The sequence below is a fragment of the Apostichopus japonicus genome, chromosome 17 (assembly GCF_037975245.1).
Source record: "Apostichopus japonicus isolate 1M-3 chromosome 17, ASM3797524v1, whole genome shotgun sequence".
NCBI classification, from domain to species: Eukaryota; Metazoa; Echinodermata; class Holothuroidea; order Aspidochirotida; family Stichopodidae; genus Apostichopus; species Apostichopus japonicus.
In genome coordinates, this window is record NC_092577.1 from 21,769,099 (window position 1) to 21,841,187 (window position 72,089).

Consider the following 72,089-nt stretch of genomic DNA (forward strand, 5'->3'; position numbering starts at 1 on the left):
CCGCCTTTCAATACCAATGCCTGGATTGTTATGCATGATGGCATCGATTGCAATATCAACAGTTTCAGAAAGTGGGATGTTGGTAAATAAACTAAGTACATCGTATAATACCATGTAATGATCAGATATGTCAGTATATGTAATTTCCTGGACAAAAGAGAAAGAATCCTGAGTGCAATAATCGAGACAAATGTTGGGTGATATAAGATCACTCGAAAACTTTGCCAAATTACAATTATAAGTACCAATACTTGAAATAATAGGACGAAAAGTAGGAAATGAATTGTTATAAGTACACTTGTGAATTTTAGGCAGTCCAGAAATTCTGGCAGGATGAGATCCTATTGGGTAAATGTTCATGTAAGTGTCCTCCGGGAAAAACCCTGAGCCCTTCAGCTTTCTTACACATCTTTGTAGCTGTCCTTCACTGCGTAGGGTTGGATCAATTGTTCTTTTCTGGAACACTGTTTCATCATCCCCTGGGCCTATAGAGACATGTCGTTAATGGTATGGTTGCATAGCTCCCAACTCTTGAGAAGGCAAATGCTGGTCCATGCCACGAATTGCCGTCCTGGGGGAGGAGTATATGGGGGGTGTCTCCCTCCCTTTTTATTATTTTTTTGGAATCCTGGTGATGCCTACATGTAAACTGGTGGCACCTAGAAAAGCTTTTGTCACCCACAATTTTCTGATAAATATGCATTTTTGTGTGTGTAACATCAATAGATTGAGTAGTAGGTGATAATTCATTCTTGCCCGTGGCATGAAAATGTTCGCTGCTCGCCCCAATGAAATATAGCGTAATTTGAGGTTCAAATTATGATGTAAAGGAAGTTTTATACTCTATTATGCTAAATGCTAAAGAAATGATGGTTGCTAAGTCCAGATTTGATGAAATTTTTTTATGTATACTTGTCAATTACAATGCAGGTTTTTGGGATGCTTGAGCGGGTCAGGGGCTTTGGGTGTTAGAATGCGGGTCCAACCCGAGAATTGTGGGTCAGTTGGGAGCTCTGTGGTTGGGAAGGTTAAAGTGTTCTCCAAAAAAAAACTAAGATTAATGACCTTCGGCACAGGGGTAATCTGGACTCTTCCAGCTGCCTTTACTACATTTTACTGCATTACTACAAACATATGGTGGCTTCCACGCCAACTCTCGACCAGAGTATGCTGTATTGGCCCCAAATAAACCAGATATTCAAATATGGTTACCTTTGGTCAAAGTTTTGAAACTGGTTTTATTACCACCTTCCAGGAAATTTACCTCACTGGGACATTCAGGCATCTTATGCTTCAATTAAAATGCCTTAGAACAATTTGGAAAGTAAATACCTGTAGGAACATATTAAATATTCTAGCAATTATAGCATGCTAAATTGGGGACAATACTACATAGCCCACCTTGAAAATATCCTGTAACCTACTCTGGATAAACACTATGTAATATGGAAGAAATGCTTTGGTTAAAGTATGAATATGGTCACTTGAACATTAAGAAATGCAAGTGAGATAGTGGTAAGTTTTCCCTGCTCATGGTTATTGTATATAGTTGAACTCAATGTAAGAACTGTACAGATGCAATCAATGTGTTAAAAATAAAAACATGTTACAATACTGACTTACCTAACTTTAGAATAAGCAATACAAACAATAGTAGGGCAGTGTTCCAAATACGGAATGCAAGGACATATACCCAAATAAGGCTAGGAGACGCCATGCCTCCATTGTGGAACTTCTCCATGATACAGTAAGTATAGCAGCTTTACATGCAAAAGAACTTTTGCCAAAACTTCAAAAGACCCTATAATGTCCCCTGCATTTGAAACATCTCCATCTGCCACTATCTCCATCTGCCACTGGGCCCGACTGGGGTTATCATGAGAGCACTGAATGAACTGTTTTATCACTACTAGCTGCAAGTTAGAGTACCTCTTCAACACTCTATGACATCACAATATATGTTATGTTAAATTGATCTCACACAATACAAAATAAAGACAAGTTATCCTGTACCAACAATAAAAAACCCAAGATCAATGTCACATTAGAACTACTGGTATGACTGAACAAGCTACAGTAATTAAAAAGATCAGATATTGCTATCATGGAAAGCCAAATAGTGTACAATCAAGTATGTAGTGAAACCAACTTTCAATCATTTACTTATTTAATAGGACACAGTTGTAATTTTGATGACATAAATTATGTAGTTTACTTACACTATGAATGAACATGCAAATCAATGTTAAATACTACAGAAAGGAGAAGGATACATAACGCACTGAATGCAACAATCAATGTTTGACACCATGGAGAAGATAAATTCTTATGATACATTGCACTAGCTTAGTAACTTCATTTTACTGAGACACCATGTTTGTTGTTGTATGTTATGGTACAGTTTGTTCAATTGTCTTGAAGCCGTGCTTTCACATCAGCTATTTCAAAATTGTCCGTATCCATGTTAACAACACTATGCAAATCCATAGCTTTCACTGGAGAACACGAAATATGACAATCATCTTACGTAAAGTAGAGAAGCACACATTTATTAATCAAACAATCCAACACATACTTCCAGTTCCAACCCTTATATCTGCTTGCAAAACATCCATCATGCCATAACGCTATGCTGTGCTGTTCCTCTAAAGGATGTTCTGTACATCTGTAATGTGAAATTAAAATGGAAAAAAGACATTTATGGCATTGTGTGAGGACAGAAGTGTCACAAAGATATACGTGTTCAAATGATTTTCAAAGATATGATTTATTTGATTTGAATTGCAAAAGAGACATTCAGGCTCATAGCCAAGGTAACTGGGTTGCAGCCAGCATAAATGTTATGTTTGTTTATTCACTGATATTGTAACTTGCACTCATTGTAATAACTAAAAATTATTGTTCAAATCTGGGTGAGAGTAGACCCCTTAATGATGCCCCTAACACGTTAAACTAAAAATATAGCTCACACTCAAAATTTGCCAAAAATGTCAATGTCTTTGCTGATATGAAACTATATGCACATGACAACCTGATCAGATGGCAACTACAGTATAGGCAGTTAAGAGTAACTATCTTTAAGCAGTGCAAGTACTGTACTGTATGTACGAATGATGCCACATCATCATGAAACAAAAAGAGAAAACATAAAGAGAAAAGAATAAATGTGCAATTTTTGAACACAAACTGCTTCAGACAGGTAGGTAGCACATTCTACAAGATTGGTAAATGTCTTTATTTTTCAGAGATAAGGAAAAATACTACAGGTACTGTTATCATTAACTTGTGGGGTTTGAACATTTTTGGGTCCCTTACATTTACAGACCTCCAGTGGCTGTATTAGCACCATATTTAGCACTACATGTCTATGTCATTAACATAATACAATAAATGAATAAATGTGTCCAATGTCCTAAATGTGGTTAGTCATATACAGTCCTACAGTAGTAGACCGCAGATCTAGTTAAAATGTAGATTTATTTACAGCATGGAATGGTTACAGTATGTACATCAAAAAATTACCAGTCTCCACTGGGGTATAGCTGCTGGAGTGCATTGCTGCATCAGCCTCTGTTGGGCATGGCCTTTCATTGAGGAACTGGTGTTATCTTTTTTGGTGGATCAGTTTGGATACCAACCTCTCGAGTTTCTTAATTGGGCACACACCTTCAACTGAAAAAGACAAATAATACCGGGATGTGCAAAGTTAATAATATATCAGAATGCATACTGTACGCATAGCAGGGAAGTGCTCATGAATATTTGAGTGCCAGGCAGATTGGGCGGTAGTGTGATCCACACCCTGGGAGAGGGATTTCATGGGTGGGGTACCCCCCCCCCCCAAATGGACAAATTTTGCACATGAAGTATGCTTAAGTGGTGCTATATTCCTATTCTGTGCCATATATTCTCCCAGATTTTGGTTATGGTAAAAGTTATTAAATTATCATAAAAAAGTGCTGGGCGAAAAAGGTTAAATACTGTTTGTGCGGGGTGGCATTCAGAACTGCTGGGCGTACACAGTAGCTGCCCAGTGTGAGCAAATCCCTGACATAGTGAATTATATAACTTTCAACATAAATTACTGAATACCACATTTTGCCCTTCACTAAATAGTCAAAAATTCAAATCAATTTTGCAAACACAGAACAGTAATAACACTACTAGTTAATACAGAACTTTGCTATTGGCAGCATAAATTCATCACATCTGCTTTATGATTTACAGTATGTATAGTGTCAACTCTGCAAGTATTCAAGAATGGTCCATTTACTAATATAGTGCAAACCTAAACTAGTGATGTGCAACAATTTCTATTATATTTCTTATTTCTATGTTAGTAGTATACACCTGCAGTATTATAACTCATCTGCTAATACCTCACATATATACACTTAATGTCATAACGTTTGATGTTACAATGGCAATGTCCCAGTAGGCTTGCTCATACACTAATATGTCACCAAATTTCATCATTTTCAGGGATGCATAATTGCTTTCAAAAATATAGCTAGGCTTTGCTTATTTCCAAGACTAAAATTTACGGAATATTCTACAGGTGTGCCCTACAGGTAAACAATGAAGTGTTTAAAAGATATATACTATAGAAACATGATATGGTATATAATGGGTGACCATTCTAGTTCTCTCACAAATCAGTAGTATCATTTTCATTTTGTATAATTTTTAGAACTGCATGATCAGATTATGTGTAGAGCTATGAAGCCTATGATGTTGTTATATTTTGGCAAATGTCTTTTATTGTAAGACGGACTCAACGACCCCCGGAATGGTGCGTCATGTCCGATGAAGCGCATATTTGGTGCGTTATTACAACTACAATATGTGCTTCAGTGTCCGTCAATGTGCCACGCATGGTGTATCCTTTAAGTTAAATGTGATAAATTTTGTCGAACATGAAATGGTGGCATTCACAATTATTGGTCACATTGATTTGTTATCCTTGATTTTATGATTAAACTACGATGATAGCAAACTATCATGTTATGACTGCATAAACATGTGAACAATATCTACTATCCTTCACTAATTCAACAAAGGAGCCTGTAGAGCTAGTGTAGCTTCTTTCTGAGAAGGCTTTTGAGTTTTGAATTAATTTGGAAAACTTAGTAATATCAGTTATCACTTTACACTACAGTTACAGGAAAAGCCGCTACCGTTTTTTTTAGTTACTATACCAAGTTGGGAGTATTATAGGCAAACTCTAATTTGGGTGAGAGAGTTTAAATTGCAAAGTGGCTATTGTTACAGAAATTTGACTTATAAGCCTAGCAGATTTCTTACTGTTAATTTGTTTCTTTCTGTATTGAGCTCGGGCTGTTTACTATTCTTATTTTGATTTCCCCGTCTCGGGCCCCAGACCTTTAACCCTTTTCTCTTTAGATCTAAGAAAGCTCACCGTGTTTTCCCAGCAGTGTAGACAGTTTTCCAAAACAAAAAGGAAGCCGCTTCCTGCGTGCGCGCGCTTCGGCATACATCAAAAACATAAAAGGGGGTCACCGAGTTCAGCTATTCAAGCTACTCGGTATAAAAAGGAATGGTTTATTGTTCGTAAGAGGCAGTTGCCCAAAAGTTGTGAAAGTAGTCAGTTAGCGCAAAGTTGCAATCGTTTACTGCAATATTACTCATATGTACTCTCTACACGGATCTCTACTGTGATATTTGTGTATCAAGGTACCGTTATTGTGTTTCCTGGCTCTACCTGGTGACCGGTGATTCTAGACATTTACTTGGTAATGATTTTCATTTGTTTTCTTTTATGTGTTAAGGGAACTTGGGAATAAGCCGTTAGTACCCGTCAATGTTATATCGACCGTGTCAGTGAAGTGAACCAATTAACGATAGTATGTTTGTTTGGCTATCTATCTCGACCAAATATAATATTAAAGTTGCCAGAATTACTTGTGATGTAACCCTAAAATTTACAAGGCTGGAGCATTAACGTAGCTCAGAATTCAATGCGGTATATTGAGAAAGATTGACGTACAAGTACTGAAAAGTAACCTAAGGCTGAAGCTCGACCATCTCCCTATTTTGTGAATATGTGTATTTAAGACCCGAGTTATACCTGGGTTTCAGTTTAAGCTCTCAGGATTTGCGAGACACAGTGCAGCTCGCACTATTTGCGAGAAACAGCCCAGCTCGCACGAATTTGCGACATACAGCACAGATCGCAAGCTGCGAGAGACATTCCAACTCGCACGGATTTGCGAGATACAGCACAGATCGCAAACTACGAGAGACAGTCCAACTCGCACAGATTTGCGAGATACAGCACAGATCGCAAGCTGCGAGAAACATCCCAGCTCGCACTAATTTGCGAGATACAGCACAGATCGCAAGTAGCGGGAAACAGATCAGCTCGCAGGAATTACGACTTTTAGGGTTCGCTCGCATATTGCGAGTTATTGTCAGAACTCGCAGAGGCTGCGAGGGTTGGTCTACGCTTGTATTTCTTTTGCTACTGCTTTACTTCCAATAGTGTTGTAAATGAGTTAAGCCATGTATTATGCCCAAAGATGTATTGCTACCATTTAACTCATCTTAAAGCGTTTAAACATTGATTTGAGGATTAATTGATGTACTTCATTAACCATTGTAACAGGCGAAAGTGTTTTCTTTTTAACAAAGTTTTTAGACATTACTTGAACTCTTTGGCTGATTTTTCAAGACTCTGTGTTCCGACTTGACTGTATAGAATTCGGTCGGCGTTACACGTGGTGGCAGCGGTGGGATAAAGACCAGTTCCGGTTCTCAACGACAGTTAAAGATCCAAAACACAGTCATAGGGCATACAGAGTCTCCTACCCAGCCTTAGTAAAGCTACAGTACAGATACAGAACAGATACTGAAAAGAAAATACAGAACAGATGGATTCCAATGGTAAGAATCCCTTTACAGAAGCAACCGCTAGGAGTGACCATGACGGGGTTCCGTGGACAGACGAACAGTCACCGTTTCTGACAGAACCAGTTCAAGGTGACCCCGAAGGATTGCCGTCGGGATATGTGGTTCTGAGTTCGACAGGGTCAGAGACTCCGGGCCGAATGTCTCCTAAAGCAGACGATGGTCTACTCCCGTACAGAACAGACCCGCAGCAGTTTATACCTGCTGGTGCGGAGCATGTGGACGTAACGGGACCCACAGAAAGACATGCAGGTAGGTCAACGTTTAACCCGTTCCGTGTTTCTCCACAGGGACCGAGATATGGAGTAGGTAACCAGGGTCCACAGAACAGATTACAGTCTTGGGAGGAGCTGCACAGACAGAACAGAACAACTGCTAGAGATAACAGTTGGAGAGATGAGAGACCGTGGAGACCACAGTCGAACCCGTTCAGCTATAAGCCTCAAGAAAGACTACACGGGGGTAATTCTCTCCACAGACAAGCCCACTACAGGGTGAATCCAGCAGAACACCCCAGACGGGCCAACGTTATGCCACCACAGTTTGATGGCGCGTCTAATTGGGACGATTATATGGTACAGTTTGAGTTAATTAGCGAGTTCAATAGCTGGACAGAACAAACAAAGGCACTTTACCTGGCAGCAAGCCTGAAAGGTCAAGCGCGGGCAGTTTTAAGTGACTTAGACAGTGATCGAAGAAGAAATTACCAGGCTCTAACAGAAGCCCTGGGCAGGCGATTTAGCCCCGCCAACCAGACACAACTTTTCCGAGCCATGCTAAAGAACAGAAACAGAGAGCCCAAAGAAAGTTTAACAGAATTAGCCCAAGAAATTAAACGTTTAGTGGTAAGAGCTTACCCGGAGGCTCCATTTGACATGATCGATACATTGGCTAAAGAACACTTCATCGACTCATTGGGCGACCCAGATACTAAATGGAGGGTTTACCAGTCACGCCCTCAAAATCTTTCGGGTGCTGTAATTGTTGCAGTAGAGCTAGAGGCCTTTCACCTGGCTGAGATAAAGAAAGGGAACCTGAGAAGACCAACAGCCAGAGCAGTGATGCAGACAGAACGTGAAAATGACGTCGATAAGTTCGAGAAGCAAATTCAACTTCTAAATGAAACCCTGACAAAGACATTGGAAAACTGTATGGAGAGGATAGAAGCAAGGATAACGAAAGAGAAAAACGAGGCTCGAGGAACACAGTCGGTGGAGGGGAAGCCGCCTGTCTCAACACAAGATTCAAAAGGGTACTGAAACCGAGTGTGGCAGAATGGCGATAGACCACCTCCAAGATGCTGGGGCTGTGGAAAGATCGGTCACTTGAAGAGGAGTTGCCCGGATCTGCCGAAAGAAGAAATGAGAGCCAAACAAGACCAGGGAAACGAGAGAGGACCGGACTTGAGGGTCGAAGAGACCGGCAATAATTTCCAGGCCCAGTGAAGTTAGCGTCAGGACAGGTTGGGTGGCGGATGATGAATCTGGAATCTATGTAAAAGGTTATGTGCAAGGCACCCCAGTAACCTTTCTGGTCGATACTGGGTCCAACATAACCATTATCAGGCCCAGCGTGTACAGATCAATACCCGCGTCCTGCCGACCACAGTTGAGGGCAGTGAATGATATGACATTAGCAGACGGAATAAGTAAGTTACAGTGTGAGGGATGCGCTACGTTCGAGGTAACGATTGATGAACACGTCGTTGAGCATACAGTATGGGTTGCTGAAATAGGTGCCGACGCATTTCTGGGACTGAGTTTCATGAGAAAACATAATTATCACTTGAACGTGATGAAAGGGACCTTGTCTTGGGTAGGACTGAATAAGAGCAATGATGATGGTGCTACGTCGGAGATTTCTTGTTGCCGCGTCTTGGTTGATGAGACAGTGGTGATCGCCCCTGAAAGTGAGGCGATGATACTTGGAAGAATATCCGAAGGAGTTCAGCACTGGGAATCTGCTCTGGTGGAACCAGCTGAAAAGTTTATTGGGAAACATAAATTGTTGGTTGCCACAAGTCTGGTGGATCCGAGGAACAGCAAGATTCCGGTAAGGGTGTTTAACCCTACGTCCGAGGTGATAAAAGTCTATGAAGGTACTGTTGCGGCGACATTGGAGGAAGCATCAGTGTTGAATGTTCCATCGAAGAATGCACCAAGCAGAAAACAAATGATGTCAATGGTGACGTCGATCAGTGACAACCGGAAAGAGGTTCCCGAACATGTAGTAGATTTGTTGGAGATAGGGACTGAACACCTGGCCGATGAACAGAGGGCCGACCTAGTGGAATTACTAAAAGACTATGCGGATGTGTTTGCCCGATCATCGGACGACTTAGGATACACCACACTTGTGCAGCACAAAATCGATACAGGTAATGCAAGACCAGTTAAACAGTCAGCAAGACGTGTCCCGGTGCAATTGCGAGATCAAGAAAGAGAGCTTTTGAAACAAATGCTAGACACGGGTGTTATCGAGCCTTCTGCAAGTCCATGGGCATCCCCGATAGTGCTCGTAAAGAAAAAGAACGGAGGCACAAGATTCTGTGTAGATTACCGGAAGGTAAATGCACTTACAGAAAAAGATAGTTACCCGATCCCGAGAATAGCCGATTCACTAGATGCTATGACCGGTGCAAGATGGTTCAGTACATTAGATTTAGCAAGCGGATATTGGCAGGTAGGCATGGCAAAGGAGGATAGGCAGAGAACGGCGTTCATAACTGGAAATGGTCTGTACCAATTCCGGGTTATGCCCTTTGGCCTTTGTAACGCTCCTGCAACATTCGAAAGGCTTATGGATCACGTGTTATCAGGGCTGCACTGGGAATCGTGTCTAGTTTATTTAGATGATGTCATTGTATATGGCTCAACATTCGAAGTGGCGAAAAACAGACTCAAGACAGTATTTGACAGATTCAGGGAGGCTGCTTTGAAGTTGAGTCCGAGCAAGTGTAAACTGTTTCAAAGAAGTGTAACCTACTTGGGTCACGTTGTCTCCAGTGAAGGTGTAGCCACAGATCCAGATAAAATCAAGGCAGTGTCCGAGTGGCCTAGACCACAAAGACTGACGGACGTCCGCAGCTTTGTCGGCCTGTGCGGCTACTACCACCGGTTCATTCGCGGATTTGCTGAAATTGCCTCCCCGCTATTCAAGCTGACAGAAAAGAAGCAGAAATTTGATTGGGATGAATATTGTGAGTTGGCGTTTTCCAACCTCAAGACAGCGCTAACAACGGCCCCGGTGTTGGCGTATCCGAGAAGCAGTGGTAAATGTTTTATCCTTGACACAGATGCAAGTAACTTCGCCACAGGCTCCGTTCTTTCACAGATTCAAGATGGGGTAGAAAGACCGGTTGCGTATTTCAGTAAAGCGATGAGTAAACAAGAACGGCGATATTGCATCACGAGGAAGGAGAGCTTCTTGCCGTTATACAGTCGGTAAAGCATTTCCATCATTACCTTTATGGAACCCATTTCCTGATAAGGACAGACCACGCAGCCCTGAAATGGCTTACGAGTTTCAAACACCCGGAAGGTCAGATTGCCAGATGGCTAGAGATACTCGGGACGTACAACTTCGAGATTGCTCATCGGCCGGGACGTTCCCATGGAAATGCTGACGGACTTTCCAGACGATCATGCCAGGAGGAGTGCCAGCACTGCACAAGAGCAGAAGTTGGAGAAACCGAACGTAGTGGCCCGATGAAGTTACGACCAAAAATATGGAAGAAAGAGGGAGAGACGAAAATATTAACCGAAATCAGTCACGGAGAAGTAGAAGTAAAGGACAGCGCAGCCGGAGCACCGGAAGTAGTCGCTGCCGTTGCTGCATGGACAGATCAAGACAGTCCCTGGCTACAGAAGTGGACGAATGAGACAATCCGAGCAGAGCAGGTGAAAGATGAGGCGATTAGAAAAATCTTAGAATGGAAAGAAAGCAGAGACAAAAGACCAGTCTGGGAAGAGGTATCCCCGGAGAACAAGGAGGTTAAAGCACACTGGGCACAATGGCATCGCCTGGAAGTAAAAAACAGCCTTCTTTGTCGGAGATGGGAAAACAACGAGGGAGACAAGGTTACTTGGCAGTTGGTGGTGCCAAGGAGTTTGCAAGGCGAAGTCATTACTTTGCTGCACGATCACCCCACGTCTGGACACCTTGGAGTGAAAAGGACTATATGTCGAGTACAAGAAAGGTTCTATTGGCATACTTGGCGTCGGTGTGTGGAGAGAAGGTGCAAAGCCTGTGAAGTATGTTGTTCAAGAAAAATGCCGAAAAGGAAACCTCGTGCCAAGTTACAGTCGTATCGAGTCGGAGCCCCTCTTGAACGAATAGCATTAGATATCCTAGGACCCCTACCTATCACCGACAGAGGGAACAAATATGTCATGATTGTTGCGGATTGCTTTACCAAGTGGGTAGAGGCGTACCCTTGAAAGAATCAGACTGCTGAATCCGTTGCTGACGTACTTATTTCGGAGTTTGTCAGTCGCTTTCGCGTCCCGAGACAGATTCACACAGACCAGGGCAGCAACTTCGAATCCCAACTGTTTCGAAATCTGTGTAAGCTGCTCGGGGTAGAGAAAAACCGAACAACAGCGTACCACCCACAGAGTGACGGAATGGTAGAGAGGTTCAACAGAACCGTGGAAGAGATGTTGTCTAAAGTTGTAGATGCAGACCAAAGGAATTGGGATAAGTGTCTCCCGTTGGTCACGATGGCTTACCGTTCGTCGGTACATGACTCGACCGGAATTTCCCCTGCTGAAATGATGTTGGGTCGAGAAATAGACCTGCCAGTTGATTTAATATTCGACAGAGGACCCAAGGAACACATACAAAAAGACGTATACGTCCAAGAACTGGAAGAAAGACTTCATCATGTGCACGAGATTGCAAGAAAGAAATTAAGGGTTGTAGACGATAGACAAAAGAAACATTACGACCTGAAGGCCGACGATGGTGGATTCAAGGAAGAAGACACAGTGATGCTTTATGTACCAAAAAGACGGCGAGGTCTGAGTCCGAAGTTACAGCGATGCTGGGAAGGCCCGTACGTGGTGATAAACAGACTCAGCGATGTGACATACAGGATAAAGAGAAGCGAAAAGGCCAAGTCAATTGTCGTGCACTTTAACAGGCTGAAACCTTACCAGGATGATGCTTCTATTCCGCCGAGCCAACATACAGATAAGGTAGAACTACTACAGAAAGAAACTGGAATCCAAACAGAGGTATCACTCCAAGATGACGAGTCTACAAGAATGACGAAAGACAGACGTGTGGATCATTCTGATGTTACAGAAAAATCGGCAGATAAGTCCACAAAAGCCAAACCTATTGGTGTCCTTTCACCGAAAGTCATAAAGTCCACAGAAGCAAGTAAAAAGAAAAAGGCACAAAGTCAAGTGTGTCATGATAGAGTTTATCGAAAAGTATTTAGAAGTAAACGAGCAGTAGTAAGGCCACGGTCAGGACAACTTAGACGATCTAATCGTATAAGAAGATTGCCTGATTGGCTTAGTGAGTGTGTCCGAACAGACCAAATAGTCCTATAGGTTGGCTAAATACATTGTATTGCTGTGCCACATTGATATATTTTCTTTCATTTGTATACAGGCTTGCACAGTTATGGCAGAGGAAAGGGAATCCCCTGAGTGGAGCGAAAGAGAGATGGAGGCATGCAAGGAATACAGATGTCAGGTCTGTAAGGAAAGAATGACGAACCTTAAGGGGCTTAAACAACATCTGGAGCAGAAACACCCCAAGAAAAGCAAGAGGCACAGCTGCAGTGAGTGTTCCTATCAGACGGACAGGAAGAATGACCTGGAGAAGCACATAAAGAATAAACACAAGGGAGCAGTTGGGGGAAGTGACCACCAGAGCGGAGAGAAGCGAAGACACCACGAGAGCAGAAAGGACGATCGCCGATCGCTGGAAGACAGGCCTTCTCCTCCAAAAGTACAGAGGACGTTCAGTTATGCACCTGTCCTCGAAGACCTCTTGAGCAGCCCTGTATCGCATCTGAATCAACCGCCCACCCCCCCCCCCCGTAGTCCATCTTGCTCTCCTAAAACCAGAATGAAAACATTTCATGGTTCCTTGCTGCTGTTCATTAGTTCCATTCATAGGGAAATTTCTAACAAAGCCCTAATACAACAACAGTAATTTATGCTCACAAACTTTTGTTGCCAAAGTAATGCTAAGCCCTGATATCAATTGCAACACACATAAGTGTGTGGAGACTATCTACCAATATCATCATACCAAGTTTGACAAAATTCCAATAAATAGTAGCCAAGTTATTGCAACTTGGGAGTTTTTCACGTTTGACCTCATTAATATTTTTTAACTTTCACCTCGTATAACTTCGCACACGAAGGTCACACGGGGGTCAACCTATTGACATTTATGATCAGAAGGTACCTTTGACATCTGAAAATAGCATCGAAACTGTAAAAATCCCCAAAACACGAAAAGGTCACCAGAGGTCAAATTGAGGTCAAGGGTCACCTACATGCGGGTCGACAACTGGATTACATTGAAGCAACTCCCAACCTTAACGGACAGTTCGTTCTCAAGTTATCACAAAAATACTAGTTTTTTATCATTAATTGACCTTTGGTGACCTCGGATCACATGACCATTAAGTTTGAAAATATTCCCCTATACCATATGCAACTTGTCCCAAAATATCAACCGTGTCACACCTTGGAACTGAGAGTTATTGCATTAAATGTCTGAAAATTAACTTTGACCTCATATAACTCCGCACACGAAGGTCACACGGGGGTCAACCCATTGACATTTATGATCAGAAGGTACCTTTGACATCTGAAAATAGCATCGAAACTGTAAAAATCCCCAAAACATGAAAAGGTCACCAGAGGTCAAATTGAGGTCAAGGGTCACCCAGATGCGGGTCGACAATTGGATTAAATTGAAGCAACTCCCAACCCTAACGGACAATTCGTTCTCAAGTTATTGCAAAAATACTAGTTTTTTATCATTAATTGACCTTTGGTGACCTCGGATCACATGACCGTTAAGTTTGAAAATATTCCCCTATACCATTTGCAACTTGTCCCAAAATATCAACCGTGTCACACCTTGGAACTGGGAATTATTGCACTAAATGTCTGAAAATTTACTTTGACCTCATATAACTTCACACACAAAGGTCACCTGGGGTAAACCTATTGACATTTTTGATTGGTGAGACGTGAATATAGCATCAAAACTGTAAAAATTCAAACATTTTTTTCTTTGCCCATTTTCTCACCCAAAATACTACTTTTTTAACATTAATTGACCTTTGATGACGTCGGATCACATGACCGTTAAGTTTGAAAATATTCCTCTATACCATTTGCAACTTGTCCCAAAATATCAACTTTTTTACACCTTTGCACTGGGAGTTATTGCATTAAATGTCTGAAAATTAACTTTGACCTTGTATAACTTTACACACAAAGGTCACCCGGGTGTCAACCCATTGACATTTTTGATCGGAAGGTACCTTTGATATCCAAATCTAGCATCAAAACCAAACATTTTCTTTTTGGCCCGTTTTCTCCCAAACTAAGCACATTTTTTCTAATGTGACCTTTGACCTTTTCACCTTGGTTTCAAATGTAGTTTGATCTGCTGATTCCAAAAATCAACACGACAAGTCTGTACAGCCATCCTAACTCCGACCGAAAACTTTGACCCCATATAAGTTCGCACACAAAGGTCACACGGGGGTCAACCTATCAATATTTATGATCGGAAGGTACCTTTGACATCTGAAAATAGCATCGAAACTGTAAAAATCCCCAAAACATGAAAAGGTCACCAGAGGTCAAATTGAGGTCAAGGGTCACCCAGATGTGGGTCGACAATTGGATTACACTGAAGCAACTCCCAACCCTAACGGACAATTCGTTCTCAAGTTATCGCAAAAATACTAGTATTTTAACATTAATTGACCTTTGGTGACCTCAGATCACATGACCGTTAAGTTTCAAAATGTTCTCCTAACCAGTTCACAACTTGTCCCAAAATATCAACCTTATCGCACATTGGCACTGGGAGTTATTGCAGTTTTAGTATTTTGGGTTTTTGGACCATAACTGACCTTTGGTGACCTTTGTGGGCACCAAAAACAATAGGGTTCATCTACTCACTATGGACCACCCACCCACCAAGTTTGATCATGATCAGTCAATCCCTTGTTGAGTTATCGTGCATACAAGCTAAAGCGTCACACACACACACACATACGTGTGCTTGGTGGCAAACGAGGTAGTCCGTACTGAACCTTACAAACGAGGAAACCCTAGAAAACCTTCAGAGAGGTCCACCCTTTTGAGTGGTAGCAGTAGGTTACCTGTGAGAGCATCCTATGTGCCGAAGTTGATCGTTGGAACTAATCTTGGCAATGAGATGTGTACATACAAAACGAGGTAATGATTTAACACACATACACACCTATCGTGAAGCCAGAATCGGGAAAACGAGGTAATTTACTCCTCATAAGTCTACATATCAATAGAGGAAATACTAAGATACACATTGTTACACTAGGTTGTCCACTTTCACTACCAAATCGAGGAACCACTGTAGATTGTTACTTTAGAAGTCTACATATCAATCGGGGTTACTGAATCGTGCACATTTCCTGCATAAAGGATACTGTTCATGGATGACCAGTCAGAATTCCGCACACCAATTCAGACAATTGTGAATAACGAGTTTTCAGGATCGATTTATTTCTTACGTAAGCGACGGTTGGGTTATGTTGTGTTATTACACAACTTAAGAATATTTGATCTGTGACGTCAAAAAGTCATGTATATACTTCAGAAGTTCGCAAGTACTGATATGATATCAAATCGAGCAGTTAATTTACTATGTGGCCGAGAAATGTTAAATGTTTATTCATAAGTCCACATGCCAATCGAGGTAATGCTGATTATACGTATTATACACTCGATTAGCGATCATAATATCAAATCGAGGAATAAGTGCATTTCTTCTACACAGTAACGAAGCATTTCATTAGCCGTCATGATATCAAATCGAGCAATTAATACGCTACTGATATAACCTAGAAATGTTAAATGTTTATTTCGGAAGTCCACATGCCAATCGAGGTAATGCTGATTATACGTCAAAGTATACACTCGATTAGCGGTCATAATATCAAAACGAGGAATCAGTGCATGTCTTCTATGGCAATAATTGTGTTATATTGGCGCGATATAACTGCATATTGAGAATCAACCGAATGAACGTCAAGGTAGGCCTTTACACTCTGATGGCAAGTTGATGATGCCTCTGTCATATCTAACGTAAACATAAATGTGTAAACTTCAGAAGTACACATACCAATCGAGGCAATACTGTGCGTTTGAATAGAGGTCACAATACCACATCGAGGAGTGTAGGTATTTCTTATGCCAACGGACATGGGGCTAATTTGTCGGACAGCAATTTGTGTTCAGAGGTGCATACACGACTGGATGATATAATAGATATACCCATATACATGCGACTCAATGCTTACACTATTTCGGCTAACCTATACGTATCTGTCATAATTTAAACAGTGTGTAAATTTGAGAAATTCACCCGACAATCGAGAAAAACTCTTCATTTGGGTTCATGAATATAGTAATCAATGTACTCCTAATACAACCGAAACATGGAATATTTTTCATCCAAGGAAGTACTGACTATTGAATAGCATATACACTTGACTAGCTATCGAGCCTATAATAACATGAAATCGAGGAATCAGTGCATTTATTTGGGAGGGACAGATAAGTATTGGTTGTACTCCACTGAACCTTGAAGTTTGCTTTAGTGTTTACTACGATAGAAAAGAAAGAAGATCGAACATAAAGGTCACTCAAACACAAACATGTTTTCTCTAAAATGAACAATAAAACAAGTGGTATAACGTGTTCAAATATAAAAAGGAGACTAATTAAAGAGTAGATTAAGTGATGAGAGGTAGGTTAGAATAAACACTAACATTTGTTCTTCAAGTCTGTTCCATACCTTCTTGCCAGTTTTAGCTATGTTTTGGTGATGAAAAAGGAGCCCTTTACATCAAACTTTGTAGAACATTGTGACTAAAAAGAATCTGTTTAATCAGACAAGTAAAGTACATATTTCATGGGAGGGCAGGTCTTGGTCACTGAGAAGCCCCTTTATACTTACTGATAATCTTGTACGTTTCCTCAAAATCAAATAAACCTTCCTTAATACTTTTACAATCTATACATAAACATACTTCTTTTTTGAAGACTAAAATACACCACTTATGTAACAAATGACAACATGTGAAGTAAATAGGAATGAACACTGTTATAACTGAGCCTGCATGAATAATGCACAAAATAGATCTTGAGAGAAGTTTAAGTCCTTGAAACTGACAAACATATGCTATAGCTACACAATGATTGAGGTTCTGCAAGAACATAACATCAGGTGTGATAAACTATTATGAATAGATCAGAACATTTTGTTCAAAATATTCAACTGTTACTACAAAGATTCAAAGAAGAATATAAATCATTTTTAACGCCAATTGAAAATTACTTTGAGGATTTTTTTTTTAAATTGGTAGCAATGTTCTGATCTCCAGTTAAAACCATGTTGAAGTAACTTTGGAAAGAATTAAACAGGGTGTACTCACAGTAAAGACTTGAGCTCATGCACATGACAAGACTATGAGTACAGTACACATAGAGATTGGATTTGTTAATAGTTTCGAAGTCACTGCCCTACAACATAATAATCCAAAAGTGACTTTAAAAAAACGCTTATTATACAACAAATGGTACTTCTTAAAAAATGAGAGGTAAAAAGAGTCCAAACTCAAAGAACACTGTGAAGGAAAATAAACATAGTTCCAGGATAGAAAGTATTTGCTGAATGTTGTTTTTTCTCTTTTATTGCATCACTTTGCATTTAAGACATCGATGTGTTGCTGCACTACTGCATGTCAGAAAACAATATTCCACTCTCAATGCAGCTTCCTTGATTTTGAGACAATACAATTTTTGCAGAAATCCTTAATGTTCCTCCATGACCTAGAATGAAGAGATTTCTCTTTTACCATTACCCTCTCAATCTCAGTTTTGCCAGGAAGCTTGTTCCGTAAGATCAGCCCTGAAAAATGCTTCATTATGGCGTCCCTTTCATCCGTGCTCCAGGCTTTCCTCTTTGTAGTCTTTTGTGGCACATTTGAAGAGCTTGTAGTACTGCGAACCTTGGATGCATTATCATCTGTAATCACAAACATATCTCTAAAATGAATATTTTTGACATACTAACCATCAGAAGTGTAAATGATTTGATTCATTGGAAACAAGGGGAAGTAATCACCTTGCTTTTAACAACATTTCATTCCCACTACATATTCCCACTACACTACATATGTGAATATTGCTTTGTTATGAGATTGACTTTACTTGCATTCATTGTTATACAAATAATGAATGGTTATGAGTGCAATAGTGCAAATATTTCATGAGTTGAAAGATGGAATGTTTCATTCAACGAGGCGCAGCCGAGTTGAATGCAATAACTTACATCTTTCAACGAATGAAATATTTGCACTATTGCACGAATGGAAACCATGCATTATTTGTTTTATACAACACCTTCAGATTGTTTTGGAAAGACAGGTTTCTCTGCTCTCTTACCATTGACAAAAGTGCTATCAAAACAGAATAACCCATGGTTCTATTTCATAGAGTGCAATAGAGCGGATTTTCCATGCAATCGACGAGCAATTGACCAATCAAATGGCCGGAATATAATTAGGTGTTGTATAAAATAGAAACACTCACCAGTTTCTTCTAGCATTGCTTCTGGTTCCTGTAGTTCCTGTGCTGCAGCATTATCCTCAACATCTGCATCTGAACATTCATCATTACTATCAGCATCACCAGGGTCCTCTACAACTTCTATCAAATCACAAAACACATAGTCATTATGAGATTGGTCACTGTAAATACAATTCTATACAGCTTCATCAAATTAGATTTTACCAAACGTTCAAACTGAATAGAAATGTGCATTGCCATCAGTACATGACCAACTGATTAGTGATATCAGACCTGATCTCGCAATGCCACACATAATCGCTTCATGATAACAAATATTCTTAATCCAACAAAATGCATACATGTTTCGCATACCACTAAAATTTTTGTTAGTGCTAGCTTTATCCTGTTTGGATTTACATGTCTGAAACCTTCTGTCTGAAACCTTATGGCAATGAACATTAAGGCAAAATAGATACCAAGATGGTTTGATCACATTTATGATTGCATTTATTTAATATCTCATCCTAAATTGACATAAACTATATTCAAGGAATTTACATTGAAACTTTTGTCAATATATTATTTCAAAAAAGAAAAACTTACCTTCATTTGCACTGACTTGCATGTCCTTCCAAGATTTTCCTTTCATTTCTGTTAATGAACCTGGCTTCTCTAGATTCAGCAGAAACTTAGTCATCTTGGCTAATTGCATTGTTTCATCTGGCAACCGATAGTAGGCTCCGTGTGTTCGGATATCATTCTCATCAAGATGTAGAATTTGAGAAACTAGCAATGTGTTTGCGTAAACGTGTAGATCTTAATGTTTCTGGCTTATCTGCTCCAGATGTCTCAGAAAGTTTTCTCAGGCAATCAGCCCCCCGAATGAAGCTCAGTGACCCATAACATGTTCTGGCAAAGACATAGGGATTGTCAGCACTTACGCCTGCTTGATCTCTTGTTGCTACAAGCATGTCAATCTGTGTTCTCATATCACTTGTAAGAATGACAGGAACTGTGTTGCCTCTTTTACCTACAATTTCCACACGGCTCAAAGACTTGCAGAGAGTTTTCTCAAATGTTGTTAATGTTTCTTCTAATGCTGTTTCTTTGGCACCTATTGAGCAGCTTTTGTAGTCAACTAATTTCAGTTTTGATGCCTCACCCTGTCTACGTCTGTTAAAGGTGATAACCCTTGTCAGGGTTGCTTCAGCTAGTTTCACCCATGCTGAATGCAAATCTTGTTTACACAAGCCTTTGTTTTGCAAAATTGACAATTGTTTAGCTGCCACACTTTTGGTATAGTTGGCTAAACAGACAATATCAGAAGTAAGCGGAAGAAGCTGTGGACTATTCCGTTTCCTTTGATAAAGTGTACGAAGAGCATGGCTTGATATTTCTTCAGTCCAACGAATCCCACACAGATCAAGAAAACCACTGGCTCTTTGAAACAATATGTCATCACCTCTTTCTAATGCCTGACCTTTCACGACAGTGAAAACTTTTTTCAAAGTATGACCTACTTTCAGGGCCAGACTTGGATTGATGTATGTGTGAGAGCTGTCACTAAATCCGCACATAGTCCTAACTGACTTGAGGACTTGTTGAAATTTTTCAGGGTTTATAAAATCCAACAAAGATGCATTTTCATCACCAAAAGTCTCTCTCAGCTGTAAAACTAGTCTCCCCAGTTCTCTAAGTTTCTCTCTAATGTAACTATCTTGTTCAGAATTATGTCCAAGCTTAAAACATTCTTTGCTTGCAACTTCAACAATAAGGGCATCACTTTTAATACATCTAGCAACTGAATCTGATTTCATAGATGATAGTACCCGCTGTAGATGCTGTGACATGTCTGTTGACACAGTAGCAGGTAGCAATAAATTACTACTCTGGATAACTTTCCTCCTCTGAGTTTGTGGTACTTTTTCAGGGCATCTGTGTTTCCACATTTCTCTTTTGACTAGGTAAGCATAGCAGTTAGGACATGGGCCATAGTCACTTGGCTTTGCAGGATAACCTGATGGGGATGGCCTGTATGTTACAATAAGTTCCCCCATGCCCTCTCTTAAAACTTTACAGTTGTGCCTATGATTCCCAGTATTCCGCATTTTCTTCAACTTTTGTATCCTAAGTTTGTTGTCTTTTGTCTGTATCCAATCAATGACCTCAGATTCATTTTTGTGTTGTGTTTGAATATGTTGGGATAGTTTTGACTTGCTCTTCTCACAAAAGATGCAGTAGTCTACTTTGTCCCACGTCCTACTACCTTCATTATTAGTTGTCCTCACAAAGACATTTTGCTCCTCTTTACTACCTTCTTCATTGACTTCACTGCCTGTATTAGAAGTTGATGAGACTATGTTTGAAAAGACTTGTGGTGATGGACTTACAGGCTTAGAAGATGGAATATTGTTCTGGACAGGTATCACATAAGAGGTATCAGAGGAATCACTCTCAGATTCGTATCTATCGTCTGATTCATTGTATTCACTGCCACTGTCTTCACTACTAGATGTTTCAACATAAGTACAAGTCTTTGTTTTGGTACGAAGCCATCGAGAGCTGTTTGAAATGTCAATTGAGTCACGGGACGTTGATGAAATGTTACTGATATCTATTATCGATGATGCAGCCTGCCTTACAGGACTCTCCGGAATAAACTCAAACCTGAAAATATCTTTTACAACAATTTTATCTTGAGTATTGCTTTCTGCAAAGGAAGTATCAAGTGTCTGCCTGGTAGCTTTATCAGTCTGGATTTCCTTTACACTAGCTTTGCTATTAGTACTAATTGCTAAACTGGACGTTTCTGATTGTGTCTGAACTTCATTGATACCTGCTTCACCACTAGTTGTAATTGTGGAACTACATACATCTAATTGTGTCTGCCTTTTAGCATTATCCTTCTGAACTTCACTCATTGTAGCTTTACTATTTGTAGCAATTGTTGAACTGTCTGCGTCTGGCTGTGTCTGCCTACTAGCATTATCAGTCTGGATTTCATTTATACTAGCTTCGCTATTGGTAGTAATTGCTAAACTAGAAGTTTCTGATTGTGTCTGGGTATCAGCTTTTTGTGTTTGAACTTCACTCATAATAGCTTCACAACTACTTGTTATTGTCGAAACATATGTATCTGATTGTGTCTGACTTTCAGCTTTATTGTTCTGAGCTTCATTAGGAATTGATTCCCTATGAGTAGTGATTGTTGAACTGCCTGTGTCTCGTTGTGTCTGCCTGCTAGCACTATCACTCTCAGGTTGATTTATACTAGATTTCTTATTAGATGCAACTGCTGAGCTGGGCATATCTGAGTGTGTCTGAGCTTCAGTCATACTAGCTTCTTTAAGAACATGTGGTGTACTAGATGTGTCTGAGTAAGCCAGCTTGTTATTTTCAGTCTGAGCTTCATTCTTACTGGAACTAGATGTGTTTGAATGCACCACCTTGTTAGCTTTATCTGTCTGAGCTCCATTCTCACTTGCTTCCCCGTTAGTATGTGTTGCACTAGATGTATCTCAGGTTGCCTCCTTAGCAGCGTTACCAAATAAAGTGTTGTCAAGAGAAAGTAACAATTCATTGACCACTTCTTCAGTATCTCTTTTGAAACTTACACTCTCATTTTCACATGTTTCTGTTGTACTAGGTATTTCTTTTGGGTAATTGCTTGCTGTAGCAGTTTGTTTTCTAATAGTATTTTTATCAGTGCTATCACTTTCCTCAGTATGTTCCCCATTAGAACCTAATGAACTAGATTTGTCAGTTTCATTAACTCCTAAACTCTGTAGGAGAAAAAGTGAATATAGTTAAATTAAGAAGCTAAGAAATTCCATGAAATTGAAAAAGACATAAAACTAAAGAATGTCACAAAGACATGCACAAAAACCATCCATTTTGTGGCTATGATCTGCAAAATGAAGTACATGCAACACAATATATGTGCAATATGTTACAATGTACATGAATTGTAACATTTTTACCTGAAGTATCCTACTCAACAGGAAACTTGGAATTTTGTTGTTGTTTGAAAAGTCTCCTCAAGAAACATTCGTACATGTTTGAAAAGAATGAGTAATGTACAAGAGTAAATAAAAAGGATGTTTAAGTATACAGTGTTAGTCATTGTAGCATGTCAAGTTACATACCTGTTGTCTAACTTGTCTCCATGGTGCATCTTTTCTACCATAGTCATATCGAATTTCATCACCAGGAAGGATATCACACCTTGCTACCAAAACAAGGTGTGCAGTGCCATCTATGAGAATCTTTAATACTTTGGCATTGGGACTCTTCCATGCATCATTTGCATATCTCCCTAAGCAATGGTTCAAAGTTGCATCAACACTGAAAGAAAGTAAATGTTGTGAATGCACTGGTAATAATAAGTCAAATTATTTGTTTGCAATCATCTACTGATGAAACTTACAACTTCAGTTGGCACCACAATCGTTTACATAGTTCTTCACTTACAATAATACACTCAATTAGTGAAGGTCCACTATGTGGCCATAAGTGTTAACTCCTACTATACTGACATACAGAATGTGGAATACATCTGGACTCAGACTTGAGACCTAGTCCAGGGGATCTGAAGTCCGAGACAAGTCTGACTGCAAGACATCCCAGGTCTGAGTCCAAGTCCACAACAAAAGGACTTGATTCCTACAGCACTGGGTGATAAGATGATGTGGTATGAGGAAGGGAATGCTACACAAACTGAGTTTATTCAAAGAACTACAACATTTATTTAATAATATGAAAGGAAATTTACTTTGGTCCTGATACTATAACACATTTTTATGCTGCTTAGTACACACCATATCCAATTCAAGTAGAAACTGCTGTGGAATGAGTAAAGGTATTACAAGACATTTGACCTACTTACCACAACTCCTTCCTCCCATCAACAAAATAGTAAACATATGTCAGGTCTTCAACATTTTCATAGTTAGATGCTGCTTCCAACTTCCCCTTGTATTCCACCAAAAATTCGCCTGTTGAGAAGCTTTTGTCTGCAAACAGCCCTTTACCTGTAGTAAGTAGAACAAGTATCAACATGCATCTTCCACATATGTCCATAATATAGTTCTTCTTTATCTGGGTAATACAATTGTAGACCCAGTGTACTTTTCTACAAACACTTATAAAAAAGAAACGTTTAGACAGTAGGCAGTTAAAGAACAATAAATATTACAAACTAGATACATATTCTCTTAAATTAATGTCATTGTGGTTAACAAATGTATGCATGTAATGCTCACCAATCGTGGGTGACACTTCTTTAATGTAAAAGCCAGGTGGGTCTTCATTATGTGAATTTATCCATTCTCTAGCTGCTACAGCATAATCAGGTTTTCTTCTGCGCCCCATCTATTAAGAACAAAACAATGTCACAATGTAAGTTATCATATTAAAAGAAAGAAAGAAATTTGGCTGAATGCATTCCCCTAAATGCAAGTTAAGTAAATGCATAAATAACAAACTAACAATAGTCTCGTAGGCGCCAAAAAAAATGAAAGGGCTAAATTATTTCAACATAGGTTTTAAGGACCATACAAACTTAGGCCCACATGCATTAGTTCATAGGCTACCACTGATGAGATCACTTGTTATCTCTTATATTTTATCAAAATAGTACTGCATGTTATTGCAGAGCCTAACCTTATGTTATGGCTGTTAAAATATATAGCCTATCAACACATATAGGCCTAGGCATTTAGTCCTAGACTATGGTCAACACGAATCATAACTTTAGTCTTAGGCCCTATGGCTTTTCGATTAGTGAATTCAAGCGGGTACATTAGGATCATATTACATTTTTGACTAAATAAAAAAGTGATTTTATATTTACAACCGTATTGCGACGGGACAGTTTTCCACCGCAAAACCGAGGAAATCATGCGGGATCTCGCCATTCGATGTAGTGACTCGCAGCCGTTAGTCCATCGTGTAATCGAGGTACTGAAATTTGTGTGTGAAATCGCGCCGTAGTCATGTATACACAAAGATGTATATAAACAAGGTGGCATGATGCCAAACGAGGTACTACTTCAAATTGAACCAAAATCACTTTCCTAGCATTTAAAGGATCACAAATAGCGCCACGCCAGTACTTTTCTAATCGAGGTATTCCTCGATTGTCGGTGATACCTCGATTGGAAGGTGTGTAAACGGACGAATTACCTCGATTTCCACCATTTACCAACGCACACACACACATACACACACACACACGCCAACCTGAATACATAGGTTCCTTTGCTTTTAGCAAGGAACCAACCAGACTAAGAGTTTCTCCAAAAGCGATTCCCTGGGAGGCATCATGTAGACGTCCCCCCGACCCGAGGCTCTTCCGTCCTAGCAGTTCTGACGCTCCCGAAACGAAGACCCAGAAAGAGGTAGAAAAGGTCAGGCAAAAGGCAAGGTCTTTTCCTTCCGATCAAACAGCGTGTGAGTGGAAGGTGGTGCGAATAACTGAAGGCAGACGGTATCTGGCTACCACGGAGACAGCACTAGGAGAAGATGGAACCTTCTACCGTGTGGTTCGAGAAGAGTACCAGAAAGACGACTGAAGACGACATTTATCAGCTATATCGTATCGTACATAATATCTAAGTAAAGGTTTTAGTAAGTAAGAGTTAATTTCTGTTATTTTCATATTTCATATCTTAAATGCCTGGAAGCATTTCCTTTTTGAGGAGGGGGTAGTGTTACAGAAATTTGACTTATAAGCCTAGCAGATTTCTTACTGTTAATTTGTTTCTTTCTGTATTGAGCTCGGGCTGTTTACTATTCTTATTTTGATTTCCCCGTCTCGGGCCCCAGACCTTTAACCCTTTTCTCTTTAGATCTAAGAAAGCTCACCGTGTTTTCCCAGCAGTGTAGACAGTTTTCCAAAACAAAAAGGAAGCCGCTTCCTGCGTGCGCGCGCTTCGGCATACATCAAAAACATAAAAGGGGGTCACCGAGTTCAGCTATTCAAGCTACTCGGTATAAAAAGGAATGGTTTATTGTTCGTAAGAGGCAGTTGCCCAAAAGTTGTGAAAGTAGTCAGTTAGCGCAAAGTTGCAATCGTTTACTGCAATATTACTCATATGTACTCTCTACACGGATCTCTACTGTGATATTTGTGTATCAAGGTACCGTTATTGTGTTTCCTGGCTCTACCTGGTGACCGGTGATTCTAGACATTTACTTGGTAATGATTTTCATTTGTTTTCTTTTATGTGTTAAGGGAACTTGGGAATAAGCCGTTAGTACCCGTCAATGTTTATCGACCGTGTCAGTGAAGTGAACCAATTAACGATAGTATGTTTGTTTGGCTATCTATCTCGACCAAATATAATATTAAAGTTGCCAGAATTACTTGTGATGTAACCCTAAAATTAACAAGGCTGGAGCATTAACGTAGCTCAGAATTCAATGCGGTATATTGAGAAAGATTGACGTACAAGTACTGAAAAGTAACCTAAGGCTGAAGCTCGACCATCTCCCTATTTTGTGAATATGTGTATTTAAGACCCGAGTTATACCTGGGTTTCAGTTTAAGCTCTCAGGATTTGCGAGACACAGTGCAGCTCGCACTATTCACAGATTTGCGAGATACAGCACAGATCGCAAGCTGCGAGAAATATCCCAGCTCGCACTGATTTGCGAGATACAGCACAGATCGCAAGTAGCGGGAAACAGATCAGCTCGCAGGAATTACGACTTTTAGGGTTCGCTCGCATATTGCGAGTTATTGTCAGAACTCGCAGAGGCTGCGAGGGTTGGTGTACACTTGTATTTCTTTTGGTACTGCTTTACTTCCAATAGTGTTGTAAATGAGTTAAGCCATGTATTATGCCCAAAGATGTATTGCTACCATTTAACTCATCTTAAAGCGTTTAAACATTGATTTGAGGATTAATTGATGTACTTCATTAACCATTGTAACAGGCGAAAGTGTTTTCTTTTTAACAAAGTTTTTAGACATTACTTGAACTCTTTGGCTGATTTTTCAAGACTCTGTGTTCCGACTTGATGGAATAGAATTCGGTCGGCGTTACACTATTCTTACGACTAGTCGTAACAATAATTCCCTTTTACGCATGCACAGTTGCTTTAACGTGGCTATCTTTACGACTAGGAGTACTCTTTTTACGACTAGGAGTACTCTTTTTACGACTAGGAGTAACAATATTTTCCGGTTAAGGGTTGGGTCAGGGTTAGGTTTACCCCTACTACATGCGCAGTTGCTTTATTTACTTTACTGCGCATGAATTCGCCGATGTCGTAAGAATAGTTTATAAATAATTGTTACGACTAGTGGTAAGAATAGCCACGGCCTTTAAATTAATGCGTACATTTTTTCTTTGCAAGTGGAGAATCATCCACAGCTAAAGTGGCTATGCGGATTGACAAACAAGTGAAGCAAAGTAAATATCGTAGCTTATGCATATTAGACTTAAAAAAGTAAAAGAACCCAATGCCTTAGTAACTTAATTCATGTTGGAGTTGATCAGCAGATTCAAGGTTATTTCACCACTTAAGAACCCATTCTCAGACACAAAAAAAGACAAAACTGAAATGGCTACACAAATTAGTAGTCTATAACTGAGAATGACCATGCATGCAAATATGCAGTAAATTTTCAAGTTGTCAGACTCATTTATTTGTTGCTAGGAACTCTATAATTGTGCTGGTAAAGTAGAGTAGGAAATGAAAACAGTTACTTTATTGCGTATAGGCCCGTCCCTCACGTATCTCATTGCATACTAGACTTAGTTACAAAATAAATATGCCCATATCAAAAATAACCATCAAATTGAGGCAGCCCCTCCATGGTGCATAATTTTATAAATGTTGAGGGCGTTGTGGTCAAGTGGTTAAGGCAGTGGACTTGTGATCTAAGGATTACAGGTTCGAGCCCTGGCCAGATCATTGCGTTGTGTCCTTGGGCAAGGCGCTTTATCTCCATTGCCTCTCTTCACCCAGGTGTATAAATGGGGACCTGCGAGGTAACTTGTAAATATAGTTGCGTGCGCCGGTTTGTGGCTGCACCCTATGGGAAGTCCCCCGGGGGACACGTGGTTGTGGTGCACTGTGGTGCCCCAGGAGAGATTGATTGAATTGTGCACACTTTGGTGTGTGTGGGTGTGACAAGTTACCAATGACCAGGGGTTAAGTTGTAAAGTCATGTGAGGAGGCATTAGCCTCATACAAGACTGTAAACCTTTAACTTTTAACTTTTATAAATGTGGACCTGGGCTACAGTAGTCCTACTTTTGGTATTGCTCCGCTCATGGGAAGTTGCATTTCTTTTGAGTTTAATTTTCTTGTGGGGAGATCTCCCTACCAAATCCATATTACACTAATGTAGGCTAAGTCCTATTCATATTTGCAAAGCTACCGAATCATAAACCAAACACATGATACCGCACACTTCCATACTGATCATGCTTAGTAGGCGAATATAAGTAGAAAAGCATAAATAACACTGCATGAAATGTTCGGCCTAGGCTAGAGTTTGTACAGCAGCCTGCACTGGAGTAGCATGGACACTGCGGAGTTCGGACACCTAAGCCTTAAAACACCCCAAAAATATATCTCATGGTATAAATCAACTGAAACTATACTTGATATGGTCGGGTCATTTTGGAGAGAAAATAACTGTAGCTTCGTAGTTTTTCGTGCAATTGGCTCTTGCTGTAGGTTGTCTCATCGTGAAATCGCGTATTTCTTAGGGGTGTCCGAACTTCGCAGTGTTCCAAACTTCGCAAAACTTACTTTACTACTACTGTACTAGCCTATGTCTCTCGGTGTATTAGTTGCCTTAGTTTGTAGTACTCGTAGTAGTAGGCCTAGCTAGCATGATCTATTGAGCAATATAACAATGAAGCCTACTTTTTAAGATTTTGTGGATGAGTTCAAAGTTGGTAAGAACATCAGATTTCTTTAGGAAGGGTGGATGGATCCCAAAATTTTATCCATATTTTAGGACATTTTCTTCATCTTCGCTCAGTTGGTAAGAGGAGAAGTTCTTGATGATTTCGTCACTACGGAAAGGAAGTCTTGAACTTCTAGTATGGCGTTTAAGCTTACTTTCGTGTCCGGCGGTGAAATTGCGTGAAATTCGTTCCACATTAAAGTCGATTGCTTTCTTGAGAATATACCAATCGAGGCCGCTCACTTTTTGTCGGACATTTTGGATATCCTTTGCCAACTGATTGGCAAGAGAGGTGTCACTGTTCCCCTGACCAATAAGGGAATAGTGCTAACTTTGTTAAATAAGGCGAGGATAACAGCTAGGAACTTGACTCCATAAAGAACTCGGACATGTGAGTGTATAGAACCGAAAAATATATTAATACAATTACCGACTGAAGCACCCCTTCATAAAGATATCGAACATAAATAATAACATAAATAATAACATCAACCCACCACCAAGTCCTAAATAATCATAAGGCTCCCAATTCTATAATGCCCCCACTGACTGCTCCAATACAACACTTACTATATATATACTATCTCTACCCCTAGGGCAGCTTCACATGACCAGGATTATTGTAGAACATAATCTCTGTATCTGAAATATCATGCCATACCCCAAGACACAATTCTCCTCTCTCAAGTGATCCCTGATTGCATTATCTTGTAACACATATTACTAAGTATTAATGACATATCCCCAAGGCTAGAGCAAAAGTTACCTAGGTCGGGATACGAACCCCTACAACAACAGTGACACTTCAATAAGCAATGGATAAAATAAACACATTCTAATACCTTGAAACAACAGTCCCCACATGTTCTTAACAAGGATAAATAATGTGACTTACTCCACTGGGCTTTGACTTGCTCCCGACCTCCAGGTACAGACTGGCGCCACGACACATCCAAACAGAACTGATTACTGGTCAAATTAACTCAGGTGGTGACAAATAATATATGCTTTTTTGCGTATAATATGTTGGCCTCGCAGGATAAGCTTCAAGCATCTCACAGGGTCTTACCACAACAGCAAAAATAACCAACCTACCACGCCCACAGAGGACACAGCCAGTCTTGTACAACTTGTACAACTGTACCTTTCAAACCCTGGGAGTCAAGTGAGGAATATTCTCCAACTCTGAAATGAATGCATACCATGTACTGCCCAAACATTACATAACACACGACAAGACACAAACAAGACAAAAAGCTACTACCTTGAAGTCAGGCACAGTCTAGGTTTTGGCATTCAGAGTCACTCAAGTGATACATAAGGCAATACAATAGGGACTAGTATCTGCTGTGACAAGAGGCTTTCCTCCTTGCAACGTTTGAGTGCACTCTTTAAAAGTTTATATGTATATACATGAATATATATCATAGAAACCAGAGAAATAAGATATGACTCATAATTGACAAATAAGGAGTAAAGTTGTAGAAAATATATTGGAATTTTCGGTCCCCCTGGGACCTTCGTCAGCAATACCTGGCAGTGGAATGAAAAGTACAACATGTAAAACAATGAAAGTATAACGCTATATAAGTGTAAGTTGCATTGATGGAATTAAAACCATGACTATACAGTAAGCGGATTAAGGAGCATAGAACGGATTACATGTTTGTAGAACTGATAGTTTAGGGGTCCAAAGTCTTTGTTGAGGCCGGTGACTTAATACGAAAGATCCAATCGATTTCTTGACGTTTACGTTCAGTAGCGGATGTGAAGTTCGAGGCAATTAAAATAGACTGAATTTTTGAGAGAATGTCTATGAAGATTGAAATCTTCGGAAACGGGGAATCCTGCAAAATTATCACGAATATATTTGTTCTGATTATTAAAAGGTAAGCGGAACCGGGAGCATGTCGACCTACATAATTGTCCTCTTTGCAAAGTACACAATAGAAAATGTAAATAACATTAATAGAATAACAAGACAGGGAAGGTTGACTATAGTCTAACACCCGTTACCATTTCATATCATTGAATTTCTCTTATTGTGTGATTCCTGAAGAACAGATAAATGAAACGTTAACCTATGTGTACAACACATGTTACATCATTACTCACTATCACACATTCCCACTAGGATATTTTTAGTAGTGCACAGAAAACTACTTAGCTTGGATGAGGTATTTATTCGAACCTATTGGGGATTACATGCCCCACAAAACATAAGTGCACCTTCCAGTGTCATACACAAATACTTCTCTTTATGCACACATGAAGAAGGAAATGATACAAATGGGCATTGGTGAACAAAGCATCATTTCCAAGGAATACTTTCTGGAGATGTGGAGTAAATATTTATAAGAGTTGAAGATTCCAAAGGCATTTTATCTTGTGAATGTGCATTATTGGATTTATAACAATTACTATTGCATACATAGCATGGGAAATGGAATATAATTTCAAATTCCTCATAGCTAGTAGCTTTAAATTAATTAAATAGCATCATAAAGTATACTTGTGAGGTCCAAAGTGCTCTTGTAAGACTGTTTAGCCAGAATTCAATTTCACACTAACAATAGCAATGTGGATGCAACGCCTTCGCACCATTCAACCTCATGGGCTCAACATTTGGGAAGGACATGACTAACTTTTCTTCTGTCCCCCACTCCTTCTCCCCATGTTCCCCCCCCCTTTCACTCATCTTCTCATAGCTCTCTTCCCCTCCTGTTCCTCCACACCCTTCTGTCTTTGTCCCTCTCCAGTTTATTCCCTACCCTGTTCCTTTAATGCTCTCTTTGTCCCTCCACTGTTTATCTCCTACCTCTCCTCTTCCCCTGTTGCTTTCTCCATCCCTTGTCTACTTATAATCCCCTTTCACCCATCTCATTGTGTTCACCGTGCTCATTAGCCTGTCTGTATTGTGTGCGTGTTTTTGTCCCTTCTGTTAGTTACTTGTCATTTAGCCTCTGAAGAAGATCCTGCTAGGATCGAAACGTCGGGCCAACTTACTTTTACACATATATAAATGTTATAACTTTGCTAAAGAAGTTATTGAAGTATCTGACCATTCATATATTCAAGTTGGGAATATAGCAGCCGTGAACCTCATTGATTCCAGCATAGGACCATACATTGGAAAGGCACTTAAATTGAAAAGGATGGGGTTATTTTACATTGCACTGTTAAAAACATCGGTCATTTTACAGCCATATTTTTACAGAAATGTTGTGTTTTGTCTATTTGACATAAATGTAATTTGAAGAACGTAAACTGAAATATTACATATCAGAAATGTTTAAATTAGGAAACATTACTTTTTGTGTTTCTACCTTTATATCCTGCTTTGATATGATTTTTGTATATTATATGTCAATTTACATATTTTGTTGATATTAACAGAACAGAAATGTATTTGTAATTCATCAACATAATTTCCTGTTTTTAAATATTACGTTCTGTTATTTCACGACTTTTTCACAAAGTCTTTGTAAAATAACAATTCCGTTAAAAAATATGTAAAGTTTTATTCCCTTTTACAAAATGATCGCATTTTGACAGATAGTTTGTATTTTGACCAAAGGAAACTCTTTTTTATTTTATAGACAATTCTTTAACATATTGTTTGTGATTTATGTATGACTAATGCCTTGGCACACTATAGGCTTGTAAGAAATCGGGTTTTCTTCTTAATTACCAACCCGCAGAAAAAACTGCCTAAGTATTTAGAGAGACAAAGATACTAAAACCTCACCCATTAATGATGGCAAACAGCTTCAAACTTTTCCTGGTAAACCAATTAGTGGTTAGGGCCTAGTTAAAGTGCTTTTTACGTGCTAAGAAACGGACACGGACCAAAGGTCAACAAAAACAATCCCAGTCTGCAAAACAACAACTGAAACCCATCAATCTCTCACTAACGCAGCGTTTAACGTGCCGCGAAAAGGACACGGAACCAAAGGCCAACAGAAGCAAAAGAAACAAAACACCACAAACCGGCCCCCAAAAGCCAACCCCAAACCACAAACAGTAAAAAGAAAAGCGATCAATATTATATAACAACCACACCAACCCCACACCCACCAACTAACTCACTCCAAATTTCATCCGGGGAACGCCATCCCGATAGTAGACAACAGGCTTGCGCCAGCGTCCACGAAAGGCAGTGTCGGGAAGACGTGCATGGTCCGCCTCCATGCGCAACCTGATGTCACTTTGCACGAAGGGGACAACATCCTCTGCCCTCCAGACGTCCCCATCGAAAACTAGGCGGCATCTGCTGTTCCAGATGTGTCTCCTGATGACAGCGGCAAACAACAACAGCAGATCCCTAACCCAGGTTGGGCACACAGGGGGCAACAAACTATACAAAACAAAATCACTACTAATGGCACACTGTGTGCAACCAATAACACCAGTAACGAAGGCATGAAACCAATCCCACATCAACCGGACAAAGGGACACTCCAGCAAAAGGTGTTGTATAGTCTCGATGGCTTTACAGCCCACACGGGGACAAATCCCATCACCTAATCGCCACCTGACTAGGCGAAAATGGTTAGTGATGAGGACCCCATGTGCAATCCTCCACGCCAAGTCCCGGAGACGGCTATCTAGTGACTTACAACACACAGACCGCCACACATCTGGAGAGATGGCGGTCCGGCAAGCCGACGGGCACACAGGCGCGAGCATTGAACGAAACCAATGGTGGGTATAACACAGAGGGGGCCACGTTCAGCAGAACATGTCACAGAGTCACCAATCTGAGTATAGACCCCAGAAGGGCTTGTCGCCTTTGGCCGGTTATTGGAAAAGGATCCGGGCCAGTCGTGTCGAAAAAGAAACCCACCCCAGTACCTGACAAAAAAGCAAAGGGAAACGAAGGATTTTCAAAAGCAAGAAAAACACCTTTCAAGAGGAGAAAGCGCAGTTTAGATGGTGCAAAGATTTGCAAAGAGCTGCAAAGATTTGGACCATATTGTAAGAAATTGCGTACTGCGACTGCTTGCAGCTGAGGCAAATTACAAAAGTTTGCTACATCTGCGCATGGACTGCGGGGATATGATTAAACAGATCTTTCAACATACTGAATGTTGTCTTCGCTTTCTTTTTACAAGCATTTTTCGAATTTATACAAGACTCCACCTTCATAACAAACTTCATTCTATAATAAAAGTCATTAACTGAAGGAAGATTTTCATTCTGCTTACAGATATACAGATAATATTTACAATGCAAAATGAAGAAATTCATAGGCTGATCCAGGACCAAATTATAACCCCCCCCCCCAAAAAAAAATCACGATTTGTCAAAATAGTCGTCCCAAGAATAACTGTTCTGCTTGTAGCAATAAACTAGATGTAATATGGCAACTCCAAAACAGGTGTTCCACGCTCTCTGTCTCAATAGGGCAAAAATTGCAGAGCGGTGAGTCGACTTTATTCACATAGTACAATAACTTATTTGTACCCAATACCCGGTGTAAAAATCTAAATTGGAAGTACTGAATTTTTGTATCAGAGAGGGCAATGAATGGCATCTTGAAAATAACCGCCCAATTATCTTCCGTTAATGTCAAGGAGGCATTCCACTTTACACATGCACGTGGCGGAAGTGAAATATGTCTGATTAAACGTGGGTATATCAGCCTCGAAACACTTGTGATACTGGATAAACGATCGATAACCGAATCTTCACTAGAATGATCGACTGTTTCCTGCATCGACCGTTTCCAATCACGGGGAATAGCGGAAATAATGCCTGTCAGCCGAGTGAAGGGAAAAATAGGGATATTGTATTTACGAATCAATTGAACATAATTAAAGAATGACCCTCCTCATTTATTAGGTCTTTCACATAAGTAACCCCGGCAAAATGAAACCTCCGATCATAGATTGTTGTATTGTCAATTCTAATGAGTGAGTTATTCCAAATGATCTGATCACCAAAATTGCTAGTCGGAATAGTAAAATTGGCAACCCCCCAGGCTGTACAAATCTGTTTAATGAAAGTATTCCTAATATGGGCGGTATCGGTACCTTTAAAATTACAACGAAATGAGAATTGTTTTCTAAAGGGGGTCAAGTGATAATTGAAAAATATTTTCCAGAATCCTATAGCTGTAGGATCATTATAACGCTTAATCCACGAAGTCTTCAGAGCATTGGCAAAACTGTCAACATGAATAATTTTCAACCCACCACGATGAACAGTACTGGTGATAGTTACACGCCTCACTTTATCTGGAGCACCACGCCAAACAAAGTGAAATATGATGTCCTGTATCTCTTTCATGAAATACTTAGGGGGATTGGGGAGAACTTGGAATAAATACACCAATTTACTCATAGCAAAAGATTTAACAATGACGTTGCTGCCAATAGGGGTTAAATCCCTTGAGCTCCAAATCCTAAGCTGGCTTTTCAGTCGTGAGAGCTTCTGAATGTAATTCAATCTGAAAAGATCGTCTCCACTATGTGTGAAACTAATACCAAGGAAATGAACAGGGTCCTTGCTAATAATGCGATTAAAATCACTAAGAAAGCAAGGGGGGTTCATGATCATATCGCCTACTGGGAAAACCTCTGGACTCAAAATAAATTATGGAAAGACAAACTTAAACACATTAATAAAAGTATTGTTTAGCTCCAAAATTGATTCCCTGGTCCCATCAGTCAAAATTACAGTATCGTGAAACAGCATATTGTAACATTTTGAAACACTTATCATAAACATTGATCCCTCCTATATTATTGTTATTTAAAATAGACCTGGATAGTATTTCAGCACAAATTATGAATAGATATGGACTCAGTGGGCAGCCTTGCTTAACGCCTCTATTTACTGGAAAGAAACCAGTGGAATACCCATTGTTACGAACACAGGAAGCACTATTCGCATACAAGGTGGAAACCCAACGACGAAAAGTATGCCCAATATTAAAATAGACCAGAGATCTGTAAATGAAATTCCAATCCATGGAGTCGAAAGCCTTTTCAAAGTCAATGAAAAGCAGAAGTCCTGTGCGTGTCGGAAGTGTAATCTATGAGATCTAGTTTGAAACGAATGTTCTCGCCAATAAACCTATTTCAGATGAACCCGGTTTGATGTTCACCAATTATGTGTGGAATAATACTTCTATTTAGCTACTATCTTGTAATCCGTATTTAACAATGTAATGGGTCTGTAATTGTTGAGATAACGTGGGTCTTTATCTTGCTTACAAATCAAAGTGATGATACCCCTGCTCTGTTCACACGACAGTGCTTTGTTGCGAAAAGCATAATTGAGTGAACCCACAACAAGGTCACCGATGGCAGGCCAGAAAAACTTATAAAAATCAGTGGAAAAACCATCTGAACCCGGAGATTTACCATTAGACATTGATAACAAAGTATTATAACTCTTCGGGGGTTAAATCGCCATCACAATGACTGAAATCGTTTCCATCGGTATTGAAAACAGTGATATTCCTATGTCGCAAAAAACCCTGGAATACAAACTTTCATAGAAGCTTTTCATTTCGATCAGTATATTCTTGTTACCAGAAATATGATGATTGTTAACAATGAGTTTGCTTGTAGTGTTGTTAGTTTTATTACGACGTTCCAGGTTGAAAAAATATTTGGTATTCTTCTCCCCTGACTCTACCCAATTCGCTCTCGACCGAACAATAATGCCCTCCAACTTATTACGATACAAAAGATTAACTTCATCCCTGGCTTCATGCAGTTGGCGGCGTATTTCGGCGGAGGTATCAATGACTATTTTTTGCTCAAGGTCGGAAATCAACATGAGCATTGCATGTTCTTCCTTACGTGAAATATATGCCTTCCGTTTACTGTAAAAGATAGTGTGACATCGAATTTTGTATTTTATATATTCCCAGCGAGAAGCAGGGTGAAGATGAAATGTGCTATCAATAAAATTGTCAAAAAGAGCATTTGTGGCCTCCACATACGCCGGGTCAGACAACAGAAAATTATTGAATTTCCAAAAGCCTCTTCCCCGTGGGACGTCAGATAATAACAGCGATAAAACAACTAAAGAATGGTCCGACTGGATAGGGGGTTGGAAGCAGATATTAGTAACCATGTTAACCAACGACCGAGATAAGGAAGAAATCCAGCCTACAAAAAAATATCACCAACAGACGAATGCCAAGAAAAGGACTTATTCAACGGATTTTGCTCAATCCAAATATCAATGAGATCGTGTTCTGCCATTCCTAAAAGGCACTCATCTCTGGCGTGGAAGTTTGTTCTGGGCTGCCCCCCTTGCTTATCAATACTAACATTAAAAGTCGCCACCCCATATAATAGACTGACCATTGAAGCTATGTAATCGGCTCGTAATACTCTTGAAGAAAGAAGGATTATCGAGATTTGGACCATAGCTATAAACAAAATAGTCACCCCAGTGCTGCAGTGAGTACCATGTGAAAAAGGTATGGGGCCTCCCCATTCAATGTTCCAAATATTTTCGATATCAATAGTGGAATGAGTTTCTGGATTAAGGGCAATATCAAAATGATGCCGCTGAAAATATGTAAAATGTATTTTACGCTTTGAGGATCTCCTCATTCCCCTGACATTACTACAGCAAATTTTAAGGGTCATCTGTAATGGAGAACCATATATCAAAAGTCTAATAAATAGAAGTCATGTAGTTTTCATTTTTTGTATGGAAATAATGCAGTGCATATTCAAATACCACATACCTTGTAGATGGATGGATAAAAAAAAAAAAAACAGTCAATCGGAACGGACGGACGGTGAAGAAGTCCGAACGTTGTAACCATCATCCGGTAACATGCGCTCCAAAAAGATCCTCTCAGAGACATCCAAAAAGCAACCTGTCCATGACGAATGGGCTACTTCACAGAAATCATGTCGTATGAATCTCGTCACGACTGTTCAGTGGAATTGGTAAAGTTTCCCGTCGCTGCCTCGCCAGAGCCCAGCCGTAAACCGCCGCTTCGTCCCGCTTTGGTACAGCGCCTGGACTTGGTCCTTCCATCGTCTTTTCTCTTGGAGATCTGCTTTGGTTAGGTCCTCTACGATGTAGTATGGCTTGTCTGCAAGGGCGCGACGGGCATTCTTCAAGGTTGTAACTTTATCTTGGTATAAACATAACTTGACCAGCAAATGTCTATCCCGTCCATTTACTACTCTCCCATCCCGATGAGCCCCGTTGACCATTTCTTTATTTCATACAAGACAAGCAATGTATGCAGAAGTTGACAGAGTTTGGCCCCTCCAAAAAATTTGAAGTCAAATCTTACAGTATTTTATGTGTCTTCTTTTTTATTTTATTTTAAAAGAAAACCCCGAAATTAAAAGAATATAAAAAAGGAGAATAAATTACTTTAGCAAAACTGTACAGTTTGATTAGTCATTAATTTAACTACCATGTGAAACGCAAAGAAGTTTTTAGATTAGGCTGATTTTGATTCAAATAAAGATAGGAAAAACTGTTTATTTTCAGAATATTACAAACAAATCCGCAGAATGAAAGTTTAAAATTCGAGTCAAGGCAATGTATTTTTAGAATAATCTGGGCTTGGTAAAACTCTTAGTGCCGATAAAAATTCGGATTGTTGAGCCAAACATATATATTTAAATATTACATTAACCGATGTGCAGAACTTTATTAGCCCTTGCACTTATCCTTTATGGGGTAATAAAACAACGAATCCGGCGCGAACCGGTATAACTTGTGTGCCGCGCGCTCGCCCCGCCTGCAGTATACTGTAGTAATACTGTGCATGTATGTGCGGACGGTACTTGGTGGGGCCGGAACAGTTGCAGTACAGTATCTTCATCGCTAGTTTCGGTGGCTGAGGCGGCGGAACTGTTATCGGGCTGTTTTGAGACTACTTCTAAAAATCTACTATCACCAGTAATTAAGGCGACGAATTATTTTATGCATCTTTGATTATTCGACTAAACAATCCCTAATGTCCTTAAACCACTATTTGTTAAGTTTGTAGCCTATGTGTCATGTATGCCACATGTTGTCGCAGTCAGTACACTATTGTAATATAACAAGTTAGGCTAAGCCGACTCTAACGTAGCCTACTGAGTGACTGAAGTGTGTGTAGGCCAGGCTACGCGTAATTTACCTGGGCCGGGCCTCTAGGCTCAAGCCTAGGCCGAAGCGAAAGTTTAGGGTAAAGTAATTGCAGTTGCATGCTCCTAAGAAGCGCATTGACTATCGTTAGGCCTATAGTATGAGTTACGTCTTCATGAATAGGCCTAGCTGTAGTATACAGTAGGCATTAGCCTAGGCCTACAGTCACAAAAACACAGGAAACGTCAGGCTATATGAATATCCTGGACACTACTTGCCTTTTTATGGGGAATAATGTTCATTGGTTTATGTACTATATGCAACACCTCAACGAATTGTGTCGCTAACTACATAGGCCACCTACGTAGACACCGAAACTTGGCAAATGTTCAATTTCCATGTTGCTTCCAAAATTGCCAGTATACTTTTCGGACTTTCACTTCATTGAAAGTTCATATCACTCGAAAACATCATAGGTCTAGGGTGCCTAGGCGTAACTTAAGTTATGGGTGAATCTTGTAGAGCTTCTACTCTGGGCTTAAGCCAGTTTTGCACATTAAACCAATCGCTCAAGTGTGCACTGCCCTTTTGCCAAAAAGAATGCCCCAATTTCTTCTGGCATCATAAAGAACATATCGATGGAAAAATTATAAACTGCCCATTTAGCCAGTGCAAAAGAAAATTGACCAAAAAGACGACATTTGCTGTTCATTTGTCTCGTTACCATAGAAAGTGGGGTGTGAAAAGCATGAACAATGTTTACAAAACGCATTTAACAAATGGTGCCCCATCTTTGAGCAGTCTCATTGACCACTCTATGTCCCTAGCCCCACCCATAGCCAATGTTTGGAAGAAGTTGACTCTCACATAGATCTAGATAAATGAAATAATGAAGCTCCACAGGAAAACACTTGTCAAACCGACTTTTTTAAAAGTTTTGCATTATTCTTGCTTAAGCTGCAGGGACAAAAATTGGTTCCAGAGTCAACAATACAGACTATTGTGGAAGAGCTGCAAAGTATTCATGATATTTGCAAGGCCTCTCTTGAAACTTACAAGTAAATTGAAGGAGGCACAAGTAAGTGAAGATTTCATAGAACAATTGGTTGCTTATATAAACTCCGAAGATGAGTGGCTTACCATTGATAGCGTGAAAGGTGAACTACGCACCAAACATACAAGAGTATTCTACAAGTCATTGAACTTTGTATGCCCGGTATATATTGCCCTTGGCAGCGGCATATCAGGTAAAATACATCATTGCCACTATGTTCCTCTTTTGGACACCATTAAGCTCCTCCTTGAAAATGAGTCAACGCCATTCAAATCTCAGGCAAATTGTACAAATCCCTCCGCACTAAATGACATCACTGATGGGCAAGTTTTCAGGAAAACAAACTGCTTACAAGTGATAGCAATGTAGTCCCTGTGATGTTGTTTGAAGATGTCTTCGAAGTAATGAACCCTCTAGGCTGTGCGAAAAAAAACACAAAATATTGGCCGTGTATTATTCACTTGGCAATATCCCTCCCGAGTATCGATCATCGATTGAGTCATTGCAGCTTGAGTGATCTCAAGCAGTTTGGTCAAGAAAAGGTATTCAAAAGACTCATAGAAGATTTCAAATAATTAGAGGAAAGTGGTATACAGTTGAAAAATGATTGCAGATTTAAAGGGTCCCTGGCTTGTGTCATGGGTGACAATTTAGGTTCACACACCATTGGTGGATTTGTTGAGTTTCACTGCACAAAATTTGTGTAGGTTTTGCTTGCTGACAAGGCAGGAATTTCTCTCAGGTGCTCCTTATGCTAATGGTAAATGTAGAACTCCTGATGAGTATAATAGGTGTGTGGAACAACTCCGGCAATCTAATAAAAGTATTTAGCAAGGGATCAAGTTTGACTCGCATTTCAATGCCCTCACATATTACCGTGTGTGTTCTCCTGGACAACCACCTTGCTTGGGGCATGATCTTTTCGAAGGTGTGGTAGATTACGACTTGGCGCTCTTCATAAAGTACTGGGTGAAGAAAAAACAGTGGCTTACTTACCTAGACTTGAATAGGAAGTTGGAGCAGTTTATTGGTCCTGACATCAATACTAAACCTGTAAAAATTAACCAAAATGCTACCAGGATTGGTGGACAAGCAGTGGAGAATTGGTGCTTGATGAAGTTCTTTCCAATTTTATTTGGTCAGGTTTGTGACCCAAGTGACATTGTTTGGAAGCTGTTTTTACTGTTACGAGAAATTGTTCAGTATGTCTGTGCTCCCCAGATCACGTTCAATGAAATAGGTTACCTCAGAGTATTGATAGAAGCGTATCCTCGATGGGAGGAAAAGTGTCTTTCCTTGTGTAAATCTGAGGCCCAAACATCACTTTCTCAGTCACTATCCTGAATTGATAGTCAAGCTCGGACCATTGAGAAAACTGTGGACTCTACGTTTTGAAAGCAGTCGTATTTCAAAAGATGTAGACGAAATTGCCATCATTTTCTCAACATAACACATACTCTGTAAAAGTTGAAAAAGGAACGTGTTTAAATCCCGAGATTTTCAGTCTTGAGATCAGGGCTGCCTTGCTAGAAGCAAATGTAAATACTGATTTGGCCATTTGTAGTCAAAGAATGAATGTTAGTGGTACCGAGTACAGTGCAGGGTTATTTGTAGCTTGTGAGGGCATGAAGTTTGGTTGCATACTTGTGACCATTTTGGTCTATGACGAAGCATACCTTATAGTAAAGCTCGACACTGCCACCATACTGCAATACTGTAGTGTGTGTGAATATATCAAAGCTTTCGGACTATTATCCATTGACTGCATATATAGTTCGAGGAAGACTTCTGCTTCCTCTAAAACATAACTGTTTTCACTTTTGATTTCTTACTCTGTGTAAATAATGGTGAGTAAATTTTGTTTTGGTTCAAAGAGATGCAAGGCACACCTTCAGTTGCTTGTGCATTCAGCCGGCAACCATCCGTGTATATTGAATATTTAGTGACAGTGGTATAGCCTTACAGTTTAGGGGTGGCATGTCCCTTGTAAATTATATATCGCCCCGGCACTTAAAAGGGGGGGGGGGACATTTTATACGCATACATTTCACAGGCCAAAAAAAAACAAAGACACATGAATACTGTAATTGTTAATTGCGTGACACACTCCTAGTACCCCTGGCATGCTCAACAAAATGTAAGTCCTTGGTTGACTCAGCACTTGGTTGCAAAGCTGACTGTGGGATTCTGATTTTAAGGTATATATTGACGAAGCCAGCCTAAAGCAATAAGCCAGTTCACAGTTACAAGTGCGTATACCCAGTGTGCAAATAGGCCAAGAGTACAAACAAGCCGATCGCTCATAGCGTTACTGTTACAGTTTTTACTGAAACCGTCTTTAAACACACTAGATAATAATAAATAAAAAGTTGATAATCAGAAATTTGTTTCCCAAAGAGGAGAACGCTTTTTTTTTATAACATTCGTCCTTCGTTAGACACGCTAGAAATATTCATCGCAATCCCATATTAAGACATGCCAATCACTGAACTCGTAGGCCTAGAACCCTTCACTGCACGTGTCTGATAGTACCATGGGTCAGGGCAGTAAATCGGTGATAAACCTACACGTTTGGACAACCGGTTTAAAGTGCAATTAGAAGCATATTGTAAACTAGTGTTCTCCAAACGGCCATTCTTTTTATTCCTGCTTTTAGTTTGCTCATTATGCGCCTTGAGGGCGAAGTGCAATGTTGGCCTGAGCGTTCCAGCTTGAACCATCGAATAATTGGATTGTGTCCATCTCAGAACTTGTTGAGGCAGTATTCCCCATGGCTGCATTGGCCTTGTTAGCTTGTGCCCAATGCCCGTATGGCAAGCCGTTTTAACATTTACCTCGCAATTCGACTTTGAATACATTTCACTTAAGTAAAATACTATTTAACTTGAGTGGAATTCTATTTCACTTAAGTGGAATACCATTCCACTTAAGCTTAATTGTATTTTACTTAAGCTGAATTCATCAACTTGTCACTGCATTTTACTTGTATTCCACTTAAGTGTAAATGCATTCCACTTAAGTGAAATGTGATTGGATAGTCTATTTCACTTAAGTGGAGGGTAGTCTATTCCACTTTCAGTGGAATGTTATTGGCTAGTACATTTACCGCCAAACTTTGCCCATGCCTTTGCGCGCCATTATAAACAACTTGCCGCGATACGTGTACGTACGTACGTGGTGTCGATATGTGCACAATGAATATCGGCTGTCCATCGGGATCCAGCTAGCACTTAACATCCGTGCAAGGTGTGTACGTACGTACCTGACCTGGTACCTGACGAATACTATTACCAAAATAAAGCCATGGCAAAAACATAATAAGTGGTTGGAGCTACAGCCGAAAACGCATTGACAAGGGCAAGAAAACGTTTTACTTTTTTGGGTTTTGGATGGAATCTTTCATTTCGTGAAAAGTTTGACTATCTATAAAGTCACGAACTCTGCCTATGTTACTTAAACATGATGTAAATCGCCTCTGTTGTGCATCACACTTCGAATTGTGTCTCTAACAACAAGAATTATTTGATCGCACTCCAGCAATGTTAGATGTGAATGATTAGCCGTAGCCATGATGTACACGTGCAACGAGGATCGACTAAATCATATGTGATGAGCAATTGAATGCGTTACGACGAACATTACCCTAAATTGTATTTATATGTAAGCCACATATCAACATTTCCACTTAAGTGGAATTGTATTTTACTTAAGCAGAATAGAATTCCACTTAAGTGAAATTTACGCCCGAAAGATGTTATTCCACTTAAGTGAAATTGTATTCTACTTAAGTGGAAATGCATTCCACTTAAGTGAAATAGAAATGTCCATTTCTACTTAAGTTTCACTGAAGTGGAACTCCATTTCTCCATTTCACTTAAGTAGAATGTATTCCACTTAAGTGAAATGTATTCGACTTAAGTCTAATTGCGAGGTAAATGTTAAAACGGCTTGCCATATGCCCGCTTTGATGCAACTTGACAAATGGCATGTGTGAATAGTGCGTGAAGATAAAGTAGTAGACCGACGGTATACAACATCAAGGTAATGTTTGCTTAATGACGAGAAGAAAAGCATAGCACTGCAATATTCTCAAGCGTACTTAGCCGGTGTCATTGAGCGATAACCTACCAACGCTTGCCAGTATAAAATCTATGTAACTATATGCGTTAAACAGTTGACCGTATGTCAAGGCAGTGCCTAGTACTACCACCTCGGTTTCAGTTTAATATTACATGAGAAACACCATTACTGGGGACAAAAATCTGACTGATGTGGAGTACCGGCAACACAACACGATGCAGATCACTGGCTCTAGTTTTGAATCACTCGATTTTCACTAAAAAATTTGCCAATATTTTTTCCCTTGAAATTTTTTCGTGACCCTTTCAATATTTGTGCGACCCTCACAAGGGTTGTGACCTGTAGTCTGCTGACCACAGGTTTAAACCACTGGTGTGCAGTAGGCCTACCTGCAAACCTTGCATTATCTGTGGTATAGGAGGTACGGCATACAATTGACTAACTGACAAACATTAGTCTGAATGGTGTCATTTTGTGTCATAATCACATCCATAGCATAGGCCTACAATGTATACACCATTACCACACACTTTTAGAATTTCACAACTTAGTGTCTTTGTTAAGACATGCAGAGATGATAATGCAAATTGTGCATCCTGCACTTACTACCAGGAAGCTAAAACTTTCAGGCAATGAATCACAAAGCCCGCGTCTTTAGTGTTAAGTGTTGCGTTTTGCCGTAGTCCTTCACTCTTAGACAATAGCATGAGAAACTATTTTTGTAAATTTCATTATTAGTTAGCAACTAGGCCTACATCCACTAGACAAGCCAAGCACTAGTGCTAAGGTTTTTTGTTATTTATTTGTTAACAAAAGTTAAATTTTGGCATGCTAATATTGTGTATTGGGCATGAAAAATTAGGTCGTTAGTGCTTGGGTATGATACAGATGAAGCATACGCTGCAGCCTGCAGCGGAGTAGTAGCCTGCTTTAATGTGTGGCATGCATACACATGCACTCATTTGCTGCAGTGTTTTAATTTGGTTTTTACTATATACAGGTCAGGTAAAGCACAGTAAATGAACAAGAGCATCAATGATGCAGTATCTCAATACTGGAATTTCTTATATTGATTATTAATTTCATATCTCTGCGTTGTTTATACAATTATCAATCATGGTTCATCACATAGGGAACTTGCGTTTGCCACAAAGTCTCTGCAGGTTACACTTCAACCTGCGAGTCTAACCATTAACGTTATTGCCTGTTGCCAAGAAGAGTTTAGTAATGTCATAGAATTTAGATCCTTCTTTTTTATGGCATATTCATCTTAATCAGTCTATTGGACATTTTGGTCATATAGTGATGATGTATCAGGTCTAGACATTAATTAGCTTATTTTTTATGTTTATTTGAAAAGTATTTCTGATATGTGAAATGTACAAAGGATCTTCTTGTTAACATATCTTCATAGTGGTGGATATGGATGTGCAATTTAGAACAAACTAAAGCACCAATGGTACAGAAGTTCATACCTTTTCAAGCCAAAAATGTAGGACCCACAAAACTTTTGGGCCCATGAGGGATACTCCCTCTCCCTCTTCGGTAACATAATCCTGGCCACACCACTGGCTGTAATTCCTTTTTTTTCCCTCTTTTAAATCCTTTTTACCCATTCTCTCCATTAATACCATAGACCTGCTTTATTTAACTCTCCCCTCTTTACCTGAGCAGACATAACTGCACAAGTACTCCTTCCCAAAATTTTGGCTGATTGCCTACATTGTTCAGGGTCAAAGACTAAGAATTGGCAAGTGCTGATTGTCCATAGGGCTCTCATGCTTACAGTTCAACAGTTAATATCAACCCCTAATTTGCTTTAATTCTACTAACAGCCTCTGCAGAGCTTAACCACAAATATAAACAACACTGCTGAGTGTTGGAAACAAATTTAAGGATTTTGGAAAAAGGTGAGGACTCAGATTATTTTAAGCAATAGGAATTAATTGTAATTAACTTTTGACAATTATTATGTATGACCTTATTCATACACAATCTACAGTTCAACTTGGAATATGATTCCAAAAAAATTTGAGGGGGGAGATACTTAAAAATATTACAAAGGTTGTCACGGTAACCCTCTAAATGACATTTGACCTCAATTTTATGAACAACCCTCATCCGCGGAACGATGTGACCAAGTTTCATTTGACATTCCATACACTGAAAACGGAAGCAATTTGAAAATATAGGGTTGCGGCCTGGGCCACAAAAGACACCTAGTTGAGCTTCGATCTCGAATTCATGAACACCCTGAAGGTAAAACTTACATAGTGCTATCGTGACAAACTATCAACATCCTACCATGAAATTTTACTAATTGACGCAAATATAACAGGAATGTGTTTTTCAAGGTTTATCAAAGTTTATTTACTCAAGTCAAAGAATGAAATGAATTTAAAAGTACTGAATTAAATTATGAAGTACAAAAGGTTAGAAAACAAGTGAATTAGATATAAGAAAATAGGTTTTATATTACTTAAACAAGGCAGGAATAAACATGATAAAAAATATGAAAACTTCATAATGCCCCTGGTTAATAGGACGAAAAGGGATAACAAGGTGATATAAAATGAATGAATTTAAAAGTACTGAATTATATTATGAAGTACAAAAGGTTAGAAAACAAATGAATTACAGATAAGAAAATAGGTTTTATATTACTTAAAAAAGGCAGGAATTGCTGGTCATAATAAACATGATAAAAAATATGAAAACTTGATAACGCCCTTGTTTAATAGGACGAAAAGGGATAAGAAGGTGATATAAAATTTGGCGAATCCAAATTTCTAATTAATGATATAGAAGTAGGTCACTTGGCCCAACAACCATTTTGCCCAACTGCCAAATTGTTGTTGGGCGAATGGCTAGAAAGCAACGATATCTACAATGTTAAAGATATATTAAAATGTGAATTAAACCTCAAAAATAAATAAATAAAATGTGGCGTTGAGAACATGAAATGATGAAAAAAAAAGGAAGTTTTCTAAAATCATACAAAGTGCAAAGTCAAAGATATCTTTAAATGTTAATTAAACTCTTAAAATATATTAAATGTTATATATCAATATATTTCATGTAAAGAAAAACATATACAGTTGATCAAAATCTTAAAAAAAAAGTATATGAAACGTGCAGATAAAATGTTATATAGAAATGTGATATATAAAAAAAAATTACTTTATTAAAATCTGAAAATAACAAATATAAATGTGAATCGCGTAGATGTAATGTTTGTTTGAAGATATCTTATATAAAAAAAAAATATATAAAGTGTCGATTTAAACCTGAAAGTAACAAAAATAAATGTTGAACTTAAGATAAAAGGACATGATTATTTCAGTTCAAGTTCCACGATCTCTTCTCCCTCCAGCGTTAAGTGGCACTTAACCGGCATCACATTTAGTAGGTCATCTGGAGACATGTCATACTTCTCCAGAACCTTGGACCTTGGCATCTTAAAAGTGTTCCCACACTCAGTTATAACATAACTTGTGTTTCTGACAAAAAGGGAAAGAAAAAAGATAAGGTAAAAATGGGAAGTTTGGTCCACTTCTAAAATACAGGGAAAAAATGTTTGGTTTCGTCTATGTAGTGCAGCAACATCATATATAAGTGATCTCTCTTGGTTTATTTTTGGTTGCGTTTACAATATTTATACTTTACTGGTGGAGACCCTAAATGACTGTCTTCCATAAAAAACAGGTATTTTGTACCTAATTTGGTCCACCTTCATACTAAATATGATATAAATACATGCCTTCTTGTTGAACTATAGTGTTACAAGGTTTCCACAATTTACTTCGTTTTAGTACAAGTACAATGAAAAGGGACCACCCACCTGACAAGAATTGCATTAATCAATGATTGTCTTGTTAAGTTATCATGCATATAAACCTGTTTCAAAATGTGGCCAGCCAGACTCCTCATATATATGCATGTGAATTTCCAAAACAAAATAAGTGGTATCAATATCTCATAAAAGTGTTAATAAATCACCATGTGGACGACATGTAATTGCAATGTTGAGTTTGGCTTATCCTAAGACCTTATTAATATCCATCAAATCAGCAATATAATCTGTATGATTCATTTACTCATTATGGGACACCCACCCTCCACGTATGGCATAAATTATTCATACCTGTTGACTGTCAAAGCTTCACATCTTGAGATATTTGTTACAAGCAGGTCGTCACAAATACCCTCTTAAGTATGATATGGAGCGACACGGTAAAGAATTTTAACTGTTAATGAAGTTAAAAAATTGTTAGCATAACTTACTCTTCTAAGTCTACCCCTACAATTTCAAAATCTCCAGATCTTCTCTGTTGGTTGGTTAGTATCTGTAAGAAAATGACGAAAATGATGTGAGACAATATAGAGGGCTCGTGTTTGGAGAAGGTAATAAAGGTGTCTATATTATTATTGGGGAGGGTAGGTGTAGGCATGTTTTGAGTTTGCAGTTTGTCCTTTATTGATGCAATCTCGTTAAAATTATGAAATGAGAATTTTGAGATCTAAGGTGACTAATCTTTTAATGATGCTTATAACATAGGCTACTATGGATGCATGTATCCAATTTTTGGGACGGTCAGAACAAGATTTTGTTGGATAGTTCATGAAATTCAACCAATATATCCGGTCGGAATCGATTTTTCATTACACAAAAGAAAATCATTTATAAGAAGTAGAAGTATGAAACAAAGAGCTAATCTTTGATCAAACCATTCAGGAAATTGAATTTGACATTTTGAACCTATGGAAGGCATGGGTACAATTGTATATGAGCATAATGCATACCTTTACTGCAGAGAGCGAGGTTGTTTTTAGTTGATGTCTTTCATTAAAAATGTCGACCTCTACATTTGATATGTGAACAGTGGAGCCTTCGCTGACACCCGCAACACATTCTGCGTGCTGGCCCCACAGCTTGCAGCATATCTTCTTTTTTGTCGACATATCCGACAAAATAACGTCCCTCCTCTTCCATGTTGCCCCTTCTTTAAGCTCGTACACCTTTTTATAAGAAATCAAAAAACAATTTAATGTTATGAAGAAGTAATTAGTTACAAAACATCAAAGTTACTAAATATTGTCACAGTATTAAAATTTCCTATTTTTTGTAACGATGCTGTTCTTTGTCAATCCTGGTAATAATTATGAACATCTTGAGGGCTCAAAATATATGGCCTTTCTAAAGCGAATGGTTGTGTAATCGATGACGCAAATTCTTCTTCTCGTCCATTGATGATCGATTGCAGGGGCTTGAAATAATGACAAGGACGCAGTATTGTGAGACCAAAAATGCTATTTCACATGATGCCATTCTCCACTAGGAACTACTGATATTTGAAGCTTATGTCAACACTTGGGTTTGCAGTCTCTGTAATTAAAAACTTCATTGAAATTTTCCTTTTCAATGAGGATAGGTTACCTTGTCCACCGTTCCCTCAATCGTTAGCCTCCTCTTTTTCGGGGAAGCCAAGGCATCTGGTATGGTGCATTTTGTGGCCATGAAAAATTCTTTTAATTTTTCCTTAGGTAAATCGAAAGTTTTCGATGTTTGGAAAACCTGAAATAAATAGACAAGGAACTGTGTGAATGCTATAAAATTGTTAAAAGATTCTTATTCTTAAGATGACTTATTATTAATTATATCAACATAATAAATGTCTTTGAGGTTTTAATTAAATCTGAAATGATTTGATTAGTGATTGAAGAATATTTGTAATCATAAGTTGCTGTAATCATATGTAGAAAACAATCACCTTGGCCTTGTCTGCAGGCAGTCTTAGGTAAGTACAATCTTCCCGCTTATTGAGGGAAAAATTTTTTACGATGTAAAATTTCCCTTTGTTCATCTTGTTCCCCAAAGTTTTCGATAGGCTTTTGCCCACAGTCACAAGGAACACTTCGACGATGTCACTCTCCTGCGTCACTCCATAGCAAAAGTGGTTGAGCCCTAGGCTCGGTCAAAATGTTTATCATCATGGTAGTCATCTGTATATCAGAAAAAAATGATTGAAAAGAGAAAGGTTACATATATACAATATAAGTGGAATTGCTATATCATACTTATTAATTTAAGTTAGTGACAAATCTGTTATGACAATTAATTGTAAATTAAACAGAGACTTGGACAGATTTGTGATCAGACCATGCGCAATAAATTGTTTGACATAAGGCAATCTATGTTTGAAAAGACTAAATCTATTGTAGTGTTGGATGATGTCGTAGGTTCATTAACACATTGAGTACACTTGAAGGTTGATGTCATGAATTGTACAATTCTCGAGTCGTGTTGAATGTTGCAATTGAAATCGCCTACAATAATAAAGCGCTTCTTTACATCTATTTCTTTGAACAAATGTTGAAGAATAAACTCCTTTAATTGTCCAAATGAACATGATGCTGCTTTATAAACTGTTCATATTTGTAAAAAGGGGTCCACAATTGTTAGTGTCATACATTCAAAAAGTTTACATGTGTATTTGATGACATTGAAATACTTTAGCTTATTTGATACGAACATCGCTATGCCATGGGGGGGTCTGATAACATTTTCTTGTCGTTGATCGTTTCGTTGAAAAATGTAGCCTGGTATCTCAAAGTTGTTATCAGTTGCTTTTAATCTACTTTAAGCAATACATATCAAATCAGAAGATGTTATGATCTGCTCACTTTTAAGATGATTGTAATGCTTGTAATAAGACCTGCAATTTTGAAAACACAATCTCAGAACAGATGATTGCATAGAATACAAAGGTGAAAAGCATAGTATCATGGGCGCTTCTGTTGTCATTCGTCTCATTTCGACATTAACTGCTTCTTCTACTTTAATTTTCGACTCACTTAGTTCCAATATATGAAGTCCGTTCATAGTTGTGGCTCTACTAAGTGCTACATAATGTGCATGTGGCATAACCCTTGAACCCATATGAACAGCAACTTCTGCAAGTGTATCTCCTTGTGCCTTATGAATAGTCTTTGCAGAAGCTGGTCTAAGGAGAAACTGTGGTCTTACTGGCATGACCTTTCTCTTAGTTACAAGGAATGTTCTCTTGATTGCGAAAATAGGGGTCCATTTGACATCGATATCAGGGGAATAATATTGTCTATAACGACATCTTGCTTCTCTACCTGCTTCTAGATTATCAAATTGGACCCATATGATACTTGGCCTTGGGTTATTAGAATCAAGGTATTGTAATTTTTTTACAACACAGCTACTACCATTTCTTATTCCATCATCAACATCAACGTTCACGACAGTTTCGTATTTATTTTCGACAGCGATTGGAAGAGCACCAAAAAGACCACAGGTTTTTGACGGATCTGTGGGTATGGCAGCTTTTATTCCCTCTTTTATGGTATCCGTCATGTCAGAGCAAATTGAATCATTAGCAGAAACCAAAAGTTTTTCTCTACGTGAAGATTGAAATGTCAGGTCGTTATAGGCGTTTACTAACTTATTAGAGGGAAACAATCTGGGGACAGAAGGATTTATAACTTCTTGCTGATTCACTTGTCTTTTTTGTAATATGTCGATATCTGCTTTTGTATGAATACCTTTTCTTAACCTATTCAACAATTCAGCAAATTGTTTATCATCTTTTTGTCTCATAATTTTAGTTCATTCATGAACAGTAAAAAACTGTTTCCATATGTTTGGCGTCAGAGGTCCGTAACCGCTGCCCAGATCTAAGAATATCCATTGATCCATTACAGGTTTTAGCTGGAAAAGATCTCCCACAGCAATTACATGAACTCCTCCAAATGGCTCTTTATTGCCCATAATTTCTTGAAGCCTTTGATGAACAACCATGAACTGTTTATTTCCTACCATCGAGATTTCATCTATGATTACAACTTTGAGGTTAGCATACTTCACTTGCAAAATTTGTCTCCATTTAATTTTTTGTAGTTGAAGCCACGGTTTGGATCAATACTAAATGCTGAATGAATAGTTTGCCCTTGAATATTATAAGCAGCCTTTCCAGTAGGTGCACAGAGTAAAATTCTACATTCTTCGGGGTTGTCACCTTCATTCGAACATACAACATCCTCAAAGTAGTCTCTACCTACTTCAATTAAATCTGCAAAAGTCAACGTTTTATTTGGCTCATACTCCTGCATCAAAGGTCTTATTTGACTAGCACATGACAAAAAACTTTCTTTGTATGATTTATATCGACCAAGCAACTCTATCTCTTTGCGCCATGGTTTGTAAAGCAATAACTTTTCTCTAGAAAAATTCTCAGGGTCTGTTTCCTTATTGTAAATGACGTTTCCTTATTGTAAATGACTTTTTGAACTTTACAAGACGAGATCCTTATACCTGAAGGCAAAGTGATGTTAACACTACTATTCGTGGGAAGATTTATATCTGTAGCATCATCATTTTGAAATGTAGGATCATCTGCATAATCATCTGAATACTTGTCTTCTAACTCTTTTGGGAAATGAACATTTAATTTTGAAACGTAATCAACCAGAGACCATTGTTCAAGAATTTTCGGCCTGGTGGCATAGCGTTTCAGGGCGTTACCACATACGATATCTGTAGCATCAGGATTCATTTCTTCAAGTTTCTCCTTGCTCTTTAAAAGAAATGTTCTCTCTTCACAGGGAGATGTGTTGATAAAAACAATAGAGCGTGATGACCGTGTAATTGGCAATTGTAACAAAAGATATGCAGCTTCTTGTGCACTAACCTCCACAGCATTAACAATTATATAATTCACAATAACAATTATACGAACTTGTTTTCTTACATCTGAATTGCCTTCCCTTGTTTCTTTACATGCTTGATCCAACAATAGACTCATTCCTCTTTGTGATTTGCTCATATATGCCACAATATAAACAGCACATGCATATGGGTCAGTAACAAACTGAATGTCATGATTTGCTCCATATGTGCCTAACAAATTTTTCATGTAACAATTAACCCTAATGGCTGCAGGGGTACGCTGTAAAAAAATAGTTGGAGTTTTTATGCTACTACGGATTGCCTGTATGTACTCCTCTTCAGATAGATCGACTTCTTTCAGGAAATCATTGTAGGTCATATTTAGCTCCCCATCTTTACCATCTGCTAATAATTTAGAGACATTTAAAAAGTTCCGGGTAAGTTTTCCGTACTCAGCTTCTGTAATTTCAGATTTGATTGGATACAATAGCATCGTTTTCTGCAGTGGAGGTTTAGGAAATCCAAAACCTGCATATTGGCTTGCCACCTTTTCGACAAGATCGTGAATGTTTATGTATCTGAAGTTTAAGCAAATCTGCTAGGTCAGGATCTACCACATTAGAACATGAAATGTATTTGTCAACAAATGATATTATCTCTTCTGAGGTACTACTGTTAACAGATGGAGCATTTTCAATCGAAAAAAGAATGTGAGCATGTGGTGAACCTCTGTGCTGAAACTCTATTCTCACAAACGAATCAACAATTTTCCCAATTGGATGCAGATTGGATTTAAGGACGTCTGAAATGAATACTTGTAGTCGATGATCAAAGAATCTAACACAGCTGACAGGATCTGATCAAACTAATCTACTACGTGTTTGCCAGTTCATATTTTCTAATTCTGCATCTGTATATGTGCGATTGTCGACGAATTGACCAAGAACTTTTAGCAAATCCAACCAACGAGTATCTGCTGCTGAGAGGGATACAAAATATGTGGGAAATCCAAGCTGTCTGACCATTGCTAGGAGGTCTTTTTCCCTTTTTTCAAGATATGGTGGTGAATGCCTGATACTCCTAAAAATCCTGTAACCCTCATCTAATTTTACAAGATTATTCATTGTATCCTGGTCCAAAATATCACTAGCTGTAAACTTTTTACCATTTGTTTTACATCTCCTTATAGCGATTGTAACTTTGTCAGAAATCTGTTTCATATGTATCTTCTTTAACTTGAAGAATAGATTTGGTATGCAAGTAGCTACACGTCTATCCACACTTCGTAGTTCCCATTTACATATATCAGAGAAATGAAGTATCTCTGGCTGGTATCTCTGGTATCTCTGGCTCTATCCTTCTTTGGCCACAAAATATTGTCGGAAAAGCAAGACACTCTGCGTCCGGGTCATGGAAAAAAGAAATCGGTGTGCTATTTTCTCCAGCAGCAATAGTCATAACCTGACTGCTATCATATTCTGAAGCTGTTAGTAGTGTATCCATATTCCCTTCTACATTATCACTAACTTCATCAAATGTGTCAACGTTTATGCATTCACCTTGTTGTTCTTCATCTTGTTCTTTAGACATAACTTGCATTTCATGTGATATGACCTTTAGCCATTCTGGTGTTATTTGAACTTTCAATTCTTGGAAGAGAGATCCGTTGTTAATCAACCAATGCAAAGCTGTCATTACTTTTAACGGTCTTACATTTTCAATGTAGGCACTAGATGAGTATGTTAAACGCTTCTTCAACTTGATTGGTATTGTTTCAGATAAACAGAGACGTCTGGGCAGAGCAGTAATTGTTGGCATAATATCAACTGGAACATTTACGACGTTTCCTTTTAGAGAACAATTGTCCCCCTCTGGGTAATTCTCTCAATTGCATGAATGGTATTCTAGGAGACAATAACCTTTCTTCAAGATTACAGAGGTTGAGTTCTTCTGGTTTACTCTGAAATCCTCCATGATTTGCTATAGACATTTTAGGTACTTTACCCATTATTATGTACTTTAAGCATGTAATACAAAGCCACTCTTTACCACCAACTGATAAATAACCACTACGACACTGTGCCAGTATGTTATGTGGTAACCCTGAATCATTTGATAGTTGACAAACGTAATGTTTAAACCAAGTCTGCTGACAGCAGGTGCAAACATACATAGGACCATTCTTAATTTTCTCATAGAACATTTTGTGAAGATCTTCTACAGTTTTAAAAGACTTGATTCTTTTCTTACTTGTTTCTTCTTGATTTTTTGTCACTTTAGATTTTGTTGAAACTTTGTGACCCTGAGATTTCTTTGGCTCCTTTTTAGACATGGAATGATTTGTTTTCTTTTTCTCTTTGGGTAATTTCCTGCTGTTTCTTGTTTTATAAAGCTGCTGATGTTTTGAACTAGGTGAACTGGAAGTGAGGTGCTGTTTATGATAGGATGCTGTACCTGCCTTTTCAATTTTCTTTTGCTGGCAATTTTGAAATTGAAAATATGAGGTTAAGGTTTCAAAACCATTCATATTGACTGATGCAGAAGGGACGGACATGATGGATTGGATTGCTATTGGTCTTATCTCCAAAATAATAGATTTATCTTGAAATAGAGATTTGGCCAATAAGTGGAAGTGATTAACAAGATCTGGTATGGAAGAAAAATATAACAATATAGCTTTACCATTTTCTGTCAAAAGTCCTACATCACTCCTGCTATGGGAATCAAAAATTCCATATTTGTTAGCATTATTTTTAAACAATGCTATCATGTAGCCTCCAAAAACCATAATACTGTATTTTGAAATACAAAAAGCATGTTGCACGACAATACCTAATGGCTCTAGAATTGAAGAAACACATCCATCATCAAAAAGCTTCCCATATATGGTTTCAAAATATCTATATTTGTGTAAGATGTTATCGATATAAACTTGCACTGGGAGATCATTTGTAGTTAAAAATTCAGACACATGGAGTGAATTAGAAGCAAGTAGCTGTTTACGTAAAATTCCATACAACTTGTCACCCTCATCTAGCACTTTATCAATACAAGAAGTTGTCATGACATCATAGATGTTGATAAAGCTAAGAGAAACCAGAGCATTACACGAACATTGCTTTCCAGCTGTATCACTAGAAAATCTTGCATCGCCTTGATGAAGGGAACCTATCACTATATTATTGAGATGTTTGGCATAAGAGGCCTTAGCGGCAGCAGATCGTTTTGATTTCCTTGGCATTTTAGCATAGCCGACCAAGGCTAGTTTATAGAATAAAACATAACTTTTGAGTTCATTGTTAAGTCTTCAAAGTCTGATTGATCAGGTTGGTTTTTATATGAAAGTCTGAAAACAGCTGAGGTTATATAAATGGTCAAACTGTGTTTTGCAAGCCTCTGTTGAACTCAAACCAATCAAACTATAGTTTGAAACTTAACAACTGTAAAGTTAGCTGATTTTACCAAACTCAACATTTTCAAACTTTTTGACAAACTTATACTTTACCTTGAAAAGTGGATCTTGACAATTACCAGAAAACCAGTTGATCTGAAAGAAAAGAAATTGTGACGATAACATAAGGCCATTGAACAGTAAGATGTCGTAGCGCCAAGAAGATATTTTAGAGTATTGAACCAAAATGAATATATGTCACTCAATCAGGAATGACAACTTCTTGTATACATTTAAAAGTAATTAGTTTTCTGAATTTTCGTAACATATATTCAAAACCATCCAAGGGGTGAACAACGGGCTTGTAGATACATGATAACACATTTAACGAACACAGCAAAGGATAAATATTTAACTAATAATAAAAGATATTTAGACAATTTCAATGCAACATAATAGATATTATAGGAATATTTACGAACCCATAATCACAACAACATAGCTGTACATTCTTAATGAATTGTAATACAAAATTTAATTTGCAGATTTCACTTTCATTTAACATAATCAGTGCCTTAACAACATTGGAATTAATCATTTGGACCCAAGGCTAAACGACTTTATTGATGACAATAGTAAATAAACGAAAACAGGAATATCACTCTAGACTATTACAAGAAGGAAAATCATTGTAATTGCCGATATTTGTTTTCCTTAGAAAGAATTGTGCCTTAAATACAAAAGATTTAACTGTTTAATAGACTCAAATCCTAAAACGTCGTGACTGATAGCATAGTTTAAAAATGAAACAAATACTGATGGTTTAAATGGCCATATTAGAACTGAAAATCACGAATTAAACAAATTCTAGCTTGAAAAGGCTAGGCCTCGTAGACTTATATTGGGCTAGGTACAAAACAGTTTTATTGTTAAGAACTAAGGTTACCTTACTGCAAAAGGTAAAATCATCACAATTGGTAAAAACATAAATACCAAAGTCCATCGATGGTAAAATTAGAAGCGAACATAACGAATAATACATGATATATATATAGGTCAGACTTCAGAAGGCTAAGCCTCTTAGACCTATGTTACTGTCCACCTAGTCCCATGCAAGAAAAGTTATAAAACAGATCTTTATATGTCTAGAACGTATAACATCCATGTCAACTGTCAGACTCGAGAAAGGTAGGCCTCCTAGACCTATGTGACTGTAAACCTAGTCTCATGTTAAACTAGGTACAAAACAGATCTTTTTTTGTCTTAAACTAAGACTAGACAAACAATAAGGAAAATCATTGCAATTGGCAAAAATATAAATGCTTAAACTAGACAGTTAATGTCCAAATTAGAAGCTAACATAACTATTAAAACAATGCTGTCAGTCTTGAAAGGGCTATGCCTCTTAGACCTCTGTTAACCTAGGCATAGATTAGGTTGATACAACCCAAAACTTGGATATAACTATATGTCTTTGTGTCAGCATGTATATTAATAGGATCAGTAGAGATCCTCAGTATCTTAGGCATAACTTAACCTAGGCTAGTCTGATAACCTAGGCTATGACCAATGTGACTATTACTAGTCACATTAGGTTATCTAGAATAACATGCAACGTAGAAAGGACGTCGATGACAGCAACCAAATTAGAAGGGCAATAACTACAGCATTTCCTAGCATATTTTATTGAGAAAGCTAGGTCTATCGACCTAAGTTACTGTAGACAGTTAGCAGCCCCTAAGCCGACCTAGGCTTGGCCTAGACTAGCCCGAATAAAACTAGCTACTAAACAAATTTCAAATTAACGGGATAGACTAGGACTACGTTATGATAGCTACAAAAAAAAATATTAAGATACAACTGCCAAATTATAATAGGCAAACAGCTAGACCTAGCGTAGATCATATTCTAGATGTCCTATTGAGAAAGCTATGCCTATCGACTTTAGTCACTGTAGACAGTAAGTAGGCCCTAGCCCCAACCTGGTCTTGACTGGTTAAAACTAGCTAGCCTACCACACAAATTTCAAGTTGCCCAGGTATAGACTAAGACTGAGTTACACTAACTTCAAAGAAAAAGGTACAGAGATGCAACAGACAAATTACAAGAGGCATAACACTAGACCATATCTTAGATGCTGGATCAAGAAAGCTTGGCCTATCGACCTTAGTTACTGTAGACTGTAAATTCACTCAAATTGACCTACACTTGAGCCTAAGTAAAGCTAGCTACCAAACAAATATCAAGTTGCCGAGATATAGACTAGCCTAGGACCGATTACGCTAGCCAAAAAAAATACTGAGATAAAAAAAAGAGTGTTGTGACAAAGCCATGATCAAGTATTATAATGATATCATCACTAAAAACTAGGCTTAGCATAGGCCCAGATCTACATCCGGTTGAAAAGAGTTAGCCTAGCGAAAAATAGGTCAAGCCTAACCCAAATAAGAGGATTACCCTGGCGATCACGATTACCGTAACGGAACAAGCCTAGGCTAACCTACTCCATTTTAACGAAAACTTTTCAAGAAAGAATGAAATTGACAGTCGACTATGTTAAACCCGATGTCTCGAGATTTTAGAGTTAGGCTAGGACTGTTTCGCTAGCTACAAAAAATAAAAATTACCGATATGCAAACACGGAGGGACGTAAGCTACACGCCAATGTCATGAATTGATAACACTACATGTTATAAGCCTAGGATATAGATATCGTCATTGTAAAATTAGGCCTAACTTAGGCCTAAGATTGAGATATAAGGTTAGGCTAGTTACAAAAAAAGGTTATCAATATACAAACACGGAAGGTCGTACATGACAATATCATGATAACAGGTTATAGGCCTATAGATATCGTCCCTTGTCCCTTTTTGCGGATGTGTCACCGTATCGAAGACGAAAACGAAGATTGTAAAATTAGGCCTAGCCTAGGCTTGATCTACAAACTGATACAGTTCAACAGAAGGTAGCAACTAGCATTAGCCTAACGTAGTATGGCCTAGCAAAACCCGAGCTTAGATAAGAAGAATCAGCGGATATCCCCACAATGAAGGTAGCCATAACGGAACCACTACGATTTCAAGAAAAACAGACAATCGACTTCGTTAAATCCAATGTCTCGTATTAATGTTGAGACCTATTGGTACGGTTAAGAATATGAGTTAGCCTAACCTTTTCTGTGAATAGAAGAAACTTCGATAAAACAGAGAATACATACCTATTAAAAACAGCCTGGTCCTTTCCTCTCGGTTTTACAAACGTGTAATAACAAGGCGTTACTTTGATGACAAGTTACCAAGCGAAAGCGATTAACTTTCATAAAAATTTCGTAAAGATAACTTTGAAAAGGCTTGAGATGAGAGTGAAGAGAAATACGTCTTTACAGGATGGTGAATTAAGAGCGAGCGTAATGACGCTACATGTGGCGATGATGCGATGCTTTCACTAGTTGTCCCGCCCCTTCAAGAGCAGAATAGTCCAATCGCGAGTGACAATAGCATCAAATGCTACAACTGAGCCAATGAGACAACAGTGTTATTGTCTATTCTACATACTGCTTTACATAATATACAAAACCGCCAAAAATAAACCAATCGTTGACAAGTAAATTGTCACGTGCCCATAAAAACTATGGACATCGAATAATAATTGACAGATGAGCAAAGAAACTTCAGCAAATCATACATATTACAAACGGTTTCGGAGCGTGTGGAAAAATGATGTGTTTAAACTGTATTTCAGTCCAAATTGGGCCGATTTGGACATAAATCGGTGAAAAAGTCATAGAATGAGATAAAATTCTCGAATAAAAAATAGTAACTTTTGTTGGCCTATATGATATATACTTGCTCTGAAAATTCCAGAGAAAAAGACAAATTTTTAAGAGAAGAGAGAGTCCTACTTACTGTTACAATATCTCTATACATGTAATGTATTGAGATAAAAATGGATGCATATGATCCATCCGATACTGTAAGACTTAGTCCCATTCAGTCTGCTATCAGTGATGCACTGCCATCCTTGCCACTGGCACTTGCAAATGGAGTCCTGGATCAACTTGTTGATGTTGGAGTTGAATCTGTGGGTGATCTGAGATTTGTAACGGAGGACGACCTCTCTATTGCTGAAGCCTATTCAGCGCAGAAGACTCACAGATGCATGGTCAACTGCAGGTGAAGGTAAGTATACCTTTCTTAAGTAAAACTGGGTCCGTTTCTCAATAAATAAGCCAGTTCATGCTTACATTATAATAATATGATAATGATATATTGTCAAAGGTCACTATGGTACACTGGCAATATCACATGGACACAAAATGTACGACATGAGCAGCGATTTTGTTAAAATATTGTGATGTTAGCACTTTGGGGAAAATCTCGCCTGTTCCAGGTAAGTCCTTATTTCTGAGCATGCGCATTTAGTTGGGTAAAAGTCAGTGTTGTTCATAGTGACCCACCAACTCTTACACTAGTCAGGGCCGTGAAATTTTACGCGGAATTCCGATTTTTTAACTTCGATCGAACTTACCATTTTCCGTGGATTGATCTCTGCGTTTTTTTCTTGAATCGCGATCGTTAGTGCTAATGCCGCATTCTACAATTTAGAGACTGACATTACGATGCATGGTACGTGTTCTGTGCATATAGACGTACTAGTGCAGCATTCCGATCCTGTGTGCGCTCAGCGTTAGCGCTTTGCACTGTGCATGCAGTCGATCGTTTATTTACTGGTCGTCGATGTTTATTTGCTATGATATCGCGTGTCTACTGCCTAAAAAGTCCTCACAAAGATTTCTAGAACCATTTTGTTGGAATTGAAAACACATGAATCAACGTTTAAATTTTGGATGGATGCTTGTTTTCTTGGATTCAGTCGCAGAAAGAGTAACGTCAACCTAGGCTAGGCTAAAGTTACGTTATGAAGTGACAATGCATGGATGGTTAAGGTATAAATGTTACCTGATGCTAGAACTGAAGTGGACATTTGTATGTTAAAATTTTATGATATAGATCTGAGAAAAATGCTAAAAATAACTGAAATTTCATTGGGCAGTTATTTGGGTGAATAACCAAAATTGTTAACCATAAAAACAACAATTCCTGACCTTGCATATCAGTCATGTTTAGAAGCAAATGTTGCTCCATTTTGCATGTAGCCAACTTTGAGTAACCGCCGTCCTGGTGGAGGGGTTGTTTTTTTTTCAAAGTTTTTCAAAACCTCTCTCACACCCCTGCACTAGTAGAGGTAGTGTGATGGTGATTTATGAATAAGCTGCTGCACAGGTCTACGAGTCCTGGGTTCTGTTTTCATCGTCCCCGGCTGTTCCAGGCTCCAGTGTAGTTGTAAATTTTGCTCATGACATGATTCATCCACTGTCAGGCTGCTGTGGGTTTCACTGTAAGTCTAACAGTTAGCTGAAATTCGGTTTTGTTTAAAAAATGGAAAAATTGTGAAAAGTAGATATTTTGCCTAATTTTAGCTTGTAAACACGATAACGTTGACCCTACGTGGATGGGTGAAGCTTATAATTGGTATGACTATGTGTTTCCCCATGATGAGTACATGATAATAAACCTGTATTACTTCTGAATCTGAAAATAAATGAAAAGAAAATTTAAGTAAGCATGTGATCATTTTTGGTTCCTTGCTTTAGCAAAAGGAACCTATGCGTACAACTTGGTGTGTGTGCGTGTGTGCATCTTTGACACTTGCTTGGGTACGCTCTATCTCAATAAAGGAAAGTCGGATCGAGGCCAAACTTGGACTATAGATCCGCTATATGGAGGTGTGCCCTACTGTTTTTGGTGCCCACAAAGGAGACCTTCGTGTGCGAAGTTATATGGTTTTGATGCTAGATTTGGATATCAAAGGTACCTTCCGATCAAAAATGTCAATGGGTTGACACCCTGGTAAGCTTTGTGTGTGAAGTTATACAAGGTCAAAAGTTCATTTTCAGACATTTAATGCAATAACTCCCAGTGCCAAGGTGTGACACGGTTGATATTTTGGGACAAGTTGCAAATGGTATAGGGGAATATTTTCAAACTTAACGGTCATGTGATCCGAGGTCACCAAAGGTCAATTAATGTTAAGATAGTATTATTTTGGGGGGAGAAAATGGGCCAAGAAATTTTTTGGAGAATCTTTACAGTTTTGATGCTATATTCAGGTCTCAGCAATAAAAAATGTCAATAAGTTAACCCCGTGTGACCTTTATGTGTGAAGTAATACGAGGTAAAAGTATATTTTCAGACATTTAATGCAATAACTGCCAGTGCCAAGGTGTGACACGGTTGATATTTTGGGACAAGTTGCTAATGATATAGGGGAATATTTTAAAACTTAACGGTCATGTGATCCGAGGTCACCGAATGTCAATTAATATTAAAAAAAAAAGTAGTATTTTGGGGGAGAAAATGGGCAAAGAAAAAAGTTTGAATTTTTACAGTTTTTATGCTATATTGAGGTCTCATCGATCAAAAATGTCAATGGGTTAACCCGGGTGACCTTTGTGTGTGAAGTAATACAAGGTCAAGTTCATTTTCAGACATTGAATGCAATAACTCCCAGTGCCAAGGTGTGAGACGGTTCACATTTTGGGACAAGTTGCGAATTGTATAGGGGAATATTTTCAAAGTTAACGGTCATGTGATCCGAGGTCACCAATGTTATCAAATCTATTGACCCACTTGTAGGTGGGTCAACAAAAGTGCCTTCCGATGAAAAGTCCGATCACAATTTGTGATCACAAAAGTGTTGGCTATTAGTGTTGGTTACTTTATGGTTGGTTACTTTACATGTGGGACCACAATTACTTGGACTATTTCAGCCCAATCTTGCTATGATAATATTATGTGTATTGTCATATACCCCTACGCAAGGAACAACAGTGCTCTTGGGCTCTTGTTTAAGGAATTACCTGAAATGTTCACAAGTTAAAAAAAATATCCACGTTTTAACATTTTGGTAATAAAATACAGAACTAACATCACTCTACTGGTCCATAATGGCGGTGAGGTGGCTGACCGGTTAAGTGCCTGGTCTGCCATTGACGAGGTCCCTGGTTCAAACATCGGTGTCAACATCTGGTACCAATTTCTACGGAAGCGTAGAAGGGACATTGCATTGACGAGTTACCAACTTGACAAAACGACAATCTGTAAATTGACGAGTTGACGAGATGGTAACGTGACAAAATTCATAAAATTGACGTTTTGACGAGATGAGCAGCTGGTCAATGCAACATTTTTTTGCAAATTGACGAGTTGCACACTTACTACCATCTCGACAAGATGACGAAATTCAGAAAATTGACGTTTTGACGAGATAACGGATCTCGTCATTGCATCAATTTTCTGAATTTTGTCATCTTTTCGAGATGGTAGTAAGTGTGCAACTCGTCAATTTGCCGAAAATAGATGCATTGACGATATCCGTTATCTCGTAAATTTTCTGAATTGTCATCTTGTCGAGATGCTAATAAGTGTGCAACTCGTCAATTTGCATAACATGTATGCATTGACGAGATCCGTTATCTCGTCAACTTTCTCAATTTGAGGTCAAATTACTAGACATTGTTGGATCAACATGAATTTCGGTACCTTTAGCCAACATTTCGTGCTGCAAAATGGGGAGGTCATTTTACTAGACATTTATTCATGCTTGAATAGAATCCTCAAATTTGATTGGTCTTATCGTGAGGTTATCTAACGAATAATCAACGCTCTGTGTTTAATGCTATCACTGGATGCACTCTGGCTTCGCTTCTATTAAACCCAGAGCGTTGATTATTCTATATATAACCTCACTCTAGACAGTGAAATAAACCCTAATTGTTAGATCAATATGCATTTTCAACATATTAAAATGTACAGAAATGACATAGTCGTAATTGTTTGTTTTATAGGCTCGTTTTATTTCAACACTATTCTAGAAATGGCTGATAGAACTATAAGCATAAAACTAAAGATTAAGAAATGATGTAAAAGGAATATAAAAAGAAACTTAAAACAATAACAATGTCATAGTCTGTATAAAGACTAAATGGCAGGAATGTGTTGGATATTACATATCTGCAAGGTGATATAAATGTTTTAGTTGAAATATAGGTAACTTTTGGAGCACACATGATAAATAAGTTCTATTTTTGGGGGAAAGAATCGGTTGAGAAGACTGGGGAAGTATAAAATGATATGTTGTGAAGGTAAAAGCCCCCCTCCGGTTTGTTCTCTCTGCATAAATATCATGCACAACCGCCACTGATTGTGGACCTGTCCACCAAATATGAAGTTTGACCACAGCTGTGCTTCATGTGGAAATATTAATTGTAACCTCTCTTATTACTGGATTACTACAACAATAAATAAACAAGGTTAGACTACTTCCTGAGACTGCCCAAGATAATGACCAGAAATCTGTAAACACCGCATTTTTGAATGGTGGTGTTCACAAACAGAATGAGGTCACTACTGACGTTGTCCAGTAGGCTTCTTATCGAACCGTATGTACAAAGTTTCATTGTTGTACACTTGCATAAGATACTCATTTTGGCGAAAAAAATACCATTTATCTAGATTTACTGAATTGTTACGTGGCATGTTCAACAGAAGTCAAGAATACAGGTTTTGTAGAACCTGTATTCATACCTACAGGAGGACATCCTTACACACAATCATGATTGCATAGATTCTTTGAGCCTCTGGCAAGGAATATAAAATAATTTATTTTGAAATAGATAGTTTGATAAGACTGGAATAATGATATGTAGTGAATAACTGCAATTAAAAACTTTGTACATGAATATGTTTCACTTTGTATTTACACAGCTGTCTTTTGCATATAGTTTCAAAATGAAGAAGAGTATTACATGTTATGGAAAACCGTGTCTAATGGAACAGTAATAGTTTGTAAAAACGAATGTTTAATCTGATTATACAGATGACCAAATAACAGGGGCTACTTTTGTAAAAAACATATAACGTCTGGTCAAGAGCAAAATTGCACTATGTTCCGCCCCTTCAGAATTTTCATGAGGTGAAATTTCGTACCACACAAACGTACCAAACCAGCTACCAATGCCATCAAAACAAGTTTGATCAAAATCGGACATGCAGTTGCCGAGATATTGACATTTTAGAGAATTCGCTCTAAGCCCTGCCCACTCATAAATATTCATGATATTGGAACCAAAATAAATATAGATCGTCTACTAATGATGGGCAACTTCTGTACCAAGTATGACCTCAGTCCACTTTTGGAGTGCCGAGAAAACCTACTTACAAGCTTTGTGTCACACACACACACGTCACATACCCATACATGCACACACAAATGCACTCATGATTGCATAGATTCCTACGGCTCGAGCCCCTGATTGTCAGTTTCTTATTTTGACTTGCTAACTATACACCTGTAGCAAGAGGGTAAAATGTTTATCTTTGACTTTATTTTCTATTGTCAATTGACATTGAAGCGGAGTCATGTTAATAAGGTCATGTTAATAAGGTCAAAGCCAGTGACTTCGAGAAGACTGGGATTATACAGATGACCAAATAACGGTCAATCAGAGGCCAATTTTGTCCAGAAATAACCTCTAGTCATCAGTTTGTTATTTGGACTTTCAACTATACTGCTGTAGTAACAGGATACTCGAACTGAATCTTCTTGACCTTATCTCTTTCTACTGTCAATTGACATTGAAGCGGGAGTCATGTCAATAAGGTCAAGGCCAGTGACTTCGAGCAGACTGGAAGGTAGGTCGAAGGTGTTCCCGCACTCTGTGATGATGGAGATATTGTCTAGTCTGAAATTTGAGAAGAATAAAGGGAAATAAACTAGGGCAGATGAATTTGTTTCCTTGGTACCGGAAAACACTCAAGCTAATGTGTCTCCTTCTAAGGACAGGGAGAAGGTTGTCGGACACAGTTCGTAAGGTACACTTGCATGTTTACTGATAATCATCGATGAGCAAAAGGCGACAGTGGCATGTTTGGAGAAGTTTCAAGCTGAAATTCAAATGAAGTTTTACTGTCCCCTGGTCAGAGCAGATATAATGTCAACCAGGGTACATTTTTAGTTGAGGGAGATCAGCTTAAGAAATCATCATGTCTCTCCTTCTGTTATTCTGTTCCTTTTTCTTTTGTTTTTTTGTTCGTAACAAACGTCCATAACTCAAAAAGTATTGAATGGAATTGGATCAAACTTGATACATATATATGTTAGGTATGTGTCATAGATCAAAACTCTTTGGGCCCTATAAGTGTTTAGGCCCTGGCCTTTTTGGGGCCCAAACTAGACATTGCTGGATGAACATGAATGAAACTTGGTACATGTAGTCCACATTTCGTGCTGAAAATTCCGAGGGTCACCAGGGGTCATTTGAGGTCAAATTACCAGACATTGTTGGATCAACATGAAACTTAGTACATTGTGCTAAAAATTTGCAGGTCAATGTTTTGGTCACCACAAGCAAATTACTAGACATTGTTGAATCAACATGAAACTTGGTATGAACATGTAACTTTGTACATATAGTCAACCTTTGGTGGCAACTATTTGGAAGGTAATTTGGAGGCCATCAATTAAGAGTGTTATTGAAAATCTAGGGACATGGCTCTGGCCACAAAAGGCCCTTAGTTGACCTTTGATCTTAAATTCATGAACAACCTGAAATTAACACTTCCACAGTAGTATCGTGACAAATCCTCAACATTGTACCATGAAATCTGTAGGTATGAGCTAAAAATGATATGTATGTATCTTGGTTCACAGTTTCATTTAATGCTTGAATTTGAGTGAATTTGAGGTCACCAGATTGAGAACAAATCACAGAATATTGTTGAACATTGTAGTGATTGTTTTACAGAAAGTGAAAACAAAGGTAAAGGAAGGCTGTTCTTTTCTTCCAAAACTTTCAATTTGCTGTTAACCTACCTACAACTGAACCATATATGATTTTAACTTGAATAGTAGGGTGGTGATTGGTGAGGATGTACATTTTCTTGTAAGGAAGGACACTAATGCTCATGTGTGATGATGAAATTATCTATGTCAATTGAACTTACTCTTCGTTGTCTATGCCAATGATGGTGTAGGTTGCTTCGGCTGAAACTTGTTTTCCTGTTATCTGTAAAGAAATTGGAAAATAGTTGTCATGATCATTTTTGTTCATGTGTTTATGGTTTACTGGTTTTGATTGTTGAGTTAGCTTTATAATTTGTTGTATTATATTATAGACAGGAGCTGAAAGGCACAATTGAATTTTGGTACTGAAATTTTTTGGGTCATTCGACTTGGTTTGGAATGCAGTGTTGAGGGTTGTGCACAACAGAGAGGGCAGAATATTAGTACTATAAGAGCATGCAGTAAAACTTTCCCAAGCTTGTAAATGAAGATAAGATATGATCATAACACTTATTCTTATGGCTCATTAGGTTTTTTAATTATCATTTACAGATTCTCAGGAGTACAGATTACAAAGACTAAATAAGTCTCTTTCATTAAACTCATATACTACAAATGGGTGTAAACAAGTTAATGTGAGAAAATGTAGTTTCTCAGCACACTGAAATCCCTACAATACTTTAAAAAACTTCTTTTGGAAAAAATCATTGAAAAAATAGTATTTTTCAACAAACTTCAGCATCACTTTGCAATGATGTGGAAATAGTTATTAGTATGTACATCACATGGGAGTCTATATATTTTGAACGAAAAAGTTACAAATTAACCCAAAATGTGTGGGACGGCCATTTAAAGAATTAAACGAGGGCCTCCTAATTTTTTTTTCACTTGGTCTAAACAGAGACAATACAAACTGTAATAAACATCTTTCAAATATTGGCATTTTTTCCCTCTATCCCAGGAACTTTTTCATAGATATGTTGAAAATTATTGTAAGTCCGAGGGGAGCAGGCAGAGTGGCTACGATGGCCCCAGTTACACGTACTTAATTCTGCCTATCCTTTTATACAGAAAAATAATGAAAAATACTGAGGGTCTCAGGCAGAGTGCCTAAGATGGCTTAAATTCCATCCTTTTCATTGCGGCCTATTTTTTATAGACAAATGTTAAAGAAAACTTTAAGTCGGAGGGGAGTAAGGATAGTGGCTACGATGGCTTGGTTTTCATTTCTGCCTATCCTTTTGCATTCTATTAAAGACCGAGGGAAGTAGAAAGTGTGGCTACCATGGCTCTGATTGCATCGGTCTCATTTGTGCCTATATTTTAATAAAGAAAAATGTCAGGGGAGTAGAAAGAGTGGCTAGATGGCTCCAATTGCAGCGTTCTCATTTCTGCCTATCTTTTGATACAGAAATGTTTAAAAAAAAATTAAATCTGAATGTGTAGGAAGAGTGGCTAGGGTGGGTCCAGTTGCATCTTTCTCATTTGTGTGTATCATTTTGTACAGGGAACAGTAGAAAATAATTCCGAGTCAGAGGGAAGTAGGGATAGTGGCTACGATTGCATCGTTATCAAGAACGTAGCCATTTAAGAATGTAGCCACCTAGGCCTACAGGGTGCAGGTAAATTGTCGCGAGGTACTAATGCAACTAGGCCTGGCTGAAGCCTTTATTACATATATTTGAACTGGTAGGTATTTATTTTTCTCATGCTGAAATATTACGGAAATGAAGGTGTTCAGACTATGCATTGTTCCTAACTTCGCATTACTCTTACTGTAATATATTACTTACGAGTACAACTAGCCTAACCTAGTAGTATTACCAAATGGACCCTTCATAGTTGAGAAACAGAATATGAGAGGATTATCAACCATTCAACTGAAGACCCGTGTGAAACAAAGTTCACCCTTGATCAGAGCAGATATCAATTGTGAAAGTTTCGGAAATTCCGGTAATTTTTTTAGGGAAAATTTGGTATTTTCTGTACAGGAAAATATTGGCTCAGCCTAGCCTATGCTGACAACGTCGGAGTATAATTCGAATGGCCAACTAAAATGGCGGCCAAAAGTTGAAAGGCATTAAATATTTCAAATAGACTGGTCTTATTCTTACCTTCAAGTCATAATATATTCATTTTATTTAACGAAAATTGTGGTTGATTGGTAAAAGTGTTGAGTTTTGCGAGGTTCCATTGAAGTTAACACAATGTTCCAATACCTGACGGCAATATTTCTCAAAGGTCACTTTTTGTGGGAAGATCGTAAAATGTTGTCACCTGACATTGAATTTATTGATGATTTTTATTACATATTAGAAAACTGGTAGGTTTTAATTTTCCCTTTCTGTAATATTACGAACATGAGGGTGTCCGATCTTAGCAGAGTTCCTAACTTCGCAATGCTGTATATAGACCTAGGCTAGTAATAATAGACTAGTACAAATCAGCCTTAACTTAGACCTACGCTAGGTCCACTGTTCTAACGGAGTAACGTTAGATCGAACAGAGTGGCGTACCAAAATTCATATACATTTAAATATTATCATTAAATACTTACTAAATAAATAGACTTACCGCTTTCTTCTACTGACGAGTTGGATTTGGTAAATATGGAACGCAAATACCAATATTCTGCTGCACTGGATCTATCTCATTGTTGAGAGTTGAGTTTGGTGTGCTTTTTACGTGACCTGCAATGCGAGATACAGGTCCATTTATTTTTACCCCAAACATCGAGCATATCGACAAGCGCTCGTCCAATCACAATAGGAATCATAAATTTAAAGGTACCGGTCACGATGACAAATAATAACACTGTGTTCACCGATGTAATTGAGCAAATGGTTACGTGTACATCGCAATACCTTACCATGCGCTGTATAATAAATCACCAAAAAAATTACGGAAAACGTACCTAAAGTATGTTTTCTCGTCATTTTAAAATGATATCAATAAGTAACATTTAAGTGTCATCTTGTGATGTACACTACGATGAAATTTCACATCAAAGAGACATTAGGGTAAAAACTAGTAGGCATTTAAAGAGCCCTCAGAATGAAAACGATTGGTGTGAGATAATCTCCATATATGTAATATATGGAGATAAAAATGGGGAAAAAATTTGGATTGGCCGTAACTCAATACGTCTTACTTTTTCCGCTCAGACAGACGAATCCGAATCCTGATTGGTGCAAAAATCGTGATTGTGGAAAAATCGTGAATCGGTGAGCGATTTTCTATCCGATAAGGGCAGACCTGAATACTGCACCTAATTGTCAGAATCCTTCACCATGTACACGCAATTAGGCTATGCCTCTTTAGTGTTACCTTAAATTCTGGAGTGGGGGTAATTTCCTGCAGACGGCAACATGCCAATTGCCTATTTGTCGTTTTTCATTCCTTGTCAGAGGCAAAGGGAATCTATGCGATTGCGCGGGCATATGTGTGTGTATGTAGGTGTGTTTGTTGGTAGGTACGTTGGCCATATGGAGTAGATGATATACTGCACCGTGGCTTTGAACGCACCCGTAAGACGGGTGAAATGTTAACGTAGGCCTCGTTTTCCGGTTGAGTGTTACATGGAGGTATATACTGCATCATGGCTTTGAACTTTTGACACGCTTACATCAAGACACATGATATTGTCTTAGAATAATGACACATTGAAGTAAATATATTTAAAGGAATCACTACTACGATCATATCAACTTTCCTCCACGTATTTTTTCCCCTCAAAATAGCACAGATACAAATAATACAGCAACAGACAGACTGTCGGGTCTACCCCAATATTAAAGCTCTCATGTAGTGCGTTTACCGGTTCAGTGTTATATGGAGGTATATACTGCATCGTGGCTTTGAAAGCACCCGTTAGACGGGTCAAATGTTAACGCAGTAATTAAGGGGAACCACTACTAAAATCATATGAACATGAGAAGTGATTTTTACGTGACCCGCTCTGCGGGAATCTAAACGCCACGGCCAAACCGCACGCGAGATGCTTTTCCCAACGCAAAGGCAATCGTTTGCATACCTCGCCTCTCATTGGCTGGGTCTTGCACTTTTGATGCTGAACTGGTCACTGGTGACCCGCCATGCCAATCGAAACTCAAATCAAGCGAGCCAAAAAAGTACATAGGGCCTATAGCGACCTACTTTTTGAATTTCAGTCATTGTCTGTTTTTACTAAATATCTCATTTGTCATTACTCTCGGGGCAAATGGACATAAGCGATTAACCCCTGACCCCGGGTTTTGTGACTCAACCGTTCGGAACGAGTCTTTTGTTCACTTCAGTTCAGAGTGCGGACGTGTTTTCGGCTGCTCTCCACTTTTCGTTGACCACACCTTTTTGTGTTTTTACGTTGGCCTTTCATTAGTTTGCAGTTTGTGTTAGTGTAGTTTGTGTGTTTTGAGTTTGCTTCGTTTTGGTTTTTGTATAGGTGCGTGCCTTTGCCACGCCCCTAGCTGTCATGGCGGCTCGCCGTGACAGCAACATCGTATTGTTGAGTTTTTCGGGGGAGGCTAAGGTCGTCCCCGGACAATTTTTTTTTCAGTTTTGCGTTCTGTTGGTTTAAAAGTCCCTGGAGAGGTTGACGCGCTTTAGCGTAAACCTCTCCGGGGTATGAATTGTTTTCATGTTCGTTTTACCTCGGACGCTGCCCGCGTCCGAGGCGTCCATGTGTTGGAGGGAGTCGAGGGACTGAAGGTCACACCGTACGAAAGTTCGGTGTGGGTGACAGTCCTCCATCTCCCTCTGGACATGTCTGAACAGACTGTTGTGCGGACACTGGGGCGTTTTGGGAAAGTAACCGGCTACGAGGAGCCGGAATTCCTTGAATGTAAGGATGTAAAGACCGGGACCAGACGAGTTAGATTACAACTCAAGTCCGATATCCCCTCTTTCTTGTGGGCTAATGGGCACAGGGCCCACGTTGCATACCCGGGCCAGCCTCGCACTTGTTGGAGGTGTGGGCTGGAAGGGCATGAGGCCAGGTTGTGCCCGAACAAGCGGTGTAGCCGCTGTTTACAGGTTGGGCATACCCTGGCCGAGTGTAGAGGGGATATCGTATGTAACTCGTGTGGGAAAACGGGCCATCTCGCTCGTTTATGCCCGGACCGCTCATACGTCGCGAGAGAGTGGCTACGGGCGTGGTTGAAGCGGTCCCCGTCCCGGCCTTTCAAACCGTATCACCTGATGCTCCTCTCATCGCCCCA

At 38.7% G+C, this 72,089-nt stretch overlaps 3 protein-coding genes and 2 long non-coding RNA genes across 6 annotated transcripts; all 5 read right to left on the reverse strand.

The window, feature by feature from the left end:
* Positions 1-1,516: 1,516 nt before the first annotated feature.
* Positions 1,517-3,923, reverse strand: LOC139985032 (uncharacterized). The gene is made up of 2 exons (XR_011799259.1): positions 3,523-3,923; positions 1,517-2,665 (listed from the first exon to the last, which is right to left on the reverse strand). It is a non-coding gene; the product is annotated as an uncharacterized lncRNA (long non-coding RNA).
* Positions 3,924-16,821: 12,898 nt separating this feature from the next.
* LOC139954835 (uncharacterized) lies at positions 16,822-19,508 on the reverse strand. Its single transcript, XM_071954800.1, has 3 exons — positions 19,359-19,508; positions 18,777-18,893; positions 16,822-18,210 (listed from the first exon to the last, which is right to left on the reverse strand). The coding sequence occupies exons 1-3, from the start codon at positions 19,465-19,467 to the stop codon at positions 17,948-17,950; spliced, it is 489 nt and encodes a 162-aa protein (XP_071810901.1). The 5' UTR covers positions 19,468-19,508; the 3' UTR covers positions 16,822-17,947.
* Positions 19,509-22,272: 2,764 nt separating this feature from the next.
* LOC139954833 (uncharacterized) lies at positions 22,273-24,767 on the reverse strand. The gene is made up of 5 exons (XM_071954798.1): positions 24,607-24,767; positions 24,017-24,125; positions 23,641-23,785; positions 22,901-23,099; positions 22,273-22,537 (listed from the first exon to the last, which is right to left on the reverse strand). The coding sequence occupies exons 2-5, from the start codon at positions 24,123-24,125 to the stop codon at positions 22,274-22,276; spliced, it is 717 nt and encodes a 238-aa protein (XP_071810899.1). The 5' UTR covers positions 24,607-24,767; the 3' UTR covers position 22,273.
* Positions 24,768-47,094: 22,327 nt separating this feature from the next.
* LOC139954896 (uncharacterized) lies at positions 47,095-56,431 on the reverse strand. 2 transcript variants are annotated; one of them, XM_071954873.1, is made up of 6 exons: positions 56,086-56,431; positions 49,657-49,888; positions 49,323-49,460; positions 48,689-48,904; positions 48,170-48,231; positions 47,095-47,385 (listed from the first exon to the last, which is right to left on the reverse strand). In XM_071954873.1, the coding sequence occupies exons 2-6, from the start codon at positions 49,747-49,749 to the stop codon at positions 47,220-47,222; spliced, it is 675 nt and encodes a 224-aa protein (XP_071810974.1). In that variant the 5' UTR covers positions 49,750-49,888; positions 56,086-56,431; the 3' UTR covers positions 47,095-47,219. The 2 variants fall into 2 exon arrangements, with proteins under 2 accessions (XP_071810974.1, XP_071810973.1); XM_071954872.1 differs by having other exon boundaries at positions 54,831-56,431.
* Positions 56,432-63,571: 7,140 nt separating this feature from the next.
* On the reverse strand, positions 63,572-69,591 carry LOC139984804 (uncharacterized). Its single transcript, XR_011799199.1, has 3 exons — positions 69,448-69,591; positions 67,035-67,096; positions 63,572-65,773 (listed from the first exon to the last, which is right to left on the reverse strand). It is a non-coding gene; the product is annotated as an uncharacterized lncRNA (long non-coding RNA).
* Between the last annotated feature and the right edge of the window lie 2,498 nt (positions 69,592-72,089).

What these genes read in the sequence shown, in the direction of transcription:
- LOC139954835 (XM_071954800.1), bottom strand. Translation starts at nt 19,467, where the DNA reads ATGCAATTAGCCAAGATGACTAAGTTTCTGCTGAATCTAGAGAAGCCA. An exon ending in GCAAGTCAGTGCAAATGAAG is followed by an intron (nt 18,894 to 19,358) that starts GTAAGTTTTTCT and finishes GTGATTTGATAG; the next exon opens with AAGTTGTAGAGGACCCTGGT. An exon ending in AGCAATGCTAGAAGAAACTG is followed by an intron (nt 18,211 to 18,776) that starts GTGAGTGTTTCT and finishes TTGTGATTACAG; the next exon opens with ATGATAATGCATCCAAGGTT.
- LOC139954833 (XM_071954798.1), bottom strand. Translation starts at nt 24,125, where the DNA reads ATGGGGCGCAGAAGAAAACCTGATTATGCTGTAGCAGCTAGAGAATGG. An exon ending in AGAAGTGTCACCCACGATTG is followed by an intron (nt 23,786 to 24,016) that starts GTGAGCATTACA and finishes TACTTACTACAG; the next exon opens with GTAAAGGGCTGTTTGCAGAC. An exon ending in GGAGACAAGTTAGACAACAG is followed by an intron (nt 22,538 to 22,900) that starts GTATGTAACTTG and finishes TTTCTCCTACAG; the next exon opens with AGTTTAGGAGTTAATGAAAC.
- LOC139954896 (XM_071954873.1), bottom strand. Translation starts at nt 49,749, where the DNA reads ATGAACAAAGGGAAATTTTACATCGTAAAAAATTTTTCCCTCAATAAG. An exon ending in TTGAGGGAACGGTGGACAAG is followed by an intron (nt 48,905 to 49,322) that starts GTAACCTATCCT and finishes TCTTATAAAAAG; the next exon opens with GTGTACGAGCTTAAAGAAGG. An exon ending in GTAGGGGTAGACTTAGAAGA is followed by an intron (nt 47,386 to 48,169) that starts GTAAGTTATGCT and finishes CCTTTTTGTCAG; the next exon opens with AAACACAAGTTATGTTATAA.